General features: G+C 42.3%; 4 protein-coding genes across 4 annotated transcripts; all 4 read left to right on the top strand.

The window, feature by feature from the left end:
• The first annotated feature begins 34,285 nt into the window (after positions 1-34,285).
• jun (Jun proto-oncogene, AP-1 transcription factor subunit) lies at positions 34,286-36,353 on the top strand. Its single transcript, XM_033620645.2, has one exon. The coding sequence runs from the start codon at positions 34,639-34,641 to the stop codon at positions 35,620-35,622; it is 984 nt and encodes a 327-aa protein (XP_033476536.1). The 5' UTR covers positions 34,286-34,638; the 3' UTR covers positions 35,623-36,353.
• Positions 36,354-39,470: 3,117 nt separating this feature from the next.
• Positions 39,471-47,002, top strand: caiap (CARD- and ANK-containing Inflammasome Adaptor Protein). Its single transcript, XM_033622059.2, has 4 exons — positions 39,471-40,635; positions 40,800-40,983; positions 45,869-46,091; positions 46,176-47,002. The coding sequence occupies exons 1-4, from the start codon at positions 39,471-39,473 to the stop codon at positions 46,923-46,925; spliced, it is 2,322 nt and encodes a 773-aa protein (XP_033477950.2). The 3' UTR covers positions 46,926-47,002.
• A 4,107-nt stretch (positions 47,003-51,109) lies between these two features.
• LOC117253397 (uncharacterized) lies at positions 51,110-58,452 on the top strand. The gene is made up of 6 exons (XM_033620814.2): positions 51,110-51,242; positions 51,605-51,645; positions 51,723-51,797; positions 51,887-52,076; positions 55,690-56,265; positions 58,324-58,452. The coding sequence occupies exons 1-5, from the start codon at positions 51,176-51,178 to the stop codon at positions 56,244-56,246; spliced, it is 930 nt and encodes a 309-aa protein (XP_033476705.1). The 5' UTR covers positions 51,110-51,175; the 3' UTR covers positions 56,247-56,265; positions 58,324-58,452.
• Positions 56,874-60,313, top strand: faslg (Fas ligand (TNF superfamily, member 6)). The gene is made up of 4 exons (XM_033620815.2): positions 56,874-58,569; positions 59,160-59,229; positions 59,333-59,392; positions 59,483-60,313. The coding sequence occupies exons 1-4, from the start codon at positions 58,291-58,293 to the stop codon at positions 59,899-59,901; spliced, it is 828 nt and encodes a 275-aa protein (XP_033476706.1). The 5' UTR covers positions 56,874-58,290; the 3' UTR covers positions 59,902-60,313.
• The last annotated feature ends 11,776 nt before the right edge of the window (positions 60,314-72,089 follow it).

The following is a 72,089-nucleotide window of genomic DNA, read 5'->3' as shown; positions in this document are numbered from 1 at the left end:
GGTCCGTTCATTTTGGAAAGGAGGAGACCTCTGTGCATAATTTGGTTGCTGGTGAAAACCGGAAGTTCATGCTTGGCACACAGGAGAAGTTTCAGCAGGTTGCAAGCATTGCTTCTTTAACAGCTATATAGCAAAATGTTGGCTCTTTCAAGAATAATCAAGCAAACTTTACACAGACAAAAATCTTGTGGCAATCTTTTGTTTTTGAACACTTTTCTCCTCTACCACTTCCTGCCTGTCTCTTCTCACTCTCCTCCTACACTCTGCGCTTCCAGCTACGCAGGTTTATGGGGTAGCCACAGCCGGGGTCATCAAAAACATTACTGGAGAGTCTGTTTGCATTCCCCTGACTTAACTTCTGCAGCACCTAAACTGGCTTCATGCGTGTGCATGTCCAACTGTTACTGTCGGTCAGCTTAAGGCTCTAACTGTAACTTAATTTAATGGCAGATATAATCTGAGGATATTTTTACATATTGGAACTGGCAATGTGGCCCTTTTAAAGTCTCATACACACACACACACACACACACACACACACACACACACACACACAGACACATGGATCTTGTTAATTTCCAGGTGAGGGGGGTTCAGAAGGTCTAGTTCAAGACAAAAATCTGGTCCTTGTCCCTTTTTGACCTACACACACACACACCCCACCACCACACAGAGAGATGCAAACACATACACATACACACACACACACACACACACCCCACCACCACACAGAGAGATGCAAACACATACACATACACACACACACACACACACACTGGTAGGATAAAGGCCTGTGGCCAGCAATATCAGAGACAGTTGGTGTTTTTGCAGCACTTAGCGGCCCAGTATTCCCTTACCACAACAACATCCAATCACCTGCCAGCTCCTGACCTCTGACTTCTGCTGCAGAGCCAGGGATAGAGGGGGATAGAGTGCATACCAGTGTGGGATAGGGTGGTCCGCAAGCCACCAAGTTGAAAGGCTTTGGTTTGCCTCCAGGCAGGGAGACCTCAACAAAGCCTGTAACCTCGCTGCTGCACACAAGCGATTATAGAGAGGGAGAGAAAGACGCTGTTAGCTGTTCATCGATACACTGCATTAGGCGGGTACACGGATGACTATCTTTTCATTACATATGTGGACAGATGAACCTCCCTGAGGGATTTCCCCTCCCTTCACTCCGCCATCTCTGCATCTCGCCCCGCTCCACATCATCCCATCTCACCCCTCCTCCACCCCTGATCTGAAACACACCCCACGTTTTCTACAATCCATCTTCTCTCTCTTCTCGAATTTCTGCCTCTCTTCTCACTTTCAAACGTACTTGCTTCGAGCCACGTTTGGACTAAATCATTTCTGAGAGTCATTCTTGACATTTCTGTCCTGCTTGTGGATAAAATAGGGCTCCACTAATCCAGGTAAGCTGGTAAGTTGACAGTTATGCGACTGAGTAAACTTTCTGGAACTCCCCAGTGACTTAACAACAAATAAATTTGACCCAGCTTGCTCTTTCATAATTTGTCCATCTTCCTCTTATCTATCCATCAACCACTCCTCCTCCTCCTCCTCCTCCTCCCCCTCCCATAAACCTTTCTATATGCTTTCTCTCCAGTCCCTAGATTTTATCCTTCTATCTCTCTCCACTCCAGCCATTTAAAACAATAAGCTATGGAAGATGGCCAATTTATGGGATGGGACTTGTGCTGTAAGCAGTTACCATGAAATCAGCCTTTTTATTTCATTACTGATATACTCAAGGGCACACACACATACACACACTCACGCATTTGCCCAAAACGCACTCAGGCCTTGCGTTTTGTTCGAGTGGTAAAGACGCGCATCACTTGGCAGGCATGTAAATTCATTAGCCACTAAACAGCAATGGATAATAGTAATGTGTTGATGGGAAGATGTATCGAGCACGTGTGTATGTGTGTGTGTGTGTGTGTGTGTGTGTGTGTGTGTGTGTGTGTGGTGTGTGTGTGTGTGTGTGTGTGTGAGTGTGTGTGTGTTTCTGATGGGAATCAAGCTCAGGGACCAGAGGGAAAACAATGATTGAATTCTGGGCCATACTCATGACTCAGTACTTTACGGGGAGCATTGCTCCTTCTCAGAACCACTAAGTGGAATGAATAAGTGTGTCTGTGTCTGTGTGTGTGTGTGTGTGTGTGTGTGTGTGTGACTGTGAGTGTGTGTGTGTGTGTGTGTGTCTTCTTTATGCATGCATGCGGATCCACAGTGTTTACTAGCACTGATGCTTTATCAACCATAAACACACGTTTCACCATGTTGGGCTCATTTCCTCCAATAGGCATTTAGGCTTAAAGCCTTTGCTATTTCTGCTCATATACAGGCAGATGTACAGATGTTGCCAGCAACATTGTAAAAGTGTAAGGGGGAAAGTCTTCACTTACTATTTCCAGTCACTCAGCAGAAAAAGGCTCAACCAGACCTCCACTATAAATTTTGGACAAATGAGCCAAGTACGACTGCTGGCACGGAGAGGAAAACATTCCCATTGTCTGTGAGTTGTTTTAGCTGTTGGTCTGTCTGCAGACTAAATGTGCTGCTACTGTCCTGGGTGGGTCCATAAATGGAATGGATAAAAATCAATTGAAAGACTAAAACTGATGGCATGCTGCCTTTAGGTGCTGATTCTCTCATTTGCGATTATCCAACTAGTTGGACTGAATTTCAGCTTCAGGACCAACCATGGCCCAAGTAGCTGCTCTCGACCAGCCATTGGACATTCAGATGAATTTCTGGCGTGTCAGATATCTTGTTTGGACATCGTCAGGCAGAGCTATGAGTCGATTCCCTTAGATTAGTGCCCTTTTCTCTCAGTGTGCCTGCAGAAAATTGCAAACAGGATGTCTGAAAGTGCCATGGCATGGAAAACATGGAGGCCGGGTTGGTGGAGTTGGACAATAGCATGTGTATCTCTTTGGTGTTTTCGCCTTCCTCTATATAAGAGGTGAAATCCTTCCCCTTCTGATGGACCATCATGGGACTTTATTTCGGAAAAATGTGCATTTGCATTAGTCACAGTTTTTTTTTATAAAAAAAACAGATTAAGACTGTGAAAATATGCAGATGACTTCACGTGTCGCGTAGCTTTCTCTCTCGCTGAGGCTGCAATGCCTGCGTGTTTCGTACCGCTATATTCACATGCACAACAAGTCCTGATGGTTCAATCTTTTCCCGCCTGATTAAAGGACCAGGAGTCACTGGATAAAACACACTTTGCTTAAACAGTCCTCGGATAGATAGTCATTGTTACACTTGTGTGCGGAACATAGCTAAATTACCCTACTTGATAGCTAGCTGGTGTTAGTTACGTATATCGTGCGAGCCGAGACACGTAGTTCACTGAGCAGTTTCACACACAATTAAATGGTACTGTGACAAACCTACAACAAACTGCCACTTGAGTGACTTACAAAATTACCTTTTTAATTGACAAACATCATACCTGTGATTCATGGCACAATACTGTGTATATTTGTTTTCCGAAATGAGGTCCCACGGGGGACACCGGATCGGAAGGCACCTTGCCTCTCTGTCACGACTGATATGAATGTTGGCAGTAATGCTTCATTGTGAACTGTACTTGTGATGTTACAGAACTCCACTCGCAAACAAACGCTTACCTGCTGAGCTTCAAACAAATCTTTGTTGACATTTGTCAAAAGACTGAACGGTCCACAGGGGCTGACAAGCAGTTTCACATGTACAGTTTCAGTCTCAGGTCATGGCCTGATGATCGGACCGTACAATGTGAACACATAAATCGTGAGCTTAAGCTTTACATCGCAAACAATTTACCCGCACAATGAGTTGGAATTAAACAACAACGTTTTTAAAGCAGGCTCAAACCGTGCAGTGTATACCCAGCTTTAGGGGAGAGGAGGGAGGGTAGGGGGAAGTTGGAGAGTCACCCCACAGCAGCAGCTGTCTGTCTGATGTCCTCACTCCCTGGCTCCATGTCCCCAGTCCAGCGTGTCAGAGGACTAACGGTGGCTAACTGGATTTAAGAGAAGGATTAAGCACCTGGACATCACACAGAGCAGTCTGTTTGCCGCGACATGAGATGGATGTCATCACCTGGATAAGTGATGCGGGGGGTGATAGAGCGAGGGGGAGGGGGAGCGCAACAAGAGGAGCAGAAACCCCAAGGAATGAAAGAGGTACAGTAGTGGGATTAATGTCTGAGGCAAGAGGGGGTATGAATGAGGAGGAGGAAGATACAGTAGTGTTGGGTCAGTTGTGTCGACGTATAAAAAACTTGAGAGGAGAGGAGAGGAGAGGAGAGGAGAGGAGAGGAGCCTCCTCTCCCCCTCACTGGCAGCAGGGTGCCATGTCATCAAACTGAGGGTCACACCTCCCTGTCAGAGTCTGGGCCTGCGGTCAAGTTCAGCAACCTGAGGTTCAGCATTGTCACTCACTGGACTATCAGCTGCTGTGGCCCTGTCCATCTACAGTTTCTGTCTGTCTGACAGTCTGTCTTTCCTAAAGCTTCTTCTCCAATGACCTGCCTGTCTGTCTGCCTCTCTTTTACCTGTGTATTCAACAGCATCTATTGCCCCTTTTACAACGACGACCCTTTACTTCACCATCAATAACAATCATTTACTGTCCCTTTTATATGGTGGTTGATCTTGTCCTCCACTCTGAGAGTAAGAAGCTCCCAGACCTCATTGTTTCCCCATTTTGTGGACATTTTTGTTGCTGTTCTTCTTCTTTGAATTAGCTGCCAACTTCTGCTATCTGCTTTTTAAATCTTATTGTGGCAGGTGGCACCTATAACAAGTTGTCAAAACACAACGCCCGTGCTGTCCTGCTGGCTCACGTTTTTGACACAGAAGTCAAGGCAAAATAATGGTGCAACATTCTTGCCTTGGACAGGCTCGTAGTCTTGCTACCCCTGTGAGTTCCCCAGCACAGACACAGATTCAGCAAATGCAATACCTTTATTTACTGCTGCCCAGCACACAACAACAACAAAATCAGTCAACAACATGTGGCCAGCTCCTCCAGTACATGTCTCCCAGTTGATTCAGTCTTATACCAGAAACTCAGGCAGTGTCCTTCTTCTTGGTCTGGGCCGCAGTCATCCAAGTGCCAGCACACTACTGCATGAAAAAGGGAGAGATCAGAGTAATCAGAGCAAACCAGCAGCAGCTGTGTCAATCAACTCACTACTCTCGTGAGCATGACAAAAAATAGTGCACATATCCATATATTATTAATGTAACCTTAAAATGAAACCTCATCAATAATTTGGGGGATTTAGCCGGAAGACCAAGATGTACGCTCTAAAGGCATAAAACTTATTAATAAGCAGTAGAAATATAAAACAGTTTACAGATTGGGTTATGAAATACACGTTGTTTAGAGATATAACAGATGTTAATGGCTATAAATGCACACACCCACACATATGTAGTATAAATGTTTGCTTGAAGGTGTGTAAGCATGCATGGGCACTTATCTGTCTCTGTGCTGGTATGTAAGCTTGTCTCTCTGCCTGCTGTATCAAACCACCATGCCAGAACAAGCCAGGTGAGATGCAGGGAGAATTATTTATGGTCTTGTTATTGGTATCTCACCGCCGAATTGCTCAATATTAATAGCCGATGCTTCCCTTCGTGGCTGCATGTAAGAGAGCAGCAGGGACAGAATTATGATGTCTCAGTTAAATGTAAAATACAAATCAATAAAAATCCCTCCCAGGATTCGGTTTTGTGCATGACACAGCTATGAAGCAACAGAGAGGTCAGATGGACACGAGTCAGGGGGGAGAGAGAAGCTGCAGATTGGATGGTTAGAAAAAGAAAAATGCAGCTATGTAAGCAATGCTTTTCAAGACTAAGATCTGAAGGCAGATCTGAGGACTTCCTTTATGAATCTGGTTGCATGCGACGTGACAAAGAGAGATCTTTGTTGTCAAGTCAGCACCGCCGGCAGAGAAGATGTACTCAAAGCAGTACAGAAACTATGAAGTGCGTGCATACCTGAATCCATTTGTATATGTGTATTTGTGTCAGTGTGTGCGTCTTTGCGTCGTGTTTGTTTTATTAGGACAGCTGTCGCTCTCGGCAACAAGCATGTGGATGTGTAGGTGGCACTGGATTTATCTCCTTCGCTCTCTTTCACTCTGTCTGACTCGCTTCTCGTGCCTGTTGCTTTGCAGTGTGGCAGCAGAGGAGAGGAGACGCCTCTGTAAATGTTTACCGTACGAGAGTTTGTTAAAGATGTGACCGGAGAGCGATAAACAGAAAACATCTGGACACAGACCCAACATCTGCTGCCTTGAGGGAGGTGGATGGGGCGAGCAAGGCCACAGGAGAAACACTGAGGGGAAGGAAGGGAAGAGCGAAGGAAAACAAAGTGGGAGGAGAAGAAAAGAGATGGGGATAAGAAAAGTGGGAACAGAGAGCTGAAGCCTGCAAAAATCAACTGATGCTAATCCCTTGACAATGGAATCTTTTAACACTCTGCTGAAAGAGCTGCAGATTTTCCCCCTCTCCATCTCTTCTTCACTCCTCCTCTGTCTTCCTCTCTTTCTCATAGACAACAGCAGAAAAGCTGGATGTCCAGCGCCAACTACAAGGGTGGGTCATGTAGAGGAGGAAAAGCAAAGCCAACGAGGAGCAGATGTTCAAACACACACACACACACACACACACACACACACACACTGGTGCAAACACTCATTTGGAGAACAGTTCCTGTCCTAGAATTGAGACCACGACCACACCCCTTCTACACACACACACTCACACACGTCAAAAAGAGAAGTTGGGGAACACACCAAACACAGAAAAGCATCCTCCCAGTAAGACTTTGCAGAAACTGAACTATTCCTCCAGTAGCTTTTGCACTTTTTATGGCCTTCCTGAAATCCCAGAACATGTGTGCATGTGTGTTTCAGTCTGATCCATAATCATCAGAGGAAACAGCTGCATGGACCTGTGTGGGTTGAAAGGGGCGGGGTTGTCAGATAACCTCTGACTTCTCAGACAGGAAGCTTGGAGAGAGCCTCAGGAAGCTGCTCTCAGGACCGACACACAAAGCGGAGCTTGCATGTACAGCAGCAGGGAAAATAAACACAGCTTTCAGGTGCACAAGCACAATGACTCAAGTGTATGCATCAGCGCCTTTTTGCTTATTTCTCACAACATGGCACGGTGCATGTGAAAGTTGACAAGTTTGTGCATTGGGAGCATGACAAAACCGCTTAATAACGTGGTGTGTATTTAATACGTGCTAATGTAACACCTGAACAGCTTTTGCAGCACCTTCACAAACAAAGTCATCAATCAATCTGTCAGCAGCCCATCAAACTATTTGCTCTGTATGTTCCCAAACTCTTGAGCAGTTCTCTCTATAATAAAAAAAAAACACCTCGGGCTAGAGGAGGAGACACTGGCACTGTGCCCCCTTTTCAGAGCCTCTGCACAGAAAGGAAGCAGCCTGAGTAGTTTCATTGTGAGTCCTTCCTGCTGCTCTTGAAAGGCAGAACTCGTGCTCCGCTGAGGCCTGTCCTCGTGTCAGGGATTTGTTTACATCAGTCACTTACAGTGTATATCCAACATGGCACAGCTGAAAAGCAGGTTGGCAGAGTGGCACTCAAAAGTGGCAAATGGCTGTGAAATGCCTCTGTGATGGTCTTTTGTCCAAACAGGTTAGCCTCCTGGGTAGCAGTGCATTCCTCACGTGTTTTATGTTCTTCATGTGCAATATCTAAATGTCACTGTCAACATATAATACATAAACTTGACTTGACTTGGTTGTAATTTCTGCTATTGGTGCGAGAGTGTAACTGTTGCTACAAAATAAAGCACACTCAACAGAAACAGCAGGCCTGCGAGGCCACTGTATGCGTGTCATGCAGCTCTTTCGATCTGCGAATTTCACATTATGGTTGAAAGAGAGAGGACGGCGCCATCTCCGAGGCTACACTGGTTTCACTTCTGCGCTGTGCAAAACCACACATACAAATTTGTCCCCCTTCACAAAACCACGTTGATGCACACACACACAGATACACGGCCGAGGGCGGACGCACGTCAAAAGCACAGAGTGGAATCCTACTCCACTATAACGTCACGCGCCCACTTCTACCCGGCATGGCACCCAGACAGACAAAGACAGTGGGGGCGTTTGTGATGAGCTGAATGAAAGTGTGTGAGTGTCTGAGAGCTCCTACATCGACTGACAGTGACGTCTGTCCATTCTCTCCACCTCCATCTCTCTCTCCATTTCTCCGTCCCACATGTTAGACAGAGAGAGCACAATGGGCAGAAGCAAAGCTGAAATTTAAGACAAATATGTTTAAAGCGCAATAATGAAAATGGAGTCATTCAGTTCCAATGTAATCACTGCCAGACCCAGGGGAGTAAGACACAGCTGTGTTATCATAGGTGTCTCTATCCAGCCTGTCACAGACTCACAGTCTGACACACATACATGCACAATGGGTAATTAGTGCCAGTTGGCCCACTCATTTATCGCTATTACGCCAAAACGACTTCCTCTGCTGCCCGTTTGAATGCACATCAGTCTGGAAATGTCATTTAAATATGTGGGCTTGACAGGCCCGACACAATTAAGCAATTAAAGTACATTTATCAATCAGGTGCATTTCACTTAAGGCTACTGGCTTTAATTTGTTCACAAATAAGAGCTGAAAAGTCCTGACAAACACAAGTACACCATTTATTTCATACACCTGCAACTCTGACAGCTCATTTAATCTGCTCTGGTTGGACAGAAAGGATGTGGCATTTATATCGATGCTTTCGAGACTTGATTTTAAAGTGTATTTAGAGAAAAAAAAGGTTAAAGACAACCTTGTTGTTGCTATTTCACTATTTGTTGTGTACCCTTGAGGTGTAACCAGCATGTAGCATACATTTTCTTCATCATAAATCCATTTGAAGAACATTTTGAATCCCACATTGTTAGCATTCATATGCACTTGCTAGCATTCTTCTCCTTCCCTGCCTCTGTTGGTGTGTTCCAGTGTATCTTGGCACCTTATCAACACATGTAGATCACTGGAATAGTGTGAAACTATTGGCAGGAATGTCATAAGGTGTCACCCACATATACAGTACATGCACGTGAGTCCTGGTGAACAAGACAAACAAAACAGGATCCAACCTATAAAAAACTGCTCTATAGTGCCAATGGTAAGCCCCTCCAAGATTTTACAGCCACTTCTTTGGATGGTCTTTTTTTTCAGGTGTTTCGCGCAGTGCTGTAGGACTGTCTCCATGAGCCACTCTCCTCCTGCTCTTTCTGTCAGTTAAACAATCCCAACAATCTCACACCAACACCAAAACGGCTCAACTCTGTCGCTAAACACATTGATAACCACTGGGTCATGTTAGCCCTGTGATGCTAACAGTTAGCCCTGTCACTGTGTGTGTGCAGAAGAGACAAAGTGAGACAAGGAGGGGCTGAGCAGATTAATTTGCTGAGTGTAGCTCTACAAAAGAATTCAATTTTACAATTTTTAAAAAGACTATTTATGGTTAAGTTACAGTGATTGGACAAAACTACAAGTTTGTGTGGAATTCATGGGGATTCACTGAATTTGCCTTAATTGTTGTGATCACAACAACCCCCCGGGACGGATGAGTTCCTAAAAACCGTTAGGGTGCTTTCACACCTGCCCTGTTTGGTTCGGTTCAATCAAACTCAAGTTCATTTCCCCTTCAAGTGTGGTTCGTTTGGGCAGGTGTGAACACACATTTGGTTCCGCACCAAAACAACCGGACCAAGACCTTCTTGAAGAGATGGCACATCCAATGCATCAAAACATTGTTTTCTAGTTGGAGCCGCGCCTCATTTTCAAACTGTATGGTTTGACTAAAATGAACAATGACAGCAATATAGTCCACGATGAGCAGCGCTAAAATCAACCTGCGTAGTTGTCCCTCCATTGTGACATTAGAAAGTGTCACATTTATCTTGCAAGTGTACTCTTCTTCAACGTTTGCTTTACTTCCTGGATTTTTCCCACATGGAAATTCTGACCAATCAAGAGCAGCTTTCTCACACAAGGCATTTGATCTGGTCCTCTTGTAAATGCTGCCGTGATTCGGACCAAAGCAAGTGAACTCTAGGTCTGAGAGCGCCCTGAGTTAACTGCCTTTAGCTTCATTTTTATTGTGCGGCCGTGAGTGCAGTATCGATCTTCTCATCTAAGTCTCAGCAAGAAAGTGTGTAAAGGCATTTCCCAAAATGTGAAACTATTGCTTTTAATGGCTTACAGTTGCAAAGGGAAACATGAAGAGACAGGGGGACCAACAATTTTTTAAATTATCTGCAGACCAGATAGATCCAGAAGTAAAGTTAAAGACATGTGATATGTCTTCACAATCACCTTTGCGTGCAGAAACCAGGGAAATGACCAGGGTTGTGCAGAACCACTGAGGAATCCGTTATCCAAGATTAACATGGTTGTTGACCTGGATTCAAAGAGAAGGAAACAAAAAGAGAGAAACAGAGACCTCGGGACATTCATTATTAAAAACAGCCTGCTAAGATGCATGACGACACCTGGTAAAAAGACTGAGGAGACAGGAGAGGCGGTACTGAAGAACAGAGAGACAATGAGAGGAGAGGAAGAAGCGAGATAGTGGGTCAGCCTGGCCGAACGCTGACCTCAGGTAACCTGGGTATGTGTGGGCTGCAGGACGACTCTCTACTGTCTGCCAACACACATATCTTGAGTGAAAACAGAACTTTCTTTATCTGCATCTCCATGTGACTGAAGAGTTCGTAGTATTAGTATCATTGTTAGTGTTAGTATTAGTGTCGGTATTGTGTGGCAAGCCGTAATTAGTATCACTGAGGTTTCTTTATTTATCATGGCATGAGGAACAATGTCATTAGTCATCAAACAGTATCGATCCAACGCTTCCTGGTGGTGTATTAACAAAACATTTGTCATTCTCTTTGTTGACTCTGAATTCTGAACGTTTGTATTTTAAAGGTATACCGTGCAGGAACTGTTGGCTACTGTTTGTAAACTGTATTGCCAGAGAAAGTGAAAGCCAACTGCTTCGTGTTTCGCCTGCTAAATTTGTGTTTTTCAGTACTGTGTCCGCAACTTTCATAGCTTCCTCTTTGATGCATGCTTCTTATAGTCTGGAACCTTGTTGCTACCTTTTTATTAAGTCCCGACCTCACCTGCAAGTGTGCCCAGCATAAAATTTAGAAAATGCAGGCAGAGGGCAAAGGCTTTTGCAGATAAATAGCCCACCACACACTTTTAGAGAGTCATAAGTGATGATTTAGGGGAATTGCCTTTCGTGAGTCTTTTTTTTTTTTAAGAAACTTCTACAAAGTGTACCTTTAGATATTGTGATTTTATGTAAAACATTTGTCCATGTATGAAAGCGATGGTGCGATTCTTTCACTGCTGAACAGCAGACAATTCGGTTGCCAAAGTCAATAACAGCTCCCTGGTGATGGAGAAAAGAAGGATTGACTTAAGAACATGTGTTCATATTTTAATGCACATCACCAGAGTTTCTACAGCTGCTTGTAATCTCGCTGACACAGGTGAGCAATCAAAGTGTTTCTCAAGGATACTTTATTTTAGGGAGTACCAGGTATAAAACCTGCAGGCCTTCCAGGGTGGCCTGTCTCATCTGTGTCTCACCCTTCAGCCGCACAAAGACATGCAGAACGCTCTTGGGAACCGTCTTCAGAATCCCACAAAACCCACTGGGAACCAAGGCAGTGCACATCAACTTCCCAGAGAGGTTATTCATCAGGCCTGCATACCTAATTCAAGCATACAAATATATCTGGGCCTTCTGGTCAGACCACCTGACCTTCGACGCCATAGTAATGGTCTGCCTGACAGAGCCAAAACACACAGCCTGAGCAGTCCCATGGGCCTGTCTGTGTTTTGTCAAACATGCACACACACACACACACACACACACACACACACACACACACACACACACACACAAATTCACACACATGTGTACAGGGTTAAACAAACACACACATATAAGTACACTAATGCACATGCACACACACACATTCTCAGTATGTGATAAGAGCTGTAGCCCTTAACCTTCTGAGACAGAGGCAGGGCTTTAAGTGCAGACAGGATTCCAAGCGCTCACTCTATCACTCGTGTGTGTTTGCATGTGAAACATGGACAGCATGTGCATATATGTGCATGCACCAGTGTCAGTTTCGGCTGAGACTTTTTTCTATTCCTCTCTGACAAACCAGTCTGACTACACACACCAGACACAAACACACACACACGGCCAAGTGTGCTAAAGCAGAGAGGTGATTTGGGAAAGATTTCTCACGGCCAGAGTGCCCCGAGCTACACTGAATAAATACAGATTAATGATTGGTTGAGAGGGCGGAAGTGCATTCCACAGAGTTAGCCACTGATCGCAGCCACCTCAAATAATGTGCACACACACATAGTACATGCTGCAAGATCGCTATCTCCTCTAATAACTTTGTTAGAAATTACAAGTCAGAAATTATTCACTCCCACTGCACTCACTGATTACTCAGAGACACACGGGCTATTGACTTCCACTGATTTAGGTATAAAGGTCATCTGCAGTAAAACACAATAAAGATCATAACATTATGAGACTCTGTAACATCAGACAAAAACACAGTAGCAAATCAGACACTGTATACCTGCACTGATCTCATAAATTCTGCACCCTGAGCAGCTACAGGACACTTAAAAGCTCAGTTTACAACAACAGTCCCGCTGTCTTTCTTGGTAAGTTCAGACTTTACCTTTAAGTGATCAGTGGGGCAACATTAGAAGCAAAGTCATCTAATAACTAACAATCAGTTGAGATAAGAAAATAGGTTGTGCTTCATTTTGCGTATCTGTCTACACACATGTCACATCATGGTGTAAACCCCTTTTAAGATGAATTGTACGAGACAGACCAGATGAGCTGGATGCCTCGCAGAGCTCCACTGCTCCTGGTTTTCATCAGCATGCAGACTGAACATTGCAACAGCTACTGACTTTGTGTGTGTGTGTGTGTGTGTGTGTGTGCGCACAGTAAGTGTGTGCAAGCCTGCACGTAAATCCTCAGGCAGGCACATTCCCAAGCACTGCTTGTATATCACTTGTCAGAAGTTTCAGATTTCATGCTAAAAGAATTGATCGCCTTTCAGCAGCCCAACAATAACTCGGCCAAGTCATAACTTAATCCAGTGATTAACAGAGGATTCACTGATCACTGATTCACGTTTGCAAAGCACAAACAGGAAGGAAAACGAAAAATGAAATCGAAGCGGCATATCAATTAGGGGAAGTTCTTATCTGTCACTTCAGTCTTACGGTTCTGAAACTCTCTGCATTCCACTGGCGTGCATTTATTGCAGTACTTTATGTAGAACATTATTAAGTTAAGTTTTTAAGACTGCGTCAGAGACAGTGGAGGGGGAGGTATTTGTATCCCCTACTTGAGTAAAAGTGGCGATACCAAAATGTAAAAGTACAAATAAAAGTCTTGCAATCAATATTTTATTACAGTAAGTAAAATGTTATCTGTCAACTGCATTTGTATTACAAGACTTGAAGTTCTCATTGTGTCAAATGGATTGGATTATTTTTCTGCTTAAAGGAGCTGTGTGCAAATTCAGAATGTGTGTTGTAATCTGAGCTTCTCTGTTAACTGTTGTGGGAGATGGTCTGACCACGTGCGCGTGTTAGTGCATGTGAGTCCTTGTGAGAGTGTCCCACTGGCTAGCTAATGCCGCTCTGCACTGCACTCATGTGACAGTTACTGCTGATATTGGGATGGCATTGCTGCAGACGTGAAGCGCCGGTTCGCCCCAGGAAACAAGGTTTGCTCTGTCAGCACTGTTGCCATTGTTAGCGCTGTTTATAGGGTTAGTGCTGTTAGCTGCTAGCCACCTCCATGTTGAGAACTGGGCACAGACAATCCCGCCCCACACTCTGAAGGCCTAAACACACTAGCATTGAACACTGCTCGTAAAAAAATATGCCCCTATTATTTTCAATGTACAACCCCACACTGGTCGCAACAAGACACATGTCGGCACTCCTGGACAGCCTCGCTGCCCCTGGAATTAAATGAAGCCCCCCCCTCGCTCTCTGCTTGTACATACCAGCTCCTATGGCAGCTCGACTCCTCTCCTCACTACTGATGCATACAGAGCAGTCTATTGCCGTTTCTGTGTCTAATGTGTGAAAAAGAATGAACGAGGAGAGACTCACAACCCACAATCCCGTCATTATAAAGACAATGGCCCACCTGGTGAGTCATAGCTCTGGAGACTGGCTCTCCAGGTGAGAAATCAAGTTTAATTAGTGGCTGTCCACACATGATTTTAAGCTAATGCCGAGGTGCAGATCTTTCAGTAAAAGTAGTAATAACCTTTTGTGGCCGTCTGTTGACCATAGATATATATACATAGATGCTGCACCCTGGCTTGTGGGCTGTGTCAATACCGCCGCCATCTTGCCTAGGTGCTCTGACCGGTTCAGACCCGCGTCAGACTCAGCAAAAATGCCACATTTTTGCTCTGCATTTGGGTGTACGAATGACAGAAGTGTTAAAACCAAGCAGAAGGGAATAACATTCCACAGGTAAGAAGTTGTTTTACAATATTTTACTGTTACGAACATGTTTAATGAGATATATATCTCAGAAAGTGATCCTTCTTTAAGCTAATCAAGTAAAGTAACCTAATGTCCAATTAAGCTAACGCTATGTCACACAACTTAAAGAAAAAAGGTTAACATTTATATAATATTACTTATAAAATTATGATGCTTTGTCAAACAGCTATGGTGTATGTGTTATTCCAAATTGTCAACTATCTGTTTCATGGCACCAACATGACATAACGCAGTATAACGTTAGTAACAGTTAACTTGTAGCCTGAATTGTAACTACAAATTATGTGGAACTGCGTTTTTCTGACACACTTATTTTGTGTGTAGTTTCCCAAAAAACACAGATAGGAGACGGGCATGGGTAGCAGCAGTGAGGAGAAAGGACTTTGTCCCGAGTGACTCCTCAGTCATCTGCAGCTGTCACTTCAGACCTGAGGACTTCGACAGGACTGGGCAGACTGTCCGTTTAAGTTTACGGAGTGACTCCCTCTGTATTATATTTTTGTAAATATGACCTAATAATGTAAACAGTTCTGTGTCCAGGCTCCCATGAGCACTGTGGTGTTATACATATGAGATTAAAGCAAAATTTTGTGTAAACATGCAGCTCTAAGTCATTTATTTTCACTTAGAAAACCAACATTTGTTAATCAGAATGTGTAACTACACTGCAGCTCGGCACAACCCTGCTGATACACTATTATTTGCTCATTGTGTGACTTAAAATGTGAATAAACATTTATAATCAAAATTAATAAATGACATCATGGTGGGCATTGTACATCTAGTAAGAAAAAAGAATATTTATTACATGGGGAAAGTTTAGTTTAAATGTGTTGTAGAACTATCACTGTTACTTTATCTACATAAGATCAAATATTTTGGTATGAAAAGCTGCATTTTTTATTTAACCAAGTATCCTGTATCATAACTACATGTCTGATGATTGTAACAAAGCAAACCGCATGAAAATCGGTTGAGAATTCAGCGAGTAATGATGATTTTAATCATAAATAGTCTCCTGCCTCAACAGACATACATGCATTAGGCAGCGCAGCTCCACCTGGGCAAGATGGCGGCCGCGTTGACGTATCGCTCCAATGAGCAGCGCTGTTGAATGCGGCATCTACATATATATATCTATGGTCTGTTGACGAGCTGCAGTGGAACTTGTCCAGCGTGTGCTAAGGGCAGCACTTTGTGGCATGGTTGTGTTTTCAGCTTGAATCATAGACATACACAACTCTAAGCTGCCTTTTTTAATTGGTCAAGATGGAGCTAATTTTAACTACTTAAACTGTTTGGTAGTTGTTTTTTTTTATCTCTAGCAAGTTTTGTATGAATATCATATTTTATTATGCTTATATTTTGTATGAACAATCTGCACACATAACTTGTAACAACAGCTTTCAAATAAATTTCACAATGTCTGCACAGAGACCGTCATCCTAAAAAGAGTGACAGCATCAATCATCTCTGCAACACAACATTATTTGGAGGACTTGTTGTTTGCACAATATGTATAAAGCAGCTCCAAACAGAAATGCTGTTCTCATGCACTGTGTGTGCTTGCACATACGAAAAGTTATGCACTACAATTTGTATGTAACCCACAAAATCATTAGCCAGTAATTCATATATGACCCATGAAACTGGGAAGGCTTAAGCTGATGAAATGCATTGACGGCAGTAAAGAAGGAAGTAGGTAAGGGCGGTGGACGGCTCACAGAGCACAGGACTTTCCACTTCAGTACTTTCCCCCGGGAGACTGGTGTTTGAAACCGTGTGAAATCAAGTGAAGTTATTTTAATTATGTTTTAAAGGGAAATTTCGGTTTATTTCAACCTGTCTCCTATGGTTCTAAATTTGTTTCAAGTGACTAGTGACATAAAAATAATAGTTAGCATGTTAGCCGTTAGCCTAGATACAGCCAGGGCGCATAGTAGCGTCAGACCTGTTAAAACATAAGTGAACGGGCAACCTTCAAGTGCAAAGTTAGTCCACTAAACAAGCTTTTTTTCCACAAAGACCGCCTCATATCGTTAGGATAAATGTCAGAGAACATATAGAAAACGACATGTAAACGTGTTGTCTTACCTTACCGGTGTGCTGCCATGTTTGTTTACCATTTAGCTCTGCTTTCCAAAGCGCGGCCGAAATATATCTGGCGAGCTCTAGATAAAGCCCAGCTGGATACTACTCCAGGTGGAGGTGTCTCGTCCTCGGTCATATCCAGACCTTGAAAATAAAGCTGCAACTGGTCCCATTCCTTGCAACAGAGGCATTCCTCTTCTGTGGGCACTGGGGCACAGCATTCACAGGTACACCACCAATCTCCAGAGCTATGCAGCCTTGCAGCAGCCATTCCTCCTCTCTCGTCCTCTACCTGTTGCGCCTCTCTCTCTCTCCTCCTCCGTTCTTCAATTTCACGAAGCTCTTCATCAGTGTATTCTGGCTCAAATAAATAAGGGCGGCCATCAAACTCTGCAAAATCAAATTCCTCCTCCACAAAGTTGAAGTCTGGCAAAAAGTCAGCCATTATTCTATAAATCTTTCATAAAAAAAATGAATGAACTTTTCAGGCTACTGTCCGGCTCTGCCTTCCAGCTGTTGCTGCTTGTTCTTGCGACGCGAGATTTCAGGCACGGTATGAGATCGCTGCTTGTTCTCGCGATATTTCGTACACAGTACCTTACTGTATTTGAGCAGTTAGTTTCCACCACTGGTCCGAGAAAAGTCCGCCCAGCTTTGGTGTTTGATTTGAAACTGCATGTGTTTGTGTGTGTTTGACTGCATGATAGTGAGAGGTGTCGCTGTCATTGCATCTACTGCCTGTTTATACTATACACACTGCATATCGCACTGACACGGCCTTGATTACATTGGATTATGACTTATCTATGCTCTTTATCTTTACTAAGTGCCAGAGCATTTACAGAACACGAGTGGAGTAGCGGTAATATTCCCTTGGAGCAGTGGGCATGTCAAATCCCTATTTAGCCCGTTATAATGACAAAGCAGTTGCTATTCCTGATCTGCATTGGTGGCCAGTTATAGTGTGTGTTCCTGCTGTTAGACAGAACCACTTGTCCCAACTACTGTTTTCAAGTTCATTTTACCAGGAGACAAAGAGTCCATTTATCTAGAGGGAGACAGGAAAGAGGAGGGGAGAGACAGTGAAGGGTGGGAGACAGAGACAGAGAGATAGAGAGGAAGGGCTGAAAGCTGGATGGAGAGTGAAGGAAGGAGAAGGAGGAGGAGGAGAGAGAGACAACCGACAGAAGAACTTTCCAAAACAGCAGATCCTGGAATGTTGGTGGAAGGTGCCACATAGCTCCAAATATTTGTTGCTCGGTTGGCACGGCAACAGGACAGCCAACACGTTTATTAGCTAATCCGCACAATGATACCAGAGAGTCAGTGAGAGGAAACACCGAGGACTGTGAGATGGGAAAAAAGTATATCATTTAGAAAAGAAGTGTGTTGAACAATAAAAGGGGGAAAAAATCAGAGAATGAGATTCACTGTTTCATTGTTGACTTTGCGTTATGAAGCAGAGACACGTGCCAACACACACACACACACACACACACACACACACACACTCTGACAGCTACAGGTAGACACAGCAGGGAGTGGGGTATTAGAGTCAGCTACTGTCACTCAGCTATGTACTGCTGCTTCCTCCCTTCAGCCTCGCCCAAACTAGTGTCAAACATACACACACACACACACAAACACACACGCATAATGTCTGCCATTGGTCTCTGGCACTAAAGTGTACAGGACACCTATCGCAGCGAAAATGAAACAGGACGCAAGTACCGTTTATTTAACCAGAAGTTATCCTGTGCTGAGTTTCTATGGTTAGTGGCATTCTGCAGGTCACAGGCTCCCATGAAAACTAACACTAAAAATGAGTCTATGGTGACTAATGTGTGCCAACTCTGATGCAGCTGTGTAGATCACATTAGTCAAGTAGACATGCCTTTATAACTGATGTCTGCTTGTGCTACTGTTGGCTGTCCTCACCGAGAATGATAATTTAATGAAGGATTAGAACACTGACAGCCAATTAAAAACCACCTGAATTTAAAGGCCGTCACAGCTGAAGTGCACAGTGTAAACATTGTTGTCATTATAATTATCATTACAGTCATGGGGCGGCACGGTGGTGCAGTGTATGGCATTGTCACCTCACAGCAAGAGGGTTCCTGGTTTGAACCCAGGGTGGGAGGTTTGAATCCTGGGGTGGGGAAGGCCTTCTGTGCAGAGTTGGCATGTTCTCTCTGTATCAGCGTGGGTTTTCTCCAGGTACACTATATAATGACGAAAACTGTGTGTGTGTCTGTTCCACGTTTTTCTCCTCACTGACTTGGTCAATCCATGTGAAATTTGGCACAGTGGTAGAGGGTCATGGGAGGATGCCAATGAAGCAATATTACATCAATTGGCCAAAGGGGGGCGCTATAGCAACCCATTGAAATTGCAAACTTTGAATGGGCATATCTCATGCCAGACATGAAACTTTGCACAGAGATGCCTCTCCTCATGAGGAACACATTTGCCTCAAGAACCCATAACTTGTGCTTATATAGATTTTCCGCCATTTTGAATTTTTTGAAAAACACTTCAAATGGATCTCTTCCTAGGAAGTTTGAGCGATCTGCATGAAACTGGGTGAACATAATCTAGGGACCAATATCTAAAGTTCCCTCTTGGCAAAAGTTGGAAAACTTACTAAAACTGAGCTTCTATAAGGCAATGAATATTGCGGAGGGCGTGGCTCATCACATAAAGGTGTATAACATCTCAAGGGTTTCACCCATCACCACGCAACTTTGTAGGCATATGACCACACATAATCTGAGGGGACCCCTCCATTATTGACCCCATCAAACAAAATGGGGGCGCTAGAGAGCTCATTTCTTATCTAGGCCTAACCGCCATATGGATTTTTACTAAACTTGGTAGATATGTAGAACAGGACGCCTCAAGGTGACTGGAGAAATTTAACTCTAATTGGCAACTGGGTGGCGCTATAACAACAGAAAAATGCTTCAAAATGGCTAAAATGCGACCGATCGCTGTGGCTCCCCCTGTGGACCAATGTTGGGGTTGTTTTCTAATGTTTGGTATGACTAAGTCATGGTATGGTATGCTGTACATAATCACGGAAACTGTCAGTGTGTCATTCTGTCAGTCAGTCATTCTGTCTGTCCCACGTTTTTCTACTCACTGACGTGGTCAATCTATGTGAAACTGCACATAGGCATTGAGGACTGGCATAGGTAGAAGGTGACAAAGCTACCAATGGCTATGGACTAGTAAATGTGAATGTGAGTATGAATGGTTGTCTCTATGTGTCAGTCCTGTGATTGTCTGGTGACCTGTCCAGGGTGTGCTCCACCTTTCGCCCAATGTCAGCTGGGATAGGCTCCACCCCCCTCACAACCCCTAAGAGGATAAGCAGTTATGGAAAATGAATGAATGAATTACAGTCACAGATGGATTAATGAAAGGGCCGACCAGGCACAGGCTCAGGCTCAGCCCAAAATGTCGGGGACCCCTAGCCATCAATGGTAAAATGAAACTTGAAGAGACACGTACCGACCCGGAGGAGATTCAAAACGACCACAAAGACCAAAAAGAAACATAAAAAGACCAGAAACAGACACAGACAAAGTAGACAAAGTAACTACAAAGAGACATAAAACAGCCGCAAAGAGACAAAACCACAACTAACAAGTCTGTGTATCTTGCTTCTATGTGGGAGAGGTGGTGGGACCTTTTGCATGTCTTTGCTCAGAGGCCCACTATCTCAGAATTTGCCCATGTTTGTAGTTCTTGCTGTGGACGTCCATTTACTTTATCTTTTAGCATTTCCTGTTATCACATACAGTCAGGACCATAATTATTTGGACAATGATACAGTTGTCATCATTTTGGCTCTGTACACCACCACAATGGGTTTTAAATGAAACAATGAATACCTGCTTAAAGTGCAGACTCTCAGCTTTCATTTAAGGCTTTTTTCAAAAATGTAGTATGAACCGTGTAGGAATTACAACCATTTCTTCACACAGTCCCCCGACTTTAAGGGCTCATAAGTATTTGGACAAACTAACATAATCATCAATTAAACAGTCAGTTTTAATACTTGGTTGCAAATCCTTTACAGTCAATGACTGCCTGAAGTGTTGGACACATAGGCATCATCAGATGCTGGGTTTCTTCCCTGGTGATGCTCTGCCAGCCCTTTACTGCAGCCGTCTGCACTTCCTGCTTGTGTTTTGGGTGTTTTGCCCTCAGTTTTGGCTTCAGCAAGAGAAACGCATGCTCAGTTGGATTCAGGTCAGATGATATGACTTGGCCATTGCAGAACATTCCACTTCTTTGCCTTAAAATGTCTTTGGTTGCTTTTGCAGTATGCTTCAGGTCAGTGTCCATCTGCACTGTGAAGCATCGTCCAATGAGTTTTGAAGCATTTAGCTGAATCTGAGCAGATAATGGTGCCCCAAACACTTCAGAATTCATCCTGATGCTCTTCTCAGCAGTCACATCATCAATAAATACAAGAGAACCAGTTCCACTGGCAGCCATACATGGCCATGACATAACAGTACCTCCACCATGCTTCACTGATGAGGTGGTGTGCTTTGGATCATGAGCAGTTCCTTCCCTTCTTCCTTCTCTTGTCTTCCCATCATTCTGGTAGTTGATCTTTGTTTTATCTGTCCATAGTATGCTGTTCCACAACTGTACAGGCTTTTTTGATGGTTTTTGACAAACTCTAATCTGGCCTTCCATTTTTAAGGCTAACCAATGGTTTGCATCTTGTGACAAACCCTCTGTATTTATTCTAGTGAAGTCTTGTCTTGCTTACAAGAGCAGCAGGATGAAAGCTGAAGTGTTTGGGGCTACATTATCTTCTCAGATTCAATTAAATGCTTCAAAACTCATTGGACGATGCTTCACAGTGCAGATGGACATTGACCTGAAGCATATTGCAAAAGCAACCAAAGACATTTTTAAGGCAAAGAAGTGGAATGTTCTGCAATGGCCAAGTCATATCATCTGACCTGAATCCAACTGAGCATGCGTTTCTCTTGCTGAAGCCAAAACTGAGGGCAAAACACCCAAAACACAAGCAGGAAGTGCAGACGGCTGCAGTAAAGGGCTGGCAGAGCATCACCAGGGAAGAAACCCAGCATCTGATGATGCCTATGTGTCCAACACTTCAGGCAGTCATTGACTGTAAAGGATTTGCAACCAAGTATTAAAACTGACTGTTTAATTGATGATTATGTTAGTTTGTCCAAATACTTATGAGCCCTTAAAGTCGGGGGACTGTGTGAAGAAATGGTTGTAATTCCTACACGGTTCATACTACATTTTTGAAAAAAGCCTTAAATGAAAGCTGAGAGTCTGCACTTTAAGCAGGTATTCATTGTTTCATTTAAAACCCATTGTGGTGGTGTACAGAGCCAAAATGACGACAACTGTATCATTGTCCAAATAATTATGGACCTGACTGTAATTGTCACTTGTTGCCATATTGGCTGCTGTCCAGCAAAACAATCCTTGAAACAGAGATCAAACACTTGATGTGAACAAAGTTTGAGGTGTCATGGTGTGTAACTTTAATCGGTCTTAGTGCTGCATGAAGTGGTATAAAATCTGCCATCCAACAGCCAGACAACCATGAAAAACTGATACCCCTCCCCCTCAACCATAACACCCACTCTGTATTGATCTGTGATCAGGTTTCATAGCCGTCTCAGAGGAGGGTGGTGAGGATGATCTGTGTGTGTGTGTGTGTGTGTGTGTGTGAGTGTGCACATACATGTGTGCATGAGAGACACAGAGAGATACAGCCAGCAAGAAAGAAGAGAAAAAAGGCTGTTTTTTTTTTTTTTTTACAGTTGCATGTCTCTTGTTTCATAGGACTGCAGTCTGCACGATCAAGTTCACTTATACTGATCACATATCCAATAAAATATAATTTAAGAAAATGTTCACCAGGCTGTGGATCATGTTTTATTTGTAAAAGCCTCTCTGACCTGTCTTTATGTTCTCTCTTCTTCAGCAAATGAAAATGAACAAACTTCCATTCTTCCTTCTTTCGGTCTCTCTCGGCTGCAGACTGAAACTGCTGCTACACTTGAAACAATCGCTCAGTCCTGTCACTCTCCCCCTCCTTTTCCTCCTTCTCCTCCTTCTCCTCCTTCTTCTCCCTCTGCTTTTTTATTGCCTCTGAAAAGCCAGGCTAGAATAACCAGCAAGTCCAAACACACGTGAACAACCTCCCAGTCACACTTGCACACACACAAACAACACAAACACACAAATGCAGCCCAAGACGAACTAAGACAAAAATGCACACACACACGCACACACACACACACACGCACTCACACACACACACACACCTTGTGCGGTTGGTGAGGTCCCCCCAGCTTGCAGAGGTAAATGGAGTGGAACAGGTTAGCGCTGCCGCCATACAGTGTCCCACCTGTACAAACACAGTGCTTGATCAGGGCTACACACACACACACACACACATGGACACACACAAATAGTCCTCCATCTGGATCGAGGCACTGGTGGGTTTTAATAGCTATCGATCATTTTCCCTGGTGACACACTCACACACTCGCCTCCCTGTTACAGGCTGAACAGAGCCAGCTGACGACCCATACAGGTCCCTGAGTGTGTACACACACACACACACACACAGGCTGCACACGTGCACACAACCTACTATGTGGTGTCAAAAAGACCATTTACTTTGCCTGTCTGTATGCATGTGTGTGTGCTTCTGTGTGCCTCTGAGTGTGTGTTGTGTGTGTGTGTGTGTGTGTGTGTGAGTCCTGCTGTGGCTCACTCTGCCTTGCTTTGTAGATGAGGTTATTTAATTTACATAATGAGGCCCAGACTCACTCTCATAGATTAAATTACTCTGAGACAACAAATAAAAGTGCATGCAGACAAGCGCCCCCTAAAAACATACAGATCCCGTCTTTAACTGAACGTGTTTTCTTGATTCCCTCTTAGCCGTGATAAAACAGCATCTGTGGCCTAAAAAGCCAAAGTAAAGTCAAAGAACCTGCAGTGTGCCCACCCTTACCCAATGATGTCATTGTACTCTCGCCGGGTGAGTTACGGTGCGCTGAAAGGGTCAAAATGAGGGAAAGCCAATCGATATTCCATATGATTCTGAACAATAAATCTCAGATGTGATTAGTCTGGGTAGTTAGCGGCGATTAATTGTCAGAGCTAATAAAGTCTTTTGTAGCTGAGGGTTCCAGAGAGGCTGCTGGGAATCATGGTTCATTTTATGAGCAAAGTAATTAAAACAGAGCCTGAAAAACGCCGTGGAAGACAGGCATCAAACACTCATTCTGCACTCGGTGAAGGGCGGAACAATGAGACATCACTCAGGGAGATTCACTGTGTGTGTGTGTGTGTGTGTGTGTGTGTGTGTTGTAATCAAACACAATGATTCCTGCTTTTACACCACATCGTAAATCCAGAAGAGAAAGAGGGACGTTTGTCATTTAGCTGTGTCTTTCCTTTTTCATTAAAAAAATGGCTGCCACAGTGTCTTGTTAATGCGTGAGGATGAGCATGTGTGTGCACACTGCACATAATTCAGGTAAGGATGATAAAAAGGAGGCAATCAGGGAGAAAGAAAGATTGGGTTGCAGGATAAGGGCCGAGAGGAAAAGAACAAAAGAGAAGTGGAAAAGAGGAGAAGAACATCCTGTTTTGACAAAAAAAAACCTGAAATTGTTATTCAAAGATGCATTGATATCATTGCTTTGTCCTGAAGGTTATATCCAACTAGGATATGTATTAAATCTCACTGTGGCGTGAGATCATTCAGTCTACATTCCCATTCCCTCTCTATCACGTAGACCAGAGTCTCTCAACCTTTTCTTGTCAGACACACCCCCACAGTTTTGTCAGATTAACTCATGTAGGCAACCAGCCCAGTCTCCAGCATTGTATTTTCCTGCAAACCATGACTATGTTACTTTTGCATGCTGCATAAGAATCATATCAACATTTCTAAAGTGATTAAATAAATGAGCTGGTTGATGGAGGGGATGGTGGATGGCGTGACACATAGTCAGACACCTGCCAAGCTGCAGATCGCTGCAGACCTGTTCAAGACCAACAAGCAAGAAAATCAGTTGTGATTTAGTGAGTCATTGCTGTGTTTTCAGCAGCTTTAACTATCAAACATGGATGTTTTGTAGCAATGTGTCACTGTTTCCAGTCAGGAAAGTGGCACGAAAGGTTCTTGTTTTTCACAGAGACATCACTGAGTTTCCTGCTGAGATAGTGGCATGAAAAGTGAGATATCGCTGCTTTTAAAGCGGGGACTTAGGGACCCAAAGCCAGGAATGCTAAGCTGAAACATGATCTTTTCTTGTGCCTAAACATAACCCCACGTTTACCACAGTGTGATAATGTACACATGTAACGTCTCTTTGGTTTGCAGAAATGTACACATTCTTCTGAAGTTTGGGTTGAGGCTCCATGGATACCACCTGTCATCTTCCAAAAGCAGTCATTTTAAAGTGGATATCATTAGTCTCTATAGACAGACTCTACATTCAGTGAATGTAGAGTCTGTAGGCAAACCCCGGAGATCTTGCCTCCTGAAGAAGAGCGGAAGAGCCCTGGTTTCCGGTTGTAGGCTGTTTGTAGTCCGCATGATATTGACCAATCACGTTTGAGCCGGCTGCAGTTGTTGCCAGGTTAAACGCTCCGTGCGGTGAACTAACGAGGCGGAACATAATTGGCGTCACTGCAAACTCTGAATTCATCGCAATGGTTCAGCATATTTACTTATATATAAATGGAAGTCGGAAACGGAAATTTGCCTCCTCCGCCCAAATCAAACCAGAATGGCAAATAATCGGGGGTCTGCCCCCAGAGGCTGTATCGCTGTCTGCCGGAAGTCAGACACCGAATACAGCTGATGGGTTCCGAGAATGGGATATCATATAACTTTAAAAGATATAAATGTAAATATAAAAGCAAAATTTTATTCGTATTTTCCATACAGCTGAACTCTTTAGTATGGCATGGTTAGGTGTGCATTCATATTACTACAATTAGGAGTGGCAAAAGCCAGATGTTTCAACTATTTGTCCACGACTTTTACCTTAATAACTACCTTTTTTTTTTTTTTTACTAAGCTAACTATCTCAACCATTTATATTATTTTAAGCTTTTTCCATCAAACATCTGTTACTTTTGACAAATTAACAAGTATCACTTTCAGCTGCTCTTACCATTTATAACTTTTAGATAACTTTTTAAATAATCTAACTTTTACTTTTAGCTATTTTAACCATTTATCCATGATGCTCTATAAAATATCTGCTACTCCAGTTTTTATTCCACACTCCTTCTGGGTTAGAGGCACCCTTGGTTGGGAATCACTGATGCACACGTTTCTTGATAAATGCATTCATGCACTTACAGTTAAGGCACACCCGGACATGTACACACATAGGCTGCACATCTGAGCTTACAAGCTTACGGGCCAGTCCGACACACAATCTACACCGTCGTGTATTTTTTTTCCTTCACATAACAGCTGAAACAACAATTGCTCTGACAGGGTAAGACCATTGTGAGTGCGCACTGTCTCAAAGGCCTCAACAGTCTGTCTCCCTGTCTCTCTCTCACCCCGCAGACCTCAGGGGATGTTCAGTTTGACGCAAAGACCAAAAGTTTATTTTTTATGTTTCACTGGCTTTACATTTGTTCTCGTCCTTTGTACTGCACAGTGCTTTGGCCAGTGCTTTAACTTTTAATGATACCAACACAAACACAGAAGGCACTCTGAGATTTTTACTGAAAAGAACTGCTGAAACAATACAACTGGGCCACAGCCTTTTTCCCTCACAGGGGAAATCCTGCTGCCTGGACGGCCACTGATAGGAGTAAGATGAGAGGGAGAGAGGAGGAGGAGAATGATAAGAGAAAAGCAAAGTGTGTAGAGGGTATAAGTTGAGGACATGTGGGATCAGGTCCAGAGGGAAAAACAGTGCAGAGGTAATGTCAGGATAGAGGGAGTGAAGGAGGTGAGATTCAGGAGAGAGGGGGAGGCAACGATAGAAAATTTCAGTGAGAGGCAGGGATTGGTTGAGAGGAAAGACTCAAGACTCAACAACTGAGAAGGGCAAATTGTACCTCTTCAGGTCAGGATGCAGCTGAGCAGGAACACAGCACTTGGCAAAAAAACCAAATAGTTTGTGTGAGTTTATCTTTGTTCATTATTAATCTTGAAAATAAAATACAGTAGAAGAGAAAGGATCACTATGACTTGTAAAGTATGAATGTTTTAAATATCTTACACAATAAGTTAAGATATCTTTACAACTGTAGGATAGACTTCCATGAAACATGTTACAGATGGTCATGATCCCCAGAGGATGAATCCTAATGACTTTTAATTTTCTTTCCCTCCACAGCCAACAGGAGGTCAAATTTCAGGCTCTTCTCGTGCACTGTTCCCAGGTATACCAACAAAAAGTAACACACCAGAGTATATATATAACCTATGTATTAGGGAAGGCTGCGATAATGTGACTGTTGCACTGACATGAGTAAAGGAGGAAGTAGTATGAAGAGCGAAAGTCTGCATAAGGAGTCAGGTAAGGGTGGTGGAGGGGTCAAACAAACACACGACTTTCCCTCAGGAGACCAGTGTTTGTGTCCTGTGTGAAACCAAAGGAACTTCAAGTTATTGTACGATATGTTTCTTCCATGTTTCTTCCACTAAACCTAACCTACATAACTTTACTTGTCTAAACCTAATTTATTACATTACGTTAAATTACATTTAATACATAACATGACGATACATAACTTTATGTTAAGTATGAAACTTTACATGATGATTCCCGGGGCACTAATTTGTTCGATATCATATGAACAGTCGAGGATATGTTGCTAATTTTTTTACTTGCCCTGTGAAATCTGCGTGATGGATTAGTACAATATTTTATACAGAAAATCATGGTTCCCAGGTGATTGCATGGATTGCCATGAACATCGGTGATAACGTCACCGAGTTTTTATCTAGTCATAACGTCAAAATTTCAACTTGTCCAATACTTTGGTTTATGACCACAATACCTGCAAAACTAAACACATTACACTGTAGATAACATGTGCTTTTTTGCAGGGCCCGCTCGGGACTTAGGGGGGCCCTAGGCAGGACTTGGTTTGCATTTTTTTCCTTCATATTAATATCATTACAGTGACCTTTCATATACTAGAATTTAAAGTACATTTGTGCTACTCCCCCAGATTTCTTATATGGTTCCAACACAGGGTGGGGGAGCCCCTCTGTGTGGAGTTTGCATGTTCTCCCTGTGTCAGCGTGGGTTTCCTCCAGGTGCTCCAGCTTCCTCCCACAGTCCAAAGACATGCAGGTTAATTGGTGACTCTAAATTGTCCGTAGGTGTGAATGTGAGTGTGAATGGTTGTCTTTCTCTATGTGTCAGCCCTGTGATAGTCTGGTGACCTGTCCAGGGTGAACTCCACCTCTCGCTCCACCCCCCCAATAATCCCAAACAGGATAAGCGGTTATGAAAAAATTAATAGATAAATACTTTGATTTTGTATATTTGTTATATGTTAAGTCTATAACTGATGTTGCTGGCTGTCTTGGCCAGGACAGTGTTGAAAAACAGATGTTTAATCTCAAGATTTTTTTTCAGCTTAAACAAAGGTTAATAAGATAATAAAATAAAATAAAATAAAATTCATAAGGACATAGTAACATTTGGCTGCATAGAAAGAATGATACCACTTTCTTAAACAACCCTCCAATTTATTTAACTTAAATGATGGGGTGCAGTGCTGGCAAACTGTCAAAGAATAGCTTGGGAAGATTCGTATCCCAGTGTGTGTTGACTTCAGTGCTTGTCTTGTTATTAATTTTGACACAAAATGTTGTCAGTTTTTGTTTAGGAAGTGTGATTTGTATTCTGTTATTGTCTTGTGTTCATTAAAATTCTTTTCTAAGGGTCAGGAGGTCCTTACCAACTGCTGATGTTGCTTAATGGTTTGGGCCGGCTATACTTATTTGGGATTTATCGACATTGCACGACTATAATTTTCTGTGAAAATCTACGAAACCCTGTTGTATTTTAGTTGGAGAGGGTATTGACCAAACAATGAACATAAGAAACAGATGCAGCTTCTGTGCGTTTCACTTTCACTGATTCTGGATTTTCCACAGATGGAAAGTGGCAAAGTACTAACTAAGTTATCCTGCTTCCTATCCATCTATCGTGCTGTAGTTTGTTTTTTCCACAGTACCGAAAGCTCACTTCCCAAAGTCCTGAGAGGCTGCAGTGAGCCCCACCAACCAGAAATAATTCAATAAGAACACCAAGTCTTAAAAAAGAGTCCCCGTTTTACTGGTGGCAGTGAATCAACTAAAATCTGTGAAATATGGTCTGCTGATTTATGATCTGTATATCTTTTATATGAGGCAGAATATTTAAAAAAAATCCATATCAGAATTTATTATTTGAATTATTACAAATTGGATGTGGCTACTTTTTGGCAGCGTGTCTCCACACTGTTAAAAATTGTCTTCGCTCCTCCCATTGGCCTCTGCTTCCATCTTACATGTGATGACAATACTGAATAAGTACTGCATGTGACCACAAGTGACCAAATGACCAGGCCCTGAACCAAGACAGCAGCAGGATATCCCAACCTCGTGTTGAATAGTGACTTAAACAGTGGGGCTCCTCCATGTTAATTCTCCCATACATTCCTCCACAGAAAATTACTTTGGCAAACGACCCTGCTGTGGTTACCCCTTTATAACTTTACGCATGGCGACCAGGGAAGAAAAGCAGACCCAATTCATCCAGCGCTCCGCACATATTGAAACATTTAAGGGTTCTGTATTAAACACTATTTGAAAGTATATAAAACAGAATTTACCAAGGTCTGACTTTTGCCATGGGATTTGACTCTGAAAAGAGCTTTAATTTAAACGAGATAATAACTTTAAATGACATCATGTGTTTTGCCCTAACTTAATTCGTCTATTTGGGACAATGGGTGAAGTCATACATGAGGATCCCTGCTGTCAGGTGGGGGGCACTAGACCACCTACTTATGATTCTTTCATGCGCTTTGATTCAGAAAGAAAGCAATCATGAATAGATGAATGAGCCAGAGTGGATAAATATTTCAGAATGTGCCCGTAAACAAGCAGCTTGACTAGTCCTTATTCTGCTTCGTCTTACTTCATCCCCACAGTGATAAAAGTACGACAAAGTGAATGAAGGAATGTATATAAGTTTGTCCAAATTTGGAGTTACTTGTTAACCTTCATCTAAAGAAAATAGAGAAATAAAAAGGTTTGTTATACACCAGTTCCACGTACGTGTGACCCAACTTCGCCTTCCCCTTGTGCGTGCATGACTGTAAAGCAAAGCAACCTTCTCTCAAGCATTTAAATCAAAAAATAAACTTCACAAGATCAGTTGAGTCAACCAGTTAGATCAGATTATATCTGACGTTATTGATTGCCATGGTTTGACATATACAACAGTACATAAAGACAGCATTAGCAGCCATAAAAAGTCAGACTGTGGTGGTGTTTTATGATCTGGTTCATCCTCCTTAGGTGCCTCTCTGAGCCAGCCAGCGCCAGGGGACTGATTTACTTGTCACACAAGGGGGACATATTTAGACGTGGTGTGCTGGAGATAGTAGGCGGTAAAGCTGGCAGGGCAGAAAATGACCCAGACAGTGGGAGCGCAGAGGACTAGAGGGGAACACGTAAGACACACCGGTTAACCTCCTGCCATTAAACCAGCTGTGATTTCTGACCAAGGGCCAGGGGACAATGGACTGCACTACACTAATTACACACCCTGACATGGATAATAGGAAATGTACTTGCTCTTTATGAGGATGAACAGACGTCTGTAAATCTATCTTTAACAATTTGTAGTTGTAGCAGAAATAAAAGGTCTTAAAGGCAGCTTTTCAGATGTGTGGTCTGTGCAGCGGTAGAAGCAAAAAGGTCCTATTAAATCTGTCTCCTAATGACTGCAGGGAGGAAAGACTGGTAGGTACCAGAGTACATGACTCACTACGGTGGACACTTCAGGTAAATAACAGAGCTTTAATGCATTTCTTAAATAAGTAAATATGTCTATGTTTATATTAACCTGCCCAGGTGTCAAATTTTAACTAATGTTCTTTGTGTGTGTGTTATATAGGACAATTTATAGGGGACCACCAACCAGAGACCACCGTGTTATTCCAGACTGAGAAGCAAAATGACAGTCAGAACAAAAAGACTTTCCACCACACACGGAAAAATATATAACTTGTTTTCACGTAACAGTTTTCATTCACTTTTTCCAAGTTTTTTGAGCTCACGTCTTTCCTCCAGTTGTAACCACAGAAATTAGAGCTCTGATTTAGCTGCAAAGTAGATATTTGGCAAAGGACAAAATAGAGAACAGAGAAGTATATTATAGAAATGTGTGGAGGCATTTGTAATTTATTCATGAAAGTGATTAAACTTGATTTGCAGAAGAGAAGATAATTTCGTGAGCCTGTCAGGCAGTGCAGTTGCACTGGAGCTGTGAGATGGAGGGTCCTTGTGATTGACTGGGGTGTCCTGACAAATGATTCAGATAACCACCTCAGAACTACATTTGTGTTCAAAGAAGAATTCATATTAAATTAAACAGTGTGTCATTTGGTATCAGCAATATGCCCTCATGTGCCCTGTCTGTCTTTCTGATCAACTTGGCTTTCTGTCTGTCTTTCTTTCCCTCTTTTTTGGTCAGTAATAGTAACAATGTCTAACAAAATGATATGCTTACTCTACATAACCCTAAAAATTATGACTAAACTATTTCATTTTATTTTATTCAATTAAATATATTTAAATTAAATAATTTTCTCATTTTCTTTTTTGATATTTTTAGATACTTTTTTAGTTGATCATGTGACAAGTCAATACAATATACGGTAGCTAGTTTGGGCGCGAAATCTGTTAAGACTGACAAGCAGAGCAAACACTCACACCTTTCAAACATAAAAGCAGCGGTAAGAGAGGACAAGAGCAGGGCCGTAAATATAGACAGTGCAGGCAGTGCTGTTGCACTGGGGCCCATGGGGTGGAGGGGCCCGAGTGCCACCTGGAAATACGCCCGTGTTCAAAGAAGAACTCACATTAAAACAAAAATGGTCTTTTTTTCCATACATGCCCGTCTCCATCATGGTTTTCTGGTTTTGTAAAACAGTGTCAATCTATAACAAATTATAAACTTATTCTACATAAAACTATTTAAAAAACTATAATTTACCAATAAAAAACTATTAAACTAATAATTTCCTATTTTCTTTTGTAGATTTGTCTTGAGCAACTGGCAGAAAATGCATGAACCTCCCTCCACCATAAATTTGCTATTAGATGTTTTAAACGTACCCTTTGATGTTTGAAAGTTAAAAGTAAAAATTAAAAATAAAGGACGAAATCGTGGCATTGACAAAAGCCTCTGGTTTTCACTCTTATCACGTATGCTTATTTTGGCCAAATTTTTAGCAAGACACAGAATAAAGTGATTTTGGCTAAATGTCACCATTTTAAACTCAGATTTGATTATGTTAATTTTTTTTTCTGACGCAAGGGTTCATTGCACATGATGTGTCCAAGGACCATTGGATATTTGAAAATCCAACAATTATTTGTTTTTACAGTTTGTGGCTATGATTTTGGTGACTTTAAAGAAAACATACCTTCCAAACCAAGCGGCAACCTCCAGGGATGACAAGTGAAGCCAATGCGGAAGTGCCAAAAACTGCAGTTCGTTGAATGGCCACTTGAGGCAGGCTCCAAAAGCAGGTCAATCCCCATAGACCCCCATGTTAAAATGCTCAACTTTACAACAGAAATAAACAGCCTGGTACAAAAAACGGTTTTGGTCTCTATAGCTAATTTCCCCTTTTATCACAACTGTACGGGGGTGAATTTTTTTATAATTCATCTGTTTAAATTTTATTAAGGCTTAAAGTTGTGCATAATTAAGGGCGTGGTCACTTTGAGTGACAGGTGGCGCCATCACGGGTGGCTAACTAGCCGCTGGCTGTCTGCTAGGCGTCATCTCAGATAATTCGCAAGTCATTGAACCTGACCTCAGCCGTGTCTGTGCCTTTTGGATGTTTTGTTTCGTGAGGGAGCTGGCGCCAAGTGGCAGCATGAGCGGGAGCAGCCAACGCCACAGGGCTAGCAAAGTAGCGTAGCTTGTTAGCCTTAGCTAACTTAGCAGCTTCGAGTGAGGTGGGCCTGTTTAAGCAACCAGGCTTCATTTGGCCCGCCTCTTTGCCCATGTTTGATTGGCTGGGAGTTGGGCAGAGTCAGGCACTGCCAAGATGGCGACGGCCAGAACCACCTACTTTGAGCTTCAAACCCGCTCCTCAGAAACCAATGGGTGATGTCACAGTGACTACATCCATATTTTTTGTACAGTCTATGGTCCAAACACACAGGTTCGAAAGGCATTTTTTCAAACAACAAACAAAACACTAGCAGTAAAATAAATACAAAATACAACCATTTCAATTTTATGCCCCTCCCCTGAGCCAAATTAAAAAACATGGGTCGCTCCCTAGTGCTTAAGAATATTTCATGTCTCCCCCTGTCTGCACCACCCCCTTCCCCCAACAAGTAATGAACAGTCCCTAATTAGTAAGTATTAGGGCCCGTTGTAACTATCTTACACCACTGGTATCACAAAATGGTATTTTGAAGTCAGACAAACATGGAACACCTTGAATAACTTAATATAATATTATATATTTTATTTATTCATATTTTAATATTATATTTCCTGAGAATAATCCTGTTTTTCACAAAAAAAGCTGTTTTGAAGCCATATAAACAGTCATGGATTTGAATGCAAGAGCTGAATAGACTGTAATTATCATTTAGGCTACTGTTTGTGTTACTGACTGTTATGAAGTGAGGTAAATTTTCTAATATGCAGTAAGAGAGAAGAGAAAGTGTCATTTTCAGTAACTGTAAACATATTCATGAATTTAACAGAATATATTTTATTCTATTAAATTCATTAGAGGCATTTATTTGTACTTTAAGGGCTTTTAGTTGGTTAAATTAAAGTGTTTTCAGAAAGTTAAATTAAATAGAAAAAGTGTAATAAATAAAAGACAGAGAATATCTTTTTTTTTTGTATATATAGCGGAGCTGTTTCACAACAAAATAATTGGTGAGAGGAGCCTCATGCAGCAGCAACACTGGCTGTCCCGCCACTGACAGTAAAGCGGGTAACCAGATATTCAAAAACAATACGTCATCCCACAATGCACCGCGCTTACGCTCGCCTTACAGCATTACCTCATCCCACAATCCACCGCGAGATTCAGAATCTTCTGGGTGGTCGTCAAGGCAACGCACCTTATCGGAGGGCCGGGCCCCGCCTCGCGACACGCCCTCCAGCCAATGGGAGAGCCCCGTCATGACATCATGGCTATTTTTAGAGAGGCAGCGGCAGCAGATAAGGTTTGCCTCCACGCTGTAGCGCTCAGAGTATATACACAGCCGGGCAGAGGAGGAAGCGCGCACAGACTGAGTCGGTGCCTGAAGAGAAAAGTTAGAGAGCTTTTCATTCACGGACTCAAAAGAACTGTGGATACTTTGGCAAAGACTTTGTGAACTGTTACAACAACAATCAACCATCGCTGGCTCAAAGAAGTAAGTTCTGATTCCTGTGTCAAGACAGTGCGCACTCAGAGTTTGGAAGTTTTTACGCACAGAGAGGACGTTTGGAAACCAGTGTTTTTCCCTCATCTGATAAACCAGGAAGAAGAGAGGGGGGGGACGAAAAGTAGTTTTGTAAAAGACTTTGTAGTATTTTGGTTTCTCTTCCATGTATACCAAGATGGAAACTACTTTCTATGACGACTCACTCAACGCTTTCTCCCAGCAAGACAACGCCGGCTACGGATACAGCAACCCCAAAGTGCTGAAACACAACATGACACTGAACCTCAGCGATCCGACGGGCACTCTGAAACCTCACCTCCGCGCCAAAGCCAGCGACATCCTCACCTCTCCTGATGTGGGCTTGCTGAAGCTGGCCTCGCCGGAGCTGGAGCGGCTCATCATCCAGTCCAGCAACGGGCTCATCACCACCACGCCGACCCCGACACAGTTCATGTGTCCCAAGAATGTCACCGACGAGCAGGAGGGCTTCGCTGAGGGGTTTGTCCGAGCTCTGGCTGAACTCCACCACCAGCACATGCCAGGCACAACTAATGTGAGTGTCACCTCAGCTGCTCAGTCCAGTGTCAACACTGCCCTGCCGCCTGTTTCATCTGTTGCCGGTGCCACCGTTTACAACAACAACGCAGCCATGCGCTCCGACTCGCCGGTGTATGAGGACTTGAACACTTTCAACCCAGCCATCAGCACCGTCTCGGCACCAAGCTACACCACCTCAGCCCCAACCATGTCTTTCCCCGCAGCCCCGCCGCAGCTTCCCATCTACGGGCAGCCATCCGCCGCCCAGCTCCCCCGGCTCACGGCGCTCAAAGAGGAGCCCCAAACCGTGCCTGAGATGCCGGGGGAGACGCCTCCTCTCTCCCCAATCGACATGGAGAACCAGGAGCGCATCAAGGCCGAGAGAAAGCGGATGAGGAACCGCATCGCTGCCTCCAAGTGCCGGAAGAGGAAGCTGGAGCGGATCTCGAGGCTGGAGGACAAAGTGAAGAACCTCAAGTCCCAAAATTCGGAGCTCGCGTCCACCGCCAACATGTTGCGCGAGCAGGTGGCCCAGCTGAAGCAGAAGGTGATGAACCACGTCAACAGCGGGTGCCAGCTCATGTTAACGCAGCAGCTCCAGACCTTCTGAGGTGGCGTCAGCGGCGGCGGAGAGAGAAAAGACTGTAGTTGAACGAAACGGACGCGTCCTGTGATAGTGAGTGGCTGTATCTCCCGAAACCGTGACGGGATTTGGGGTGATGTGGCGCGACACTGGCAGGATTGGGGCCGCACTAAAGTTCCTGAGTGCCACGCGCTCCCCGGGTGGCGCGTCCCAGAGAGGGGCTCGGGACAGTGACAGTAGCCATGAACCAGAGGGGGCATGGCAACAAGCAGGATACCTTTCTGTTTCTGTTTCGTGCTGTTTTTACAGAACTGGACAGGACTGAAGTTTTCTTGATTTACACCCAGCTCTGCATGGACCTTATCATGACCATCAAAGGAGAAATTCAGTATTAGAGGATTTAAGAACCTGCAATAGAGACTTTTCTTGCTGTAGCCATACTGGCTTCAAACTTGGGCGTGTTGGCCAACTCTAAGCGGCTGAAAAGTTGTAACAAAAGCTGCCTGACTTCTGAGTTACAGTACAATGTACTTGTTTTCTTAATTGTAAGAAATTCAGTTAGAAAAGCTTCAAGATGTACTTGTTTTTTTCTAAAGTTGTTTAATGGGGTTTCACTCATTGTTATATGTATATAAGATCAACTTGGAGTACTTATGTTTACCATTTGTAATAAGAATACTGTATAATTTTTTATGTTTTGTTTTCTGAGCACTTCAGAAACTAATCAATATTTAAGAAAATAAACCAGATGAAATGAAGCAACAATGTCTCTGTGTTCTTGTAAAAAGTGTGTGATAGAAAAAAAAAGTGGGTGTGCCATGTCAGGAGCTCAAACAATAAAACATGTTGCAACATGTTGCAAGAGCTGCTAGTTCCCAGTACCTCAAGGTAAATTCCATTAGTGCTAGTATTGATCCAGGCTAAGTGATTGTGTTTTAGCTGACAGGCCGTGCACTACTGATGGAGGCCAGTCTTGCAAACAGGGCTTTAGATGTTCACTTATATGTCTCCGCACACACAGACCTACCTGAAGAGTATAAATATACAACACCTCACATTGTTCTCAGGTGTCGACACTCTGGTACTGAGTCAAAACATGTTGAAATAAGCAATAAATCTCAACTGAAGACATCACTGATCTGACACATAACAACATGAAAATCACAGGCCATCCTCTGTGCTATTGCACCATGCAGTTGTTCAACATCATTTCCTGTTCTGGTGTAAATCAAAAAAGCCCAAACATGTTGAAACAAACTCATAAAGTCTTAGGTCCTATATTGCAAATGAATAGACATTAGCTACATCATAGCTAACACACTGAATATCACCTAGAAAATAACAGTACTTTCACAGTAAAATGTGAAAGTCCAGGTGGTTATGTAGGAGAATACATTCTTTAAATTATAATATGCTGTAACATCCTCTTTGATAAGGTATCTTAAAGCAACAAATATTAATCAAATGTGATCAATATATTAGCTGCAACACCAAAGAACAAAACACAAGATACTAGTCTCACTGACAGGCCTTTAACTTCAGAGCATTAGGCCAATAATATGCCTCCATCCATCAGCAAAGCTGCTGAATCCATCCCAATATGATCAGCTTTGACTAGATGAGAAGGATTTCTTTTGTCAAACATGTATGAGGTGAAAACAAAAAAATCCAGGGGCTGTATACAAATGAAAGTAAAGACATTTAGCTTATAAATCCAGCAACCTCATTACAGCAGGTGGATGAGGCGGGATCTGTCAGAGAGCCTGTGGCACTTGCTCAGGTTATGGGTTTAATGTTGAACACTCATCAGCCACCAGAGCGTCCTGCTCATAATGAAACACTAGAGGGCGACACAGACTGACTCACCTGAGAGATGAAATGAAACGTTGCTGTGTTTAAGTCTTCATGGCTCCACTGCTGCAGCTTGTGTTTGCTCATCGCATTAAATAAACACAGTTATGATTTTAATTTTCAAATAAAGAAAACAGGTTATAAAATATAGAGGCTTGAGGGATAACACCTAATACACAATAAAGCTTAAATGTGAAGCAAATGTGCTGCTCTGTCACTGTGTAAATACTGTTTTTGCCTTTTGTTTCTTTCCCTTTTTCCTCTTATTTGTTTGTTTTTCTTGCATTTGTATATATATATATATATATATATATATATATATATATATATATATTTCCTTATACACACATGGAGAATTTTCATATATTAATGAACATATACTGATGCAAATGCGTCTAATTCAACAGTTTTATCATAATTTATTTATGAACAAATGATTAGGCTAATTCAAAATCCATTATTATATATACAATTAAATTATGAACCAACCATAAAAGTTGATCATTTGGATGCAGGTTTATTCTGATTCCAGACTATATTGTTATTTACCATACATGTTATACTATAATAAATACACATTGGGCTGTTATTTCTCTATAAATCTGCTTTAACCTGTTCGGATTTCATAAATTTGGGGCAGCATGACATCATTCCGGAAAGCGGAGTCCTTTCCTCCCATATAAGGAGAGGGAGCGCTCGGAAGATCTACGTCACGTCGGAGGAGGCGTGTATTACGGGAAGTGAATCGACTCAGTAATCTCTGCATAATACGGTGAGTCCTGAGAAGTTATCCAAGGGGGGACACTGGACAGCCCAAGGGCAAATCAATGAAGAGATTGCAACGGCAGCAAATCGGTGTCCTATTGGCTGTAAAATAAATAAATAAATGCAGATTTTAACATTAAAAATCGCAATGAAAACTCAATATCTCAGTCTAACTGTACATATGTAGTTAATAACTACAAACACGATGCTGTTAAGACGACATAGGAGTAGGCTACTGTTTTATAATTCTGATTCACTGCATTTAAGATTACAGCCAACTTTTTATTCCCTTCAATTTGTTCGACAGTTACAGTTGCTGGTTGCTTTGCAGGTTAAGGTTTTACAGACAGAATATTTAACCATGAAGTAGAAGTGTCCACAGCAAGTATTATAATGCTGCTCACATGTTACTGCATCAGTTATAATAATTAAATAATATATTTAGATATTGCCTACACTATCAGCCTGTGCATCAGTTTGATTTTTAGAATTAAATCTAGAACTTGTGTTTTTACAGTGCCAAAGTGTTACTCCATGTACTCAAGAAAATCATCTAAATATTTCTTTCACTGCTGACTTAATGTGGCACATTTGACACATATAAATAACTTTAAAGAAAATGATGAAGCCCTGCATCGTTTGTAACATTTCAAATGAATTAAAAGAAGCAATGCAGCCCTCTTATGTGCAGTGCATCTGCACATTTACCATCAGTCTGTTGTTCCCTGCCATTGCCTGCACCAAGTTATGAGGACTGACAGCACTGTGCACCTGACATGTGCTGCTGAATAACTTTAAATAAAATATCTGGCTCATGTTTTGGAGCAAACTGGCTCAACCTCATAAAAAAACAAGCTTTCACACATAGGTGTGTGGGTGTGATTAAGAGATTGGGCAGAATGGGGTTAACCCAGGGAGTGCACCATCTCTGCACCCACACGTGGTTAGTCTAGTCACACACGCACAAGGTTATCCTGGAACCCCATACAAACAGTGTATTATTATTTCAATTACAAACTTTTTCCATGCTGCAGAAATGCTAATGGAAACTAACAATGTCAGCATGTCACATAATCCCACAAAGGGTAGGTTGAGCTGGATGGATCTGTATGTTGAATGGTTTCTGTCTGTATTTTGTTGCTAGGGTGAGGTGTCTCCATTGGCAATAAGGTAGGCTGAGAAAATAAAACCAGAACTTCAAGTTACAACAACAACTTGCAAAAGCTTAAGAAAATCTGTAGTTTCCCAGCGTATTTAAAATGCTCAATATACCCAAAGGCTTTGACGCTCAGGCCGCAGCATCAGCTTGTATCAACCCCTACGCTGTGGATGTTATCCAGGCAAAGAGAAGGGATCTAGTGTATGGGATCTCACATACTGAGGATCTACTGGATCTCCTCGTCACAGAGGGGGTCATGACAGCAGCAAAGAGATCCATCGTCTTGTCCATCAGGACTCGCAAAGATCAAAACTCCAGGGTCCTGGACATCCTGGAGGCCAGAGGTGAAAGGGCATGTCGGATATTTTTTCATCCGTGTCTTATGCTGGCAGAACCCGACCTCTATCAGCAAATCAAGGCCTATGTGGGTGGTGTGAATGAGCGTGTTCGAGACACAAGGAGACAGCTGATTGGATATTTGCTGGAGAGGGACCAACAGGGGATGGTTGTCACTCACAAGACTAGCACTTTACTTGTCACCAAAGGAACTAAGAAATCTAGCCGTGAAAGGGAAGACAGAGGCACTGTGGCACTTTTAAAACCAGAGAAGCACAAACAAGAACAAAGTCAATCAGAAAATCTCATCCACATGATTGCAACAGACGGGGAGCTAGTACTGCTACAGGAGCTGTTAGATGACACTGATATTAACACTGTCAATTCAGCCAATGAGACTCTATTACACGTAGCTGCTGAAAATGGTCACCTGCCCATCATTGAGCTCTTGATCCATAAAGGAGCCAGACTGGACCTGCAGGATAATGAAGGTCACACAGCTCTTCACAGAGCAGCCAGAAGGGGTCACACTGAGATAGTCGCTGCCCTCATACAAGCTGGGGCCCCTATCTACGCTCAGGATGTAGACGGCAAAACCCCCGTTCACCTGGCAGCAGAAAATGAACACCTGAACTCTGTGAAAGTCCTGGTGAAGGAGGAGGCCAAGCAGTCTGTGAGCCACCCGCAGGACATGTTTCTTCACACAGCAGCCATGGAGGATAACTGGAGGCTGGCTGAGCTGCTGCTGCAGAGCGGGGCCGCTGTCAATGCCAGAAACAGCCATAAAAAAGCAGCTCTGTTTTATGCAGTTTCCAGGAACAATGAGAAAACAGTGACTGTCCTTCTAGACGCAGGGGCTGAAGCTGACTATGATGTTATAAATGAAGCCATTAAGCTCAACCAAGAATCAGTTCTCCATCTGTTGCTTGGTGAGTCTCTTCATGGAAGACTATGATACTTATAATATTATTTCACAACTTAAAGTATGCTACGTCACCATGCAGCAGACTGCTTTTTTTTAGATATGAATAGCACATAAATAAAGCACAAAGCTGCAAACATACGCTCACACTGTGTCTTGTTTGGATCATAGATAACCGCAGAAGAGCTCCGAGTGAAGACACGCTGGGCTCTGCTCTCTTCTCAGCTGTTAAACAGAACCGTGATGGAGTGGTGACTACTCTCATAGACAGCGGAGCAAATGTGAATATGTTGGACAAACAAGGCTACACTCCTCTCCTGTTGTCAGCTGAGCTGGGGCACACTGAAGTCTTAAGGTACCTGTCCAACAAGGACTCAGTGTTGTTAAGACACTTACCAGCAGGGGGTGCCGGTGTGAGTGATTGTTGATTTTTACACAAAGTGGCTTTAAATTGTGCTTTTGTTATATATTTTTTCTGATTTTTGCACACAGGAAGTGACAAACCATGACATAAACAATAACAGAACATAGAAACATATCTAAGTAATATCCATCACACACAGCACATACTAAATGACACAAATATGGGGGTGTAATCTATATCTACAGTCAGGTCCATAATTATTTGGACAATGATACAGTTGTCGTCATTTTGGCTCTGTACACCACCACAATGGGTTTTAAATGAAACAATGAATACGTGCTTAAAGTGCAGACTCTCAGCTTTCATTTAAGGCTTTTTTCAAAAATGTAGCATGAACCGTGTAGGAATTACAACCATTTCTTCACACAGTCCCCCGACTTTAAGGGCTCATAAGTATTTGGACAAACTAACATAATCATCAATTAAACAGTCAGTTTTAATACTTGGTTGCAAATCCTTTACAGTCAATGACTGCCTGAAGTGTTGGACACATAGGCATCATCAGATGCTGGGTTTCTTCCCTGGTGATGCTCTGCCAGCCCTTTACTGCAGCCGTCTACACTTCCTGCTTGTGTTTTGGGTGTTTTGCCCTCAGTTTTGGCTTCAGCAAGAGAAACGCATGCTCAGTTGGATTCAGGTCAGATGATATGACTTGGCCATTGCAGAACATTCCACTTCTTTGCCTTAAAATGTCTTTGGTTGCTTTTGCAATATGCTTCAGGTCAATGTCCAACTGCACTGTGAAGCATTGTTCAATGAGTTTTGAAGCATTTAATTGAATCTGAGCAGATAATGTAGCCCCAAACACTTCAGCTTTCATCCTGCTGCTCTTGTAAGCAAGACAAGACTTCACTAGAATAAATACAGAGGGTTTATCACAAGATGCAAACCATTGGTTAGCCTTAAAAATGGAAGGCCAGATTAGAGTTTGTCAAAAACCATCTAAAAAGCCTGTACAGTTGTGGAACAGCATACTATGGACAGATAAAACAAAGATCAACTACCAGAATGATGGGAAGACAAGAGAAGGAAGAAGGGAAGGAACTGCTCATGATCCAAAGCACACCACCTCATCAGTGAAGCATGGTGGAGGTACTGTTATGTCATGGCCATGTATGGCTGCCAGTGGAACTGGTTCTCTTGTATTTATTGATGATGTGACTGCTGACAAGAGCATCAGGATGAATTCTGAAGTGTTTGGGGCACCAATATGACTTTGTTGGTGAGCATAAACTGCCAGCTTAATTGCTAATAAGTCCATATTTACTCTGAGTCAGTTTTTCAGTTCATTAACTATTTGCATATCTTAAAGGGAAACACTGCAGAATTTCAATATGTTGTTTCCATGGTCTAGGAAAGTTCAACCAATATTTACATGAGCTTCTCTCTCTTAAAGCCAGAAACCAAGTTGAGATGCCATCAAATATAAAGTCTGGAGTTGCTGCACAGATAATGAATGGAAGCCTGATTTTCAGTTCAATTCACTTTTATTTATAAAGCCCAATATCACAAATTACAATTTGCCTCAGAGGGCTTTACAGCATACAACATCTCTCTGTCCTTGGACCCTCTCAGTGGAAGTGGAAAATGGTAGAAACCTCAGGAAGAGCAACTGAGGAGGGACCCCTCCTTCAGGGCAGACAGATGTGCAACTGATGCTGTGTGTACAGAACAGATCAACATAATAAATCTACAGTAATCCATATGACAACATGATACATAAAGAGAGGACGAGACAGAGAGAGGTGCAAGGCAGTCATGAAATATCTACAATTACACTGATTTTATTTTATAATAATAATAATGGTATTTTGGTAGCATACATGTTATAAGTACAGTACAGGCCAAAAGTTTGGACACACCTTCTCATTCAATGTGTTTTCTTTATTTTCATGACTATTTACATTGTAGATTCTCACTGAAGGCATCAAAACTATGAATGAACACATGTGGAGTTATGTACTTAACAAAAAAAGGTGAAATAACTGAAAACATGTTTTATATTCTAGTTTCTTCAAAATAGCCACCCTTTGCTCTGATTACTGCTTTGCACACTCTTGGCATTCTCTCCATGAGCTTCAAGAGGTAGTCACCTGAAATGGTTTTCCAACAGTCTTGAAGGAGTTCCCAGAGGTGTTTAGCACTTGTTGGCCCCTTTGCCTTCACTCTGTGGTCCAGCTCACCCCAAACCATCTCGATTGGGTTCAGGTCCGGTGACTGTGGAGGCCAGGTCATCTGCCGCAGCACTCCATCACTCTCCTTCTTGGTCAAATAGCCCTTACACAGCCTGGAGGTGTGTTTGGGGTCATTGTCCTGTTGAAAAATAAATGATCGTCCAACTAAACGCAAACCGGATGGGATGGCATGTCGCTGCAGGATGCTGTGGTAGCCATGCTGGTTCAGTGTGCCTTCAATTTTGAATAAATCCCCAACAGTGTCACCAGCAAAACACCCCCACACCATCACACCTCCTCCTCCATGCTTCACAGTGGGAACCAGGCATGTGGAATCCATCCGTTCACCTTTTCTGCATCTCACAAAGACACGGCGGTTGGAACCAAAGATCTCAAATTTGGACTCATCAGACCAAAGCACAGATTTCCACTGGTCTAATGTCCATTCCTTGTGTTTCTTGGCCCAAACAAATCTCTTCTGCTTCTTGCCTCTCCTTAGCAGTGGTTTCCTAGCAGCTATTTGACCATGAAGGCCTGATTGGCGCAGTCTCCTCTTAACAGTTGTTCTAGAGATGGGTCTGCTGCTAGAACTCTGTGTGGCATTCATCTGGTCTCTGATCTGAGCTGCTGTTAACTTGCCATTTCTGAGGCTGGTGACTCGGATGAATTTATCCTCAGAAGCAGAGGTGACTCTTGGTCTTCCTTTCCTGGGTCGGTCCTCATGTGTGCCAGTTTCGTTGTAGCGCTTGATGGTTTTTGCGACTCCACTTGGGGACACATTTAAAGTTTTTGCAATTTTCCGGACTGACTGACCTTCATTTCTTAAAGTAATGATGGCCACTCGTTTTTCTTTAGTTAGCTGATTGGTTCTTGCCATAATATGAATTTTAACAGTTGTCCAATAGGGCTGTCGGCTGTGTATTAACCTGACTTCTGCACAACACAACTGATGGTCCCAACCCCATTGATAAAGCAAGAAATTCCACTAATTAACCCTCATAAGGCACACCTGTGAAGTGGAAACCATTTCAGGTGACTACCTCTTGAAACTCATGGAGAGAATGCCAAGAGTGTGCAAAGCAGTAATCAGAGCAAAGGGTGGCTATTTTGAAGAAACTAGAATATAAAACATGTTTTCAGTTATTTCACCTTTTTTTGTTAAGTACATAACTCCACATGTGTTCATTCATAGTTTTGATGCCTTCAGTGAGAATCTACAATGTAAATAGTCATGAAAATAAAGAAAACGCATTGAATGAGAAGGTGTGTCCAAACTTTTGGCCTGTACTGTATATATATTAACTAGTCCATACCCATTGGTAGCTTTGTCACCTTCTACCTATGCCAGTCCTCAATGCCTATGTGCAGTTTCACATAGATTGACCATGTCAGTGAGTAGAAAAACGTGGGACAGACAGAATGACTGACTGACAGAATGACACACTGACAGTTTCTGTGATTATGTACAGCATACCATACCATGACTTAGTCATACCAAAAATTAGAAACCAACAACATTGGTCCACAGGGGGAGCCACAGCGATCGGTCACATTTTAGCCATTTTGAAGCATTTTTCTGTTGTTATAACGCCACCCAGTTGCCAATTAGAGTTAAATTTCTCCAGTCACCTTGAGGCGTCCTGTTCTACATATCTACCAAGTTTAGTAAAAATCCATATGGCGGTTAGGCCTAGATAAGAAATGAGCTCTCTAGCGCCCCCATTTTGTTTGATGGGGTCAGTAATGGAGGGGTCCCCTCAGATTATGTGTGGTCATATGCCTACAAAGTTGCGTGGTGATGGGTGAAACCCTTGAGATGTTATACACCTTTATGTGATGAGCCACGCCCTCCGCAATATTCATTGCCTTATAGAAGCTCAGCTTTAGTAAGTTTTCCAACTTTTGCCAAGAGGGAACTTTAGATATTGGTCCCTAGATTATGTTCACCCAGTTTCATGCAGATCGCTCAAACTTCCTAGGAAGAGATCCATCTGAAGTGTTTTTCAAAAAATTCAAAATGGCGGAAAATCTATATAAGCGGAAGTTATGGGTTCTTGAGGCAAATGTGTTCCTCATGAGGAGAGGCATCTCTGTGCAAAGTTTCATGTCTCTACGACATACGGGGCATGAGATATGCCCATTCAAATTTGCAATTTCAATGGGTTGCTATAGCGCCCCCCTTTGGCCAATTGATGTAATATTGCTTCATTGGCATCCTCCCATGACCCTCTACCACTGTGCCAAATTTCACATGGATTGACCAAGTCAGTGAGGAGAAAAACGTGGAGGCTGAGTTAGTGACATGCAGTAAAAGGAATGAAAAAGAACCAAAACCTAGAATCCAAGATGAGAGACAGAGAAGGGGCTCAGTTTATCATAGGAGGTCCCTTTCCTACACCCAAATGAGCTTTTTCTATAGTAGTGTTCTCAGTTCTATATACTGAGAACACTACCTGGGTGTCATCTATAACTTTGTTCCCCAGTTAATTATCTGTGGAGCAGCTCCAGACTTTGTACCCATGACATCACAAATTTGAGTTGTAGCACTATAAGTTTTGGATTTGGGAGAGTTGTTCATGTTAATCATAGAAATAATATATGAATTTATAGTAGTGATTTTTTTCTTTCTTTTTTTATTTCAGAGTGCTGGTAGCCAAACAGGCCAAACTTGATGTTACTTTATCCGACCTGTCCTCAGCGTTGCACCTGGCTGTCCACAGTGGCTCTGTGCCCATAGTGCAGACATTACTGGAAACAGGATTAGAGCCCAACATTGCTGGACCTAAAGCCCAAACCCCTTTACACCTGGCAGCTCAGTGCAATAGGCCAGAATTAGTGGATGTGTTGTTAAGAGCTGGAGCACAGGTAAAAGCAGTTAGTCATTAGTGTCCATTTAGTAGATTTTTCTTAATGTTTCTGGAGACTGAGAGTTGTGTGTCATTTCTTTAGGTGAATGCGGTAGCCCAGGATGGGTTGACCCCTCTGCATGTAGCCAGCCAGCAGGGCCATGCAGACACAGTGATCCCGCTTCTTCAAGGAAAGGCCGACCCAGGAGTGAAAGACAGGCTGGGGAGGACAGCCTTGCACTGGGCAGCCTCTTCCCAGGGAGAAAACTGTGTGGTAGACTTGCTGCTGTCAGCCAAAGCCAACCCAAACACCACTGATAACGAGAAAAGAACTGCCCTCCACTTCGCTGCTATGGAGGGAAAAGTGGATGCTGTGACCTCACTGTTGTCCCACAAGGCAAAGGGAGGAGCTAAAGACATGGATGGCTCCACACCTCTTCATTACGCAGCAGCTGGCGGGCATGCCAGCGCAGTATCAGCCCTTCTACAATTACTTAATAACAAAGGCATTGAGGAGAGGAATGCATGGAGGAAAACGCCGCTCCATGGTGCAGCTGAGAGGGGCCACGGCAGTGTGGTGGTGCTGCTCCTGGAGGCCGGGGCAAAGATCAACAGCACAGATCAAAGTAAAGACACTCCTCTGCACTGTGCTGCACGAGGTGGTCACCAGGAGGCAGTGAAGAGGCTTGTAAACTGGGGCCAGGCTGGGCTCATGGGACGGCAGAAGACGGCGAGTCTGCAGGCTACAAATAATGTGGGGAAGACACCTCTGCAGGTGGCAGAGAGAGGAGACACCCCAGAACACGAGAGCATTGCTACTTTACTCAAGAGGAAGATGTTTCTTATCAAATAAAGGGAGATGAGTTTACAGAGCAAACAACAGGAAGTGGAAATATAAAGTCAGCTTAATGATCTTTTATCTTATCACAAGTTCAGGGACTCCACTCATTAAAATCACATCTCAAACCTTGCATCATATCCTGTGAAAGGTATTGAGGACTATTTTTTGCATAATTCATGATAAAAACAAATAAACAAACAAAAAAAGAAATAAAAGCATAAAAGACACCTTTCTAGTCTTCTGACCAGTGAACGTGCTTTTACACTTTATATCACATTCACCCATTCACACACTGGTGGCTGAAGCTACCACATGATGCCACCTGCTACTGAGTAACCATTCACACACTCTCACACACCAGTGGAACAGCCATCGGGAGCAATTCGGGGTTCAGTATGTTGCCCAACATCGACATGCGGACTGGAGGAGCCGATGTTCGTGGTACCTCTAAACCACAGCTGCCCCAAAATCAAATGTTGGTTGCTCAGGGCTATTAAAGCAAATATATGGTAATAAACCCTCCTTTCCCATGACCAGAACTCTCCGTGTCAATAAAGTTTTTCTTGATATCTGAACCAAATACAACCCCAGTTCTGGAACAAACCTCTTTTTGGTTTAAATGATGGCCCAGTGTAAAGAATAAAAATAATGTGACGCTAAAAGTACCCAGTACCCTTTTCTAGTTTAATGTATGACCCAATTGAAATATTAACATGACTTTGTTACAGGGTCAAAATAACCGCATGTTAATGGGCTGAGTAATTTTATACAAATATCACTAAATCTGGGTCAAAATAACTCACTGTTTAGGTGTAATGGGTGGTTTTTGTACTAATGGGTACTACTGAGTAAATTTTTGCCAGCACTGGGGCATTGCCAGGTTGACCTAGTATTGGGTATCACCTTTGACCTGGGCCTGGTATTTTTTGTGTGCTTGAAAGGTCAGGTCTTTGGGTCAGCATCATATATAGCGGTACAGGAATGAGTCTTAAAAAAAACTAGAATTTAATTAGAATTTTTGCACACTCGGTTTCCTCACCTCATAATCAATGTTTTTTTTTTAATGGCTTTTTTCGTAGATGGCTGCCTGTGGTTAACACAGTCTTAAGAGACCTTCCTGTTTTGTTCTACAGCAAATATCATCCCACATTTCACCCTTTATCAACTTAAGATGTGCAAAGATGCAGGTGTACTAGATGATCGTCTGAGAAAGATAACTCCAGGTGATTCACATAAGCCTTGTGATGTGTTTCTTCCTGTGTGATTGTTAAAGAAAAGACCAACGTGGCAAGTGGCTAACAGCAAAACCAAAACCACTGGAGACCCAAAAAGATCATGGTGGGATTTTTTTTTCTCTAGTTTTCTGTTTCCTCAGTTAAGCAACATTTGCAGTTCTTTGAAATTCATTGCATTCCCCTGCATCACGTTTCCATTGTGCTACTCATCATTCAATATCTTCACACAAGAAAAATGGATTGTAAGTATAATACTACTATGTTAAACATGTTTTAAGAGAATGCTACAAAAATGTTGAGCTGACACAGATAGCACACACAGGAATTCTCCCACAGAAATTAAATACCTAAAAGCAACTTCCGTGTAAAGCAAAACCCTGATCTTTATGTTGATATTCATATTGCTGTTGGATTCCATTGTGTGGATGCAGGAAAGTGCCATTGCACTTCCTCTTCAATAGTCCGTTAGAAATCATTACATAGCCTAATGCAGGGGTGTCAAACACATGCCCCGTGGGCCAGAATCACCCTGCCAAAAGGCCCAGTCCAGCCCACTAGATGACTAAGAGGTGCCAGGTTTCAGGAGCAAGTTAAACAATGTGTTTCCTACTTCATGTAAAATTCTGATGCAGATGCTTTTCCACCCTGACCAGAATACAGCTCTCTATAACAATGACTACTTACTGTGATCATGTTTTAAGATATTGAACATTGTGCAAAATGTTGTTAATCAGCAGCTTGTATTTGTATCAGGAAATGTGTGGATTAATGCACATGCAATGACAGTGAGAAGTAGACTGACTGAATGTGGAAAATCTGAGACAAACTGTTGACGTTACACTTGTTTTTCTTGAGACGTCTCAGGCTGTTGATCTGTTTAGTAAAACGATAAACATCTACAAAATGTACTTGTAATTCTTTACACAAAAAAGGGAAAATATTGGAGCTGATGGTACTTATAGGTTATTCTGCAATGGTTTAATTGCTCCGGCCCATCAGAGGTTACATTGGGCTGAATGTGGCCCATGAACTAAAATGAGTTTGACACCCTGAGGTTTAAAGGGACAGTTCACCCCAAAATCACATATTTTTGCTATGCTATTGTTGCTCTATTGATCACCCTAAATTGATTTGGTGTTGCTGAGTGGTGAAGATATCAGGCATGACGATGTCTGCATTTTCTCTAATATAATGGGACCGAATGGCACTCCACTTGTGGTGCTCAAAGCGCCAGAAAAAATGAAACAAGAGAAACTAGCAATAGCCTCTCTTCTTTCAGCATTGGCAGTATAAAAACAAAATCAGGGAGTGCAGCAAAATGCCACCTACCTACTTTTGTTTATACAGAATGCGCCTTTTTCGGGGCAATGGGGGGCGTGAGCAAGTAACAAAACGTGTAGCTCAGCATGTGACGTAAACAGTGACGTGGGAGGGAAGCCGCGGCTGGTCAGTCCTTCGGTGATTCTCTCGTAAGTCGGCCCGTCCTTCACCGTCCCCGTCATCTGATGGTTAATGGCCTCTTTGTTTGCGAGGACAAGGAGGGCGCGCAATTCCTTGTCTCCCCAGTTGCTCATCTTTACAGTGTCTGTCAGGTTTGTGTTTCCCTCTTGCTACTAGCTGCTCGCTAATTCCTGCTATCAGCTGTTTCCTGTTTATCCACCGCCAGTGACTCACACGTGCGGCGTCATCAACAGCTCCTCCCACAAGTCTTTAACAGCCCCTCCTGTGGTGGAAGGCCACCTCAGTCTGTTTAAACTAAAAGGGTTCCTCCAATATGTCTACCCTACGAAGCGGAAAATTGGGCACCTCGGATCAACTCGCCAATCCGGCTCTGTGTGTGTAAACGCTCACAGCTTGCCGGCGGAAATTCTGGCAGTGTAAAAGGGGCTAATGTTTCTTTCCAGAAATCATGATATGCTCGTGACAGAGATCTAAGAGAAGTAAACATTAATGGTGTTCTCCTCGGCTGAGCTGTAAAGTGAACTAGCTCATGCTCGCCTCCTGATTCAGACTATCACAGGGCTGACACACAGAGACAGACAAATTCACACCCACATTCACACCTACGGACAATTTAGAGTCACCAATTAACCTGACGTGCATATGTGGGAGGAAGCCAGAACGCCCAGAGAAAACCCACGCTGTCACAGAAAGAACATGCACACTCTGCACAGAGGGGCCCCCCCACTCTAGGTTTAAACCAAAAACCCTCTTGATGTGAGGCAAAAATGCTGTGCAGACCAGCATGCTCACTTTCCTCTTTAAATCTCTCCTAAGAACATTATTAAAGGAGAAGTCTGGTATTTTGCACTTTGAGCATAATTTCTGGGTTGTTTATGATGAAACAGAGTGGTTGAGACCAAAATAGTGACAATTGCTAATTTTCGGAGAATATGGCTTTCCCTGGCTGGCTTAACACTGCTGCCTATGGCCATGTGTGAACCTGTCCAAAAACCACCCTGAACGTTCGTGTTCAAAGCCATGAATCTCACCGAGTGGTCAGTGGTGTTCGTTGATGTTCTGACATAACAATCGTAGCAAAATCAGTCACTCTTTTGGTCTTAACTACTCTATTTCATCATAAACAACCCAGAAATGGAGCTCAAAGTGCAAAATACCAGACTTCTCCTTTAATAAGTGCACTTCTCAGGGTTTGTGGCCTGAATTCACTTTTATCTGTAAAGTCAGTTATTTAAACCTTTATATATACACAACGGCTTCCTCTTAATCATTTATTTTAGTGATTATTTCAGTTATTATTTTACATTATTTCATTTTACTTCTTTTACTTTTCCTCATATGTAGGTCATCTTGTTCAGTGTTGTTGTTTAACTTTTAAATATAATATATAAATAAAGATTTATTATTATTATCACAATTATCATTATTATTATGACGCTGGGAGTTGCTCCATTGAGTTTGAGTTGCTCTCACGTGGTGTCAATGTCACGTGACAGTTACTGTTTATCACGTGACATTGTTTAGTATGAGCCGCGGTTTCGCAGAATCTCTGGGGTGAAGTCCAAAATGGCTCGAAACGAGGAGAAACAACAAGGGAAGCTGAACAGATTTTGGCTCCAGAAAGAGAGAGAAGGTAAGCAGCTAGCAGCCATGACATACTGTGATATTTAATTAATGTTTAATTAATATTTAGCCGATAAAAGCACCCTGCTGCACGTAGAGCTAGCTTAAACTGTTAGCTAGAGTGATGCTAAGTCAGCTATTAGATCAACGTTCACTCTTTCTGGTTGCAATGAAAGCAAGAGAATAATATAAGGTGGTAGATAAGGTAAGGTAAGATAAGGTAGCTGTTGTAAGTAATATTCAAAGCTTGTCATTCTTTCCTTACAGTCCTGCTTTTGTCTCCTTTAGCAATCATTCACCATGTCACTCACAGTACATGCTGAGCTCCTTCAGGCACCTACACTAATGCCTCCTTCATTATATCATTAACAGAGGGACGCCTCAAAGATGGACACCAACGGAGACCCAAGCTGGTAATGAAGGAGTAATATATTGTTACCAGTTTAACACTTCACCTCACTTGTTTCAGCTAATTCCTTTTTATTTGCAGTCAACTCTTAATTCCGCCTCCTCAGTGAAAAAATGGATCCCCAGCATCAAGAATGATATAGAGTATTATCTGCAGGTATGTAAATTGTTTCTTACAGTCTTGGCTGTACAGAGATCACATTGACTTCCTTGTCTGAAGTTGAATGATTTTTTTTCTCCTCCCAGCAATCCCAGTTGCCCCATTACCCAGAGAGGAAGATAGCTGAGTTCCAGCTGCACATCGAAGCTTTAGAAAGAGAGTACAAAAGCTTTATCGCCAAACTACGAGTTCTTGACCCCGCCTGCAAACACAAGCCCTGGACTCCTCGAGCGTACTGCAAGAGGAGAGCAGACACGCAGGACGCTCCAAGAATCGGTCAGTGTGTCAAAGGTTATGACTCATCTCTCACACACAGTAAAAGCACGTGTTCGTATAGCCAGCAGCGTCTTGAGATATATTTCAATCACCATCCTGGTTTGACTCTCAAAAAAACATTCTATAAAGCATGTTAGCTAAAATAAAGGTGAGGATTGTATATCAGGACAGCACATTGCAAGGCAGCTGGGACAGATCCATGTCCAGGTTTAACCAGATGTAACATGGTCAAATATCCCGTTAAGGACGTAGATAGAAATGGGAATAGTTAGGCAAAGTCCCTCCCCCTCTGATGGGCCGCCATGAGACATAATTTCAGAAAAAATACGTATGGTGGTAGGGCTGCAACTAACGATTATTGTTAACTAATCTGTTGATTATTTCTTAGTTTAGTTGACTAATCATTTTATCGAAAAATGTGTTAAAATGTTGAAAAATATCGGTCTGTCTCTCCCAAACCCAAAATTAAATCTAATGTCTTGTTTCGTACTCACACCAAAGGGTTTTAGTTCACCGTCATGGGAGAGTGTGTAAAGCTGCCAATATTTGAACATAAGAAGCTGCAATAAGAGTATTTTGGGGTACTTTATAGTACTTTTCTATAAAAAAATGACTGTGAAAAATGATTATTTTAATAGTTGATTAGTCATCATTGCAGCCCTATATGGTAGATAATGGTGAGAGACAAATAATTGTTAGATCCTGTTTGAATTGTGCCATGAATTACACACATGATGGTTGTCAATTTAAAACATATTTTTGCAAGACAAGGAAGTTGCAGTTTGTTGTAAAAATTCTGAATACGTAATTAAGACAGGCCTCTAGGAAGTGTGCCACACTATGAAGACCGTTATCTCAGTGGCCAGACAGTGGAATTATGTCCGTCACAAGATGTCATGTGCCCCAAAACACTTTTTCTAATAGACATTTGTGGCAAAAGCGACATCTGCAAATCAGTGGTTGCATCTTTTTGAGCATCACCACCGCCCCAAATGATTCATTTTACAATCAGAATTTGATCCATTTGGACTGATAACATTTGGAAAGGCTAGACGCGCCGCAGCATTGAATAATTTTATCCCCATTTAAGCTAATTAAGCACTACACATGAAGTAGCTCACTCAGCAGAAGTCTGTAGTGCACCTGCTCTGCTTTTTTTTTTTTTTTTTTTTTTAAGCTTCATGTGCCACAGAGCAACTTTTATAGGAACGGGCCCCCTCCTCCAATGCTGTATCCATTTCTCTTCATACATCCATGAATTACAAAGACTACACATGTTGCGTAGGTGACGTCACACCTTTCTTTCTTGCTGAAGCTATGGCGCCTGTGTGTTTTGTATCAGGATATACTCACACGGGCAACAGGTCTTGCTTGTTTTTTGCTGCCTGGCACATAAAAAGATCAGGAGTCGCTGGATAAAGCACAGCAGGTAAGATAACATTACATGTACAGTACAGGCCAAAAGTTTGGACACACCTTCTCATTCAATGCGTTTTCTTTATTTTCATGACTATTTACATTGTAGATTCTCACTGAAGGCATCAAAACTATGAATGAACACATGTGGAGTTATGTACTTAACAAAAAAAGGTGAAATAACTGAAAACATGTTTTATATTCTAGTTTCTTCAAAATAGCCACCCTTTGCTCTGATTACTGCTTTGCACACTCTTGGCATTCTCTCCATGAGCTTCAAGAGGTAGTCACCTGAAATGGTTTCCACTTCACAGGTGTGCCTTATGAGGGTTAATTAGTGGAATTTCTTGCTTTATCAATGGGGTTGGGACCATCAGTTGTGTTGTGCAGAAGTCAGGTTAATACACAGCCGACAGCCCTATTGGACAACTGTTAAAATTCATATTATGGCAAGAACCAATCAGCTAACTAAAGAAAAACGAGTGGCCATCATTACTTTAAGAAATGAAGGTCAGTCAGTCCGGAAAATTGCAAAAACTTTAAATGTGTCCCCAAGTGGAGTCGCAAAAACCATCAAGCGCTACAACGAAACTGGCACACATGAGGACCGACCCAGGAAAGGAAGACCAAGAGTCACCTCTGCTTCTGAGGATAAGTTCATCCCGAGTCACCAGCCTCAGAAATGGCAAGTTAACAGCAGCTCAGATCAGAGACCAGATGAATGCCACACAGAGTTCTAGCAGCAGACCCATCTCTAGAACAACTGTTAAGAGGAGACTGCGCCAATCAGGCCTTCATGGTCAAATAGCTGCTAGGAAACCACTGCTAAGGAGAGGCAAGAAGCAGAAGAGATTTGTTTGGGCCAAGAAACACAAGGAATGGACATTAGACCAGTGGAAATCTGTGCTTTGGTCTGATGAGTCCAAATTTGAGATCTTTGGTTCCAACCGCCGTGTCTTTGTGAGACGCAGAAAAGGTGAACGGATGGATTCCACATGCCTGGTTCCCACTGTGAAGCATGGAGGAGGAGGTGTGATGGTGTGGGGGTGTTTTGCTGGTGACACTGTTGGGGATTTATTCAAAATTGAAGGCACACTGAACCAGCATGGCTACCACAGCATCCTGCAGCGACATGCCATCCCATCCGGTTTGTGTTTAGTTGGACCATCATTTATTTTTCAACAGGACAATGACCCCAAACACACCTCCAGGCTGTGTAAGGGCTATTTGACCAAGAAGGAGAGTGATGGAGTGCTGCGGCAGATGACCTGGCCTCCACAGTCACCGGACCTGAACCCAATCGAGATGGTTTGGGGTGAGCTGGACCGCAGAGTGAAGGCAAAGGGGCCAACAAGTGCTAAACACCTCTGGGAACTCCTTCAAGACTGTTGGAAAACCATTTCAGGTGACTACCTCTTGAAGCTCATGGAGAGAATGCCAAGAGTGTGCAAAGCAGTAATCAGAGCAAAGGGTGGCTATTTTGAAGAAACTAGAATATAAAACATGTTTTCAGTTATTTCACCTTTTTTTGTTAAGTACATAACTCCACATGTGTTCATTCATAGTTTTGATGCCTTCAGTGAGAATCTACAATGTAAATAGTCATGAAAATAAAGAAAATGCATTGAATGAGAAGGTGTGTCCAAACTTTTGGCCTGTACTGTATGTGTGGAACATAGCTAAGTTACCTGGTTAGCTAGCTGATGGCGGTAACGTATATTGTGCGAGACGAGAAGTGTAGTTCACTGAGCGGTTTTACACGAAATTAAATGGTGCTATGACACATCTACAACAAACTGCGGCTTTCGTAACTGTTTCTAAGAATTAAGAACTAAGAATTGTTTGTTTTCGTTACCTTTGAATAAGATGTTTATATCAAGGCATGCAGAGCAAGTCCTCCTCCATGGAGCCTGCCACGTTGTTGATTGACACATCAAACACTGGCTTTAGATAGGACCTTCTGTGTTTTTGCGTAGGCCACCATAGTTCTCTTACACACTTGGCACACAGGAGGAGTGTGAGTGCTGCAACCTCAATGCTAGATGCCACTGAATCCCACACATGGACCTTTAAAAACTGCATATTTTTTTACATTATATACTGCTTCTATCTCAGATTTCTTTTTGAGTGAGCTATTCCTTCAGGGCACTAACATCGGACCATTCATGCCTCTGTATATCTTCACTTTCATTTACAGTTAAAAACCCACGGCCCTGTGAGCCACATGACGGCAGCAGTCAGTTGAGCGAAGGTGAGAGTGATTTGACCAGCAACAAAACCTCAGCCCCTGAGAGACAGGGAGCTCTCAGCCATTCAGAGACCAAGTTTCACACTCCTGTCCCCACCAACCCAATCTCAGAATCTTCAGAGGCAGTGTGTGCACACCAGGACCGGCCCCTCGCTTTTGACCAAACAAAGCTGGCGGTGGCGGCTGCTGCGTTCAGAGGGCCGTCAGTTCAACGAGGCTCCTCTCAAACACAGAGTCTAGTCAGGGTGCTGCAGTCCGGCCTGCCAAACCTTGTTAACGCTTCATTAAAGCAAACATTTTCAACCCACAGCACAGATGCACAGAACGATAACAATGCAACAGTGGGATCTGAACAGAAGAGTGTCGTTCAAGATCATAAGTCAGACTGTGAAGCAGCAGAAAGGATACATGGGAAATCATCCAGCACTGGGACAGAAGAAGAGAGGACAGGTCATGTCCTGGGACTAGATTGTTACTCTTCTTCTGATGAGGAGTGTGACACGTGATGCTGTTTGATCATGAAATGTAATGGTCCCTCTTTCTCTACATCTTAATTACAGTGAAGTGTTTTATGAAACCTGTTGATGCGCTATGTTCATTCAAAAGCTTCGTAAGTGGTGGCTTGTAGAGACAAAATATATTTTTATATTGTTTTCGAATGTCAGTATGAGCTAACTCTGTAGTTTTAGATAGGATATTTAATTTATTCTTTTAGACATGTGAATCACAGTTTCTCAATATGAAAATGGTATACAGAGGCTGAATATTGAAACTTTGCTCATAAGAGCTGCCGCATAAGGGAAAAGATACGCTTGCAAGACAGAAATGAGAAATGTCATTCATTTCAGGCTGAGATTCATTATAATTTTCTACTCTATTTTGTAATCAGTCATCACGACCACAACTACCTCCATTATGCAACAGAAAGAAGGGAGACTGTGAGAAACAGACGGTAATTGATAGAGATACTTGCTGACTCAGTGAAACATTTTAGTCTCCTTGTCTGGTTTTATTAACTGGAGCAGCAGCGGTACAGAAAACGACCTGGTTAGACCCTAAAACTCCACCCTCCCACTTAACCCACTCTTTTCTGCCGCTGCTGCTACTGCTGCTGCTGCGAGGACCGCTTTCAGCATGACACTTCTGGGAAACAGACACATCAGCCTGTAGAGTGCAGACACCCTGTGCATTTTATGGTTAAGCTTGACGTAGTTACCCTTTTAGTTAGAGCTCTGTATGCTAACTGCAAGGTGAGTTTCCCTTCGTCTCTGCGCGGCATGGGAAATGAAACTTTTGCAACAGTGGACAAAGCAGAGGCCTGAGAGCTTACTTTGCTGGTGCCACATCACGCAAAAAAACCAAAACTTTTAGGCAATATAAAAAATTGGTTTGGCTTCACAGTTGATGTAAGTCATAAGGAATCTGAAGTTTCACTGCTGCAGCAGCCTCCCCTGCACGGCTGCATAAGTTCCCATCTATGTGGTCGGAAAGGTGCCCACCAAAGCCCACTGACGGTGCTTATTAATATTCGTCGGCAGTTTTTCTTTATTAATCGACTGATAAGAACTGATGTCTTTGGAAACTGATGCAACCACAATAAAGGAGCAGCACCGGTTGCCTATATCCTGCGAAACAAACCCAGATGTGGCAGAGAGACCACAATGGTATTAAGTCATTGAGTGGGGAGGAAAGCAGTGTGTACATGTTCAGCTTTCCTGTAAGCGCATCTATGAGGTATCACTTGGGGTTAATTCTCACCCCTGTAAAGTATTGCTGTCTCTCACTACCAGCTTTTCTCAAGCAGGAAAGCCAGTGCAGAAACATGTCCTTTTCATGTGGCATGTTTCTTCCCCCCAAGAATACACCGTGTGCTACTGAAACTGCTGTCTCACTGTTTACTAACACACTGTGTCTCATAAAGACTGGCAGAATAATAATATACTTTAATAGTAATGCTCTTTTAAATGGGTTGAATATTAAAGATGACATTCAGAATCAGAGCATGGTTCAGATGTGAAGAAGTGCAGTGACATCACAGAGAAATCCCCATCAGTGTTAAAAAGTATGTTACCTGGGTCACAAAAACTTGTTGTGTTGCATAAGAATTGCTTGGCAGGTGACTGTGTTTGTGGTTGCTCAGTCCTTTCGTGGAATTTGTGAAAAGCTCTATTTCTGGTGATGACTTGATGGTGGTTAGTGAGGTTGCGGGTCAGCTGAAGCCTTGAGCTTCTGTTCCCGTCACACTAACGGTCCTCTGTGTGCTCTGTGCAAAGACAGCACCCAAACTGTGTCTTTAAGTTCAATAAAGTTCTGTAGTTTCAAGTACAAACCATGCACTAAGTACTTATTAATGCTGTGACATGTATAAGTTAATGAGAAGTGATGTGCACTTGTCTTCAGTCCATAGTTGGTGTGGGAGGGGTTTGTGGGTGGTGAGTGACAGCTGAAGCTTGTTTTTTTAAGACAGAGGTGCTCAGACAAAAGTACACACCTCTTTCATGCAGAGGCGACAGACACACACACACTTTGTCTTACAGCAGGACCTGCACCATGAGCTGTGATCAGAGCTATCCGTTCCCACAGGTGTTCCTCGTGGATGGAGGTGGAGGTCAGCAGCACTCTGCCCAGCCACCGGGTCTCATACCCTGCTGGTCCTTCCCGCCGGCCCAGGAGAGGGTGAGGAGCCGTGAGAAAAGTCGGGGCTGCATGGGAGTCAGCCCCAGTCTGGCTACGGTGGTGCTGTTGCTGTTCCTGCTGGTGTTTGCAGCCCTGGGGTTCCAAGCCTACCAGATTGAAAAAATGAAGGACAAGCTGAAGGACATGAAACCGGTAAGGGAGCACTGTGAAAATGGAGTGACAATAAGAAAACATAGAAGAGTGGTTTGAAATTTAGTAAGTGAGAGTGTGGAGATATATGATTTTGAGGCTGTGAAACTGACCGCAGTGTAGAAGGTCAAGAAATAGTGAATTGATGACTCTGTGCAAAGTACTGAAGTAATAATTGTGCAGTGGTTGCAAAGATATAATGCCAATAGGAATAGTGTTGTTTTGTGTAGAATATTGCTTCTTGTGTAGTTTGAATGGGGCAAGGCTACAAATTAAAAAAAAAGGTGTCACTTCTCCCACCTTTGCATGGAAAGGAGGTGACAGAAAGGCGTAAGGTGGGAGAGTGGAACACTGGGCTGGAAAGTTAACACTGCAAAGTTTAGCAATTGATTCAAGGGTTATTATACTTCACCTCTGCTCTGACATTTAAAAATGCAAACCAAGGACTTAATCGCACCATCTGTGGTCACTGGTCCGAAGAGACAGGATATCCTCTCTATAACTTGTGCTCTGAGAGTGCTTCGAGAAGAAAGCACAAGTGTCTGTGTGATGTGGTATTGAGATTTCTCTGTTTCTCTTTCGTCTCACTAAAGGAAAAATCCATAGCTATGATGAAACAACTTCAGGCACATAATGAGTTCAGTGCACCTGAGAAGCAAATTGGTAAATATAAACACCTCTCACCACACATAAATTACTCCCAGCAAGATGTTCCCAGTGAAGTCAAAGAAGAGGTGATGTGACTCTAATCTAACGGTTGTTGCAGGTCATAAACATGAGATGAAAAGAGAGGAGGAAGAAGACAGGACTGCAGCACATGTGATAGGTAATATAATATTAAAGATGCAACCTATACTCTGAATCTCTATCTTAACATCCAGCTGAAAGAGGTAACATCATTCCTCTTTTCTTGCAGGGCGCATTGAAAGTGAAACATTCCCAAAGACTTTGCGATGGAATTGGAAGACAGGTCAGGCGTTCGTATCTGGAGCAGTGGCTTACAGGCCTGAAGATGGTGCCCTGCAAGTAAACCAGACTGGACTCTACCACATTTACTCTCGAGTGGAGTTGCTCTTTAAGGGCTGCTCCCCCACATCCTCTTTCGATCACACTGTGTTTGTGAGGAGAGTGGGGCACACCTCACCCCTGACCCTGATGGTGGCCCACAGAGCAGGTTTCTGCTCTCAGCGGCTGGTACACTCCTGGACCACAGAGAGTTACCTCGGCTCTGCCCTGCAACTGCAGAAATCCGACAGAGTTTTTGTGAATGTATCTCACCCCACCCTTCTTAGTCACACACATTACGCCAACTTCTTTGGTCTCTACAAGATCTAAAGGCTTTGTGTCTTAGTGTAGAAATTTTACCCAATGAAAGAATGTAAACTGGTCAGAGTGTCTCTTAGTCTGACTCATCACTTTGATGGCTGAGATGAATGTGATTGCTGCACTGAACAGCATAATATGAAACAGTCTGCAGTGTTAAAACTCAGGGAAAATTTTGCACATTCTCTTTGTTGCCAGCTTTAAAATTAGTAGCGAAATTCTTAGAGGCAATCTCCACACATATGTATAAACAAATATTGTGCCTTTTATAAATGTTGAGAGAGTCAGTTAACACTACCACTAGTTTAGGTGTAGCAGTTTTAAAATATTTATTTTAGTGTTGATCTGACATGTATGATGTCTAAATGTGTAAGAACGTGTTATGTAATGGTTGTTGGAAGTAAATAAAGATAATTTAAGCAGTTTTATTTGGTGAAACAGAGTATTGCTCATGTAATACACCCACACGAGTTTTGTTCATGACCACTGGAAAGTATTTAGATAAAGACACCAACTCAAATGTGGTTTTGCTCCTGATGATGAACTTGATTTCCATATATTCCACTGAGGTGCAGCAGAAGTCTAGCTTGGTGTTTTGAAAGATACAGTTAAACTCTCCAAAGCAGTAGCTATGTCATGTAGGTATACAAAAAACAATCTGGGTATTTAAAAGCTGAAAATTAAGCTTACAGATGACAGTGCAGTGCACTTGCATCGTTGCAGTTTTTCTCTCGCAGCTTTAACACCCTCATTGCGCTGTGTATAGTACACCACAAACATTCATGTTCGTGCAGTGTGTGTGAAAAGATGTGCAGGCTGGGCACAGATGTGGAGACAAGACAGGGGCAGGTTTGACGTGTGTTTCCTTCCTGTGTGAACTTCATGAGGGTCCTGCTTGTGCGCACATTGATTTTTGTGAAAGAGTTCATGCTTCCTTTAATCCACTTGGCTTCCTTCTAAACTGTAAGTTCATTTCTGTCTGCAGACCCGGAGTGTCTGGTAACAAGAGCAGAATAATTCTTTTTAACACGGACAAAGTTACATGTTTCAGTCATTTCAGCCTAAACCACAAGTTCCCCACTGAATTTCAGTGGTTACTGTTCAACAGAAACAAAAAAAGACCCCCTGTGTTCTCTTTCCCATCAGCATGTTACTACAGCAAGTTGATTCATGAGTGATATCGGGTAAAGGTGACCTGTGTTCATGCCTAGAACACATTTCAAGAGGGAAAAAAGCAACATTTCACAAAACATATCAACGGTTAATCTGTTATGTGAAGCTTTACTCAGTTATCGTGACACCTTTTTCAGTAGAACCACAGATTTGAGAGTGTTCAGGGTTTTACTCAGCAACTTTAATAAGATAACTCAGTCTGAACACTTTGTGTGCAATCAACGGACTTGTGGTTGCATCTTGTTCCGATCACTTTTCACTCATCACGATACAGGCTGTTTAAAGTGAGACCCTGCAAGAGATCTTTCTTTTGACTCAAAATTTATCACCTCACTTAAAAAGGGGGCTGTAAAAACTTGTTTTGTATCTGTTTCCATTTCAGTCAGCCTGAAACAGCACCCTGTCAAGCGTGTTGGAATCAGACGAGGCGGCATGGCAATCCTCTTATATCGATTTTGATAATAATGGTCATTTTTGTATGCTGTGCCAGGATGAAATGTGCAGTGTTCCATGTGAGTAACACTCATTATTCATGGACATTTCAATTTAGCAGTTTGATGATTTCTTTTTTTTCACCCTTCCTCTTAATTAGAATACAGTAATTTATGTTTTTCTATGATCCCACCTGTGCACGCTGTAAGTTTCTATAGCGTATGTCCATTTGAAACTGAAGTGAAGCCAGTGGATAAAGACGTAAATAAGCACTTAACTTACGCAGACCGTTTGAAGGCCAGACCAAATGTTGCAAGGCAGGTTGTTTACTGCAGAAGTTAAAAACCACACAGCGAGATAAAGTTAAGATAGCATGATTAGAGGGAACTGTTTGGTTACTTCACAAGATATGCACTGAAGCTTCATAAACCACTAAATGGAAGGTGAAATATCCGGTTAAGCAATCACTTCAGCGTCTAAATGTGACATATAAATGTTTCGCTCGCTGCAGCTCCAAAGCTTATGTGACATTTGCACAAAAGTTAAAGCCACGATTCATAATAGAGAAGCTCATGTTTGCTACAGGTGTAAACTTGGAGTTGAAACACTGGTTTAGAGGGTGTGAGGGGGCATTTTTTCAGGTCTATCTTAAAGCAATACTGACATATGTACATTCAAAGGGTTACTGGTTGCTGTAGTTGTTTCTCATGTCCCTATACTGGCCGTGAAGTGATCCCTTACTAATAGAAATCCAATGGAAGAGTTTGAGGTTGTTTTTCTGTGACAAATAAAATTCAAACAAATCTAATATGATATAATAAAGAGGGATTTGTATTTCTGAAAACAAACTTTCTAAGATATGCACTCGTACTAACAGCAGTTGAACTAGAATGTATTCTACTTCTTACATTGGAATTTTGCTATTAAATTGGACTTTTGAACCCGTCATTTAAAGTTAAAATTTTGCTTCAAAACTGAGGTATTTCCTGTATATATCTCGCTTCATTTTTTAGATATTATTTGTGTAATGTGTAACGTTGAAGAAGCCAGCTCTTGCGCTTCATCAGGACTGTGTGGGCATGGATTCATCAGATATGACAATGGCCAGACAACCCACCAACTGTCATCAAACTCTGACTCAAATCCATCACCATTTTCCAACCAAACTCAACCCACTTGAAACCAACAAGAACACATCAAAGACAAAAAACAAAAAAACAGAAATACAGAATAATCTGGAATTAGCAAAAAAGAAAGAGATCTAACTGTGGTAGAAAATAATATGTTAACAGTTCCAATACTTGTAATAAGAAGGTGATTTAGAAAATATGAGCCTTTAAAGGAATCTCAGCACTACATCATATACAGTGATATTTTGGACAATGGTGTACTGTCATGGTAATCATCAGTGCTATATCGTTGGCAACTGGACTTGCTTGTGTTTCTTGAAGACGTTCCAAGAAGCTTCTTCAGTTCTACATGACTGGTACAGAGTTGCAGGCTTTAAACCCTGTGTGGGTCTGAACCCTTGCAGAGTCGTAGGGGTCACATGTGAGCTCTTAGTTTCAGAGTCGTTAAGGTGAGGTTGCGGATGAGAGGCGAAACGTCTTCAAGAAACGCAAGCAAGTCCAGCTGCCTACGATATAGCACTTACGAATGGCGTACTTCCAACGCGAAGACGCTTTTTCTGTTTCAATATAACAATGGCCCTGCACACAGTGCTGGGTCCATAAAGAATTGTGTTTCCAAGTTTGGTGTGGGACTGGCAGGTGCAGCGCCCTGACCTCAACGCAGACTTAGAGCCTGTTCACACGGGGCTATTAACATGAACCCTGTGATCGGATCACAAGTGCACAGCTCAAAGTCTGTTCACACCTGGGCTTAGAATGCGTCTCCACATGCACCTCCAGTCACCGCTTGTGATCGAAACTCAATTCCCCGTCCTACATGCAGATAAACTTGTATATAATTGTCATTTGCATAGACCAAATGTATGTTTTTTACCTGCAGCAGATTTGTGGTGCTATACACTCACTGGTGAGAATCCGCCCACACACATATAGTGACTGCTGGTACGTACTGGTTATTAACAGGTTTAACAACAGAGTCAAGCCTTGGAGGCGTCGGTGTGAGTCTGCTGGGGTTGTTTAACACCTGCTGCTGTGTAAGCTCATGGTAACCGGTCAGACGTTAAACTGATTTTTCCCCAGGAAAAGAGCAGCTTCAGTGCAGCGTCTACTGGCAGGAGTTGATAGGCAAGAATGTCAGCTGAGTGGCGACCCCTCCATGTGGCCCAGGACATATGAGCACACACACTGCTGAAAGATTGTGGCCATTTGTGGCCCAGGCCACCTCAGATGCAGTCTAAGCCAGTGGTTTCCAACTGGTGGTGGGTCACGGGTCCACAAACGTGTCAAGTTTGTAAAGAAAAAAAACACACACTGTACATTTAAGTACAGTGAATTTCCAGCACAGAGTTTTTATCTGAAGTGACATATCAGCTACAGCTACTTGACAGAGACAGTAAACTAGCTTGACGACATGGCCAAACGCAAGTATGATGCTGAATGTACTGAACAGTGTGGACCTTGAGCTAATGCCTGAGGAGAAATCTGGACACCATGGCTAGACCAGTTGGGAACCACAGGATGTCAGGATGCATTGAGGACGCATTTGATGCACTGCCTCCTGTACTTTAAGCTGTCCACTTGTGATCTGATAACCCATGATGCATCTTAATACCAGGTGTAAACAGTGTCATAGAGGCAGAACTTATAAACCTCTAAACATCAGTGGTTGACCTCACTAATGTTCATGTGGCTGAACAGGAGCAAACCTCTGCACACAGGTTCAAACACCTGATGGGCAAACTAAAATCCAGAGGAGTGGAGGCAAATCAATGCACATAGTCTTAGCGTGACCTATAAACATTCATATGGATTTAATCTACAGATGTCCACATATTTAAATATGCAAGAGCCCCCTGCACATCGACAAGCTGCAGATGATGCAGTATGACCCATGTTCAGCCACGGTGATGAGATAAAGCCGGGTACCAGCTGCACCTTGTCTTTAGCTCCATCTATCAAATATTTTATGAACTGCATTTGATGTGACTGAAGCAGCAAGACATAAAGACAGACAACGAGAAATAAAACTTCTTATCTGAAATATGAATTATTCCTGGGCACTGCGCTGATGTTCTGCTATAACTACCAATGTCTTGCTTCATTATTACAAGAAAAATTTTGTTCTTTTTGTTCTCTATCATGAATGTGGACAGGTTTACTTAAACTTCCAGATCTCTCACTCTACCCTTCTTTTATTTAGTCTTCAAACACTAAAAGATACGTCTGGTGTTTAAACCTATATTTCATTGCTTGTACATGATTAAAACAAACGTTAAACTCGATGGCACCACATGCCGTAAAATATCAGTGTTGACAAAGCTCAATAAGTCCTTGTCATGTATGTTGTGAGATGTAAGGACCCATCAATTTAAGACAAACTTTAACACAAAACTTTAACTAAATCCTCCAAATAAATGTAAAAAATCTTTTTTTTTTACATGTCATTATTTACTTATTATTATTATTTACATTATTTATTTTTATTTTTACATTTGCAGGTGTTTTTTTCTTTTTTCTTGAGTAAAGCAAGCAAAACTTAATTCATATAACACATTTCATTCCAGGTAGAAGCACAGTGCGAGGTAGAAGTTGCAGGCACAAAACAAAGCCAGTAACAATCCACTGAAACTATAAAATGAAACCTCATGAAATAATTAAGATGAAGAATAAACCAATAAAAAATACAAAGACGTGACGCAGAACTGACAAAAAAATGTTGAAATTAAATTAAATAATAATACTAAAACTAGACCATTAAAAGAGAATAATACATATGAATTAAAAGAAATAAAAGAACTAAAATAAGATTAATAGACCAATAAAAGGTGATAATAAGATAAAATAATAGATAAACCAATAAACCAGTAAAAATAAAAGCACACCTAAGGAAAATTAAATGAAATTAAAAAGAGTTAACCTGGCTTATTAAATGCACAGCTAAAAACAAAAATGTCTTCAACTAAATTTTAAAAAATGAAAATTCCAATTTAAATTCAGACCTTTACTTTACTATGGCTCCCGTCACTATTGCTATCAAAACACTGTGGCAGACTGTCATGCAGCTTAAAGGAGCAGTGTGTGGGATTTAGTGGCATCTGGTGGTGAGTGTTGCAGATTGCAACCAGCTGCGAGTTCTCTGATGTGCCAAGCGTGAACTCTCGGTGGATTTCTCCAGTGGTCTTTGTTCAGGAGTTTGTTTTACCTGGACCTGAATTATCCACAGAGGTCTCCTCCTCTCTAAAACAACCATGTTATCTGGTACAAATCGGGCCAAAGTCACACGCATCACTAATGCCACTGCCAGGATAATTGGTCTCCCCACACCCAACCTCACTGAGTTAAACATCAGGGCTATTGCACGCATTGCTACCTCAATAGAACAAGACATCATGCGCCCACTTCATTACCACCTCGTCTCATTGCCCTCTGGGCGCAGGTACGGAGCACTGAGGTGTAGAAGGGCTCACTTTGGGAAGAGCCAGCCATAATAGGCCTCGCTGAACAGGCCCGAGTGTACGCTCCTGTCTGTGTCTCCGACCGTGTGCTGTTGTACAGTATATATGATGCTGTCCATGTTGTTACTGTGTGCTGTGTGTTTGCTGTTGTCTGATAAGATACAGCGTTGTTTTTCCAAAGCTGTTCGACTCGTCACAAAGGGGCTGTCAACTACAGTGGCCGAAAGGAAAGCACAAATTGTCCTATCTCCAGCCAGTGTTTGGTTTGTCTGTTTTGGGCTACTGTAGAAACGTGGCAGTACAACATGGTGGACTCCATGGACGAGGACCTGCTCGATATGTAGATATAAACAGCTCATTCTAAGGTAATGAAAACACAACAATTCTTATTTTCAGGTGATTATACTGTAGAGAAAAGATACCTGTTATGATTTCAATCTCAGTTTTATTTATAAAGCCCAATATCACAAATCACAATTTGCCCCAGAGGCTTTACAACATATGACATCCCTCTGTCCTTGGACCCTCACAGCGAATAAGGAAAAACTCCCCCCCAAAAAAACTTTACCAGCGAAAAATGGTAAAAATATTATATTGCATTTCTTCCAATACATCCTCCTAAATCCTAAGTCTTATTTTTGATTGTTTTACAAACTTCCTTTTATTGATTGTATCAAACTTTTGCCATGCAGTTTATCTTTACGCCACCAGAGGGCGCCAACGTGTCATCTATGTTATTAATAACACACCTCAGGCTCCTGTCACCTACCTGAGTTTGTAAGGGACCTAAATTTGAACTCAGGCTCTTCAGCTAAAGCAGGTTTCAAACTCAGGTCCCATTCGGAGCTCTTATTAAGATGAAGAGCCTCACATATGAACTCAGTACGTTTTATTGCCCCACTTATTGGTTACTATCCTGTAGCAGAAGCTGTTGGGAAATGTCTTACCCAGCTGGCAAGCAGCTACATCATCTGAAGATGACAAGTGTGATCATGAAAAACTCACTACTGTGTTGGAGTTAATGAACAACAGCCACACAAGACTTTAAAAGACGGTTTCACTGTTTCTACTTTAAGCCCTCTTAGGTTATATATTTAGAAGAGTTAAACTACTGAATTTCAACAAATATTAAACATATGTAATAACATTCTGAAAACCTCATCAAGGTAAGATTAACATTAATGTTGTAATTTTAAAGGTTCTGTTATGACTTTGAGTAAAGCCTGTGTGTAGTGTCAGCCCGGCGTCTGAAGGGGTTATGATGGTGTTCTAATTGTTAAAGTTACAAAGCTATCAATAACTAACCTAACCCTAAAGTGAAGAGGACAGTGAGGGAGACGTCAAGTAGTGTGTACATGTCCACAGTCAATATTAAAACAGCATGTAGTATATACACTCTTCAGCCACTTTATTAGGTACATATTTTCAACTGCTTGTTAATGCAAATAGCTAATCAGCCAATCAGGTGGCAGCAGCTCAATACATGTAGACATGGTGAAGACGAGCTGCTGAAGTTCAAACGCAGCATCAGAATGATGAAGAAAGGTGATTGAAGTGACTTTGAACGTGGCATGGTTGTTGGTGCCAGACGGGCTGCTCTGAGTATTTACTGGGATTTTCAGCACAACCATCTCTAGGGTTTACAGAGGATGGTCCCAAAAAGAGCAAATATCCAGTGAGCCAAAATGCCTTGTTGATGCCAGAGGTCAGAGGAGAATGGCCAGACTGGTTCAAGATGATAGAAAGGCAACAGGAAGTCAAATAAGCACTGGTTCCAACCAAGGTGTGCAGAAGAGCATCTCTGAAGCAACAACACCTTGTCCAACCTTGAAGCAGATGGGCTACAGCAGCAGAAGACCACACCAGGTGCCACTCCTGTCAGCTAACAACAGGAAACTGAGGCTACAATTCACCAAAACTGGACAATAGAAGATTGGAAAAACCACATTCAGATGGAAGCATGGATCCATCCTGCCTTGTATCAACGCTTCAGGCTGCTGCTGCTGGTGGTGTAATGGTGTGGGGGAGATTTTCTTAGTACCAACTGAGCATGGTTTAAACACTACAGCCTACCTGAGTATTGTTGCTGAGCGTGTCCATCCCTTTATGACCACAGTGTACCCATCTTCTGATGGCTACTTCCAGCAGGATAACGCACCATGTCACAAAGCTCACATCATCTCAAACATGACAATGAGTTCACTGTACTCCAATGGCCTCCACAGTCACCAGATCTCAGTCCAATAGAGCACCTTTGGGATGTGCTGGAACGGGAGATTCTCATCGTGGATCAACTGTGTGATGTCATCATGTCAATACGGACCAACATCTCTGAGGAATGTTTCCAGCACCTTGTTGAATCTATGCCATGAAAAATTAAGGCATTTCTGAGGGCAAAGGGGGTCCAATCCGGTACTAGCAAGGTGTACCTAATAAAGTGGCCGATGAGTGTATACATTTATAAAATAAAAAACGTCTGCAGTGTTTTTAGTACATGAAATAAGATAACATGCTAAACACATGTAGTTTAATGTTTGCACATGATATATTTTAGCCGATTAATGACACAAATACCTTCTGTCAAAATATTCAATGTAAAATTATTTTTTCTCTTGTTTTGTGAGCTTTTTTATCTGAGATTGTTGAAGCTACAAGTATTAGGCAACCTGCATGATGTTACTTTGACTAGTCTAACTGGTTTTTGCATCATGACTCCTTTAAGAAATTTCTCAAAGTAACTGGTTATGTTTTTAGTAATAACCATGTGACAATGCTGCCAAAATTGTGAAATGCGTAGATTTCACGCATGTTCGGGACATGGGGGTGTATAGAATACCTAGGAAGCACTGTCTATGTTTGGTTACACAAGTTTGGGTGGCACATCCTGTTATATATTTAGAAAAAGCTGAATTAGTATTACCATGACATTGTTCCTCTTTCACAACCCCGAAGTGTCTTTTATTTCACAACCCTGCTGATGTAACAATAATTGCATTTTTGATCACCACTCCACAATTTATTATTCACTATGTAGATTTGTTCACTGTAGAGTCTGAAGTCTACGGTGAGTTTAATGATACCCTTTATAATTGAATAAAACTATCCCATGCTGCAAAAAGTGAACAAGGAATGGTCACCAACCAAGTGCCATCAAGCATTGTGCATTACCTCATACTGCTTTTTGACATACTATGTTGTATTATGAAAAGACATGGAGAAAATGCAACACTGCACAGCAGAGTCCCTTCAAAATGGTAAAAAATTAAACCAAATAAATTAGTTACAAGCAGTAAAATCATCTCATTTTTAAACTTTGGTCAATTTTGGTGTGAGATCTTTTAGTTTTAGTAACACTGGCGTTTTCATTTTCATGACTACTAGTCCATAGCCTTTGGTAGCTTTGTCACCTTCTACCTATGCCAGTCCTCAATGCCTACGTGCAGTTTCACATAGATTGACCACGTCAGTGAGTAGAAAAACGTGGGACAGACAGAATGACTGACTGACAGAATGACACACTGACAGTTTCCGTGATTATGTACAGCATACCATACCATGACTTAGTCATACCAAACATTAGAAAACAACACCAACATTGGTCCACAGGGGGAGCCACAGCGATCGGTCACATTTTAACCATTTCAAAGCATTTTTCTGTTGTTATAGCACCACCCAGTTGCCAATTAGAGTTAAATTTCTCCAGTCACCTTGAGGCGTCCTGATCTACATATCTACCAAGTTTAGTAAAAATCCATATGGCGGTTAGGCCTAGATAAGAAATGAGCTCTCTAGCGCCCCCATTTTGTTTGATGGGGTCAATAATGGAGGGGTCCCCTCAGATTATGTGTGGTCATATGCCTACAAAGTTGCGTGGTGATGGGTGAAACCCTTGAGATGTTATACACCTTTATGTGATGAGCCACGCCCTCCGCAATATTCATTGCCTTATAGAAGCTCAGTTTTAGTAAGTTTTCCAACTTTTGCCAAGAGGGAACTTTAGATATTGGTCCCTAGATTATGTTCACCCAGTTTCATGCAGATCGCTCAAACTTCCTAGGAAGAGATCCATTTGAAGTGTTTTTCAAAAAATTCAAAATGGCGGAAAATCTATATATAAGTGGAAGTTATGGGTTCTTGAGGCAAATGTGTTCCTCATGAGGAGAGGCATCTCTGTGCAAAGTTTCATGTCTCTACGACATACGGGGCATGAGATATGCCCATTCAAAGTTTGACATTTCAATGGGTTGCTATAGCGCCCCCCTTTGGCCAATTGATGTAATATTGCTTCATTGGCATCCTCCCATGACCCTCTACCACTGTGCCAAATTTCACATGGATTGACCAAGTCAGTGAGGAGAAAAACGTGGAACACACACACACACACACACACACAGGGTTTTCGTCATTATATAGTAAGATACGTCTTTGTTATCACTATAAACACAGTTATGGAAATGACTGTTGTGGACATGACATTTTTTTTTAAAATCTAATCATATGTTGGCTTGCTAATGTTGTCTTTCAGCGCAAATATACACAAAATAATCTACACAATATAAAATGTTGTTTTTCTTATTATTCGTACATTTAAAGAACAAGGGAAATAAAGCAACAGCTACATATTAAAGAACACTTTTTATATATTAAAAATAATGACTGATTTGTCATTTTGTGTGCTCCTTTTATTGACAAGTTAGTGTGACAAAAACCTTGTTTTCTGACAGGGACACAAAAGCCGTGATGACTAAAGAATCACTTAGGTTTGTGCTGAACGTCAGATTTTATAATCTAGCTTTCCTCCAGATCTTGGTATGATTACATTTGTCATACAGTTGTTACCCTTTTGTTTCTTAGTTAAAGCAAATCACTATAACAAAGACTTAATAGTCAACAATAAACAGAAACTAAACAAAATACAACAGAGCTGTGTTTCATTCTCCAAGAAACGCTAGTTTTTAGAGTTGTTTCCCTGCAATGGTTTTGTAATTAATTTGCTAACCTCTGGAATAAGCTAACATTAACTGACCTTTCACTAAGCCCCGCCCCTTCGTGATGGTCCAACAAGCTGTCAGAGTAATCATGAAGCCCACACTGTAACTAACTGAACTCCCTGAAGAAGTATTAGAATATTTTTTGAAAGGGGCGTGAGGGGGGGAGGAGGGGTCTACAGTGTGTGTTTGAAGGATGTATCCAGGATGTCAAACTGACTCAGCAGCAACAACAGGTTAAAAAGACAAAGACAGTTAGAAGCTAAAGCCAAACTATAGGCTACAGATCACAGTGTAAAAGTGAACCACCACATCACTGCTGATCGCCACACAAGACAATGAATATCAAGGGAAACTGTGCTGATATTGAACCAGCTGTGTGGCATCGCAGTGTGTGCAGATGAACAGTGTTTGGCTTTGCTTTTGCTGCCAGCACCCAGATCTCCGCTGCCGGATGGACGGGAATCTCCGGGGGAAGTCAAACAACATTCATCTGCGCACAATGCAACCACACACAGCTGGTTGAATATGAGCAAAGTTTCCCTGCTTCCCTTCACTGGTTCCTGTACAGCAGGGTCGGTCTTTTTTTAGAATCATTCAAAAGCAAAAGCAGCATGTGTATACATTCAGTAGGCTATGTCTTCAGTAGCTAGCTAGCTAACCCTACACTTTACAGGGTTTGATTTTGGTTTTGGAACAGGGAAGAAACGTATATCTTTTTCCAACCTCTCTAGGTAACGAGTATCATTAATACACGACGTGCCCCAGGCACAACATTTAGCTCCAAATCCACAAAACCAGCCTGGAAATGAAGGAAATCTGAAACGAGTGTGTCAGAGTCAATGGAGCACAGTGTTGGTGTTGTCGGACCCTGGTCTGAGCCGGCCTGATGCTATGTTATAATTGGCCAGTCTGTGTCCGGGGGCGGGACTTAGCGAAGGGTCAGTTGGCTTTAGCTGATTTAAATTACTTTAACTGCTCTCATACTCTACTTTGGCTGCTAAGTGGAAACTGGATAGAAA

This window comes from Epinephelus lanceolatus, chromosome 6, assembly GCF_041903045.1.
Source record: "Epinephelus lanceolatus isolate andai-2023 chromosome 6, ASM4190304v1, whole genome shotgun sequence".
Lineage (NCBI taxonomy): Eukaryota > Metazoa > Chordata > Actinopteri > Perciformes > Serranidae > Epinephelus > Epinephelus lanceolatus.
This window is presented reverse-complemented; position numbering and strand designations above follow the sequence as displayed.

Excerpts from the sequence above, each read along its gene's own strand:
- faslg (XM_033620815.2), top strand. The coding sequence starts at position 58,291 with ATGAGCTGTGATCAGAGCTATCCGTTCCCACAGGTGTTCCTCGTGGAT. Across the intron at positions 59,230-59,332 it reads TGCACCTGAGAAGCAAATTG|GTCATAAACATGAGATGAAA; the intron begins GTAAATATAAAC and ends CGGTTGTTGCAG. Across the intron at positions 59,393-59,482 it reads GACTGCAGCACATGTGATAG|GGCGCATTGAAAGTGAAACA; the intron begins GTAATATAATAT and ends CTTTTCTTGCAG.
- LOC117253397 (XM_033620814.2), top strand. The coding sequence starts at position 51,176 with ATGGCTCGAAACGAGGAGAAACAACAAGGGAAGCTGAACAGATTTTGG. Across the intron at positions 51,243-51,604 it reads GCTCCAGAAAGAGAGAGAAG|AGGGACGCCTCAAAGATGGA; the intron begins GTAAGCAGCTAG and ends TATCATTAACAG. Across the intron at positions 51,646-51,722 it reads ACCAACGGAGACCCAAGCTG|TCAACTCTTAATTCCGCCTC; the intron begins GTAATGAAGGAG and ends TTTTATTTGCAG.
- jun (XM_033620645.2), top strand. The coding sequence starts at position 34,639 with ATGTATACCAAGATGGAAACTACTTTCTATGACGACTCACTCAACGCT.
- caiap (XM_033622059.2), top strand. The coding sequence starts at position 39,471 with ATGCTCAATATACCCAAAGGCTTTGACGCTCAGGCCGCAGCATCAGCT. Across the intron at positions 40,636-40,799 it reads AGTTCTCCATCTGTTGCTTG|ATAACCGCAGAAGAGCTCCG; the intron begins GTGAGTCTCTTC and ends TTTGGATCATAG. Across the intron at positions 46,092-46,175 it reads TGTTAAGAGCTGGAGCACAG|GTGAATGCGGTAGCCCAGGA; the intron begins GTAAAAGCAGTT and ends TCATTTCTTTAG.